The sequence below is a fragment of the Staurois parvus genome, unplaced genomic scaffold, assembly GCF_062004578.1.
Source record: "Staurois parvus isolate SC_StPar_1 unplaced genomic scaffold, SC_StPar_1.0 ptg000538l, whole genome shotgun sequence".
Classification (NCBI taxonomy): Eukaryota; Metazoa; Chordata; class Amphibia; order Anura; family Ranidae; genus Staurois; species Staurois parvus.
In genome coordinates, this window is record NW_028318334.1 from 4,489,561 (window position 1) to 4,550,508 (window position 60,948).

General features: G+C 42.2%; 1 protein-coding gene across 1 annotated transcript; it reads right to left on the reverse strand.

The window, feature by feature from the left end:
* Positions 1–20,138: 20,138 nt before the first annotated feature.
* Positions 20,139–60,342, reverse strand: EIF6 (eukaryotic translation initiation factor 6). Its single transcript, XM_089690640.1, has 6 exons — positions 60,106–60,342; positions 38,687–38,772; positions 33,123–33,298; positions 27,863–28,039; positions 24,538–24,719; positions 20,139–20,911 (listed from the first exon to the last, which is right to left on the reverse strand). The coding sequence occupies exons 1-6, from the start codon at positions 60,210–60,212 to the stop codon at positions 20,902–20,904; spliced, it is 738 nt and encodes a 245-aa protein (XP_089546766.1). The 5' UTR covers positions 60,213–60,342; the 3' UTR covers positions 20,139–20,901.
* Positions 60,343–60,948: the final 606 nt, after the last annotated feature.

Sequence of the window (60,948 nt, forward strand, 5' to 3'; positions counted from 1 at the left end):
ATAAGCCTGGAGCCACAAGTCTGGAGCCACCGAACTGAGAAGGGAAGGGTGAGTGAGTGCTGCTGGGGGCTTATTGTCTTGTGGACCCTTGAGTGACACAGGAGACCAAGGGGTGAAAGAGGGGAGGGGAGGATTCCCAGGGGTTGGAAGAGAAGAAGAGAGGAGTCCCAGGTGTCTTAGGAGAGTAAAAACACATAGCAAAAACAGCAAGCCTGTCTGGTCCATGAATCTTAAAGAAGCAGTAAAATCCCATCTTAAGAGTATGAAGAATAAAGGTTCCAAGGGAGCAGGGCTCAAAGAATCCCAAACAGGAACAATAAAGAAATTTACATCATATGGAAATATAACGCCAGAAAGGGCCCAAGGCACAAGCGCAAAAGGGGAAATGGACACTAGTCTGGGAAACAGTCCTAGATTATCATTGGGCATGAATAGCAGTTGTAGCCAACAAACAGTGGATGGCTCGGGAAAAAAAGAATCTGATGGTGAACTACAAGTACCAAATAAGAAGGAGATGATAGAAATGTTTCAAAATTTGGAAAAAACGATAAAACATGAAATGACAGCTATACGAAATGATTTAGGGTATCTGCTAACAAGAATGGAAGAATCAGAGGAGAAAGTTAAAATCCAGGCCCAAAACATAGATAATCTAAGGAAAAAAATAACCCAATTGGAAACCTCCCAGAAAAAATTGATTTATAGGATGGAAGTTCAAGAAAATAAAGAAAGAAGGTGTAATCTTAGAGTACGAGGAATCCCAGAGACTGCAAAAGGGGAAACGCTATATGATCTAGTTAAAAAAATTCTGAACTCCATAAGAGACAGACCTGATACAGATGGGATCAATTAGACGGAGTGTTCAGAATAGGAAAGTTCAAACAGGCTACCGAGAAGGAAAGACCGAGAGACATAATTGTTCAGTTCCAAAAATTTGGGGTCAAAGATGAGATTTGGAAGAAAACTAAAGGAAGATCATCAATAAACTATGGAGATTGGACTATCCAAATTTATGCAGACTTAACAGCAGAGACCCTATGGAGGAGGAGATCCCTGAGACCCCTGCTGGAGCAAATGAGAAAACAGAATGTGCAGTATAGATGGGGTACCTCAGCATCTCTAATTGGCTGGAAAAATGGGGTCACAGCTTATTTGAGATTCCCGGAGGAACTAAGGGATTTTTGTGATAGACTGGACTTGCAAAGAATGGAGATAGCTGGGTGGGAAGAAGAAGATAAAGGAGATACAGAGAATACAAGAAAAGTGGACTGGCAGCGGGTCAGGGGAAGGGGGAGGGAGGCTTCGGGGTTGGGGAGGGAAGGGAGGGAGAATTAAGTAGAAAATATGTTTTGTTTTGTTTTTTGTTTTTTTTCTCCTCTCTCTCTCTCGCCCCTGGTCTCTCCCTCCCGGAAGTTGAGGTCCTCCGGAAAGCTCCATTTAGGAGAGAAGTAAAGACACTTCCTGAGTCTAGCTGATAGAGAGAGGGGACCTGGGGGGGGTCGGAGGAGAGGTGAGCCGTACATGGGCGGAGCTTACGCCCTAAATTTTAAATCAAAAGGTGGAAACAGATCCACAAATGATTTGTAGGCAGTCTATAAGCCTAAAAATGGGTAGGGGAAAAAAAAGAGGGCGGGGGGTGGGAGTGGGAGATGGGGGTTGGGCGGGAGGGAGCTGAGGGAGGGGAGGTTGGGTTGATATGCTGCAAGATAGTAGGGGGGCCTAATTGGAGGAGACGAATCAGAAGAGAGATAGATAGAATCAAGAAGGATGGAAGAAATACAGTTTATAACATACAGTCAGGTCCATAAATATTGGGACATCGACACAATTTTAACATTTTTGGCTCTATACACCACCACAATGGATTTGAAATGAAACGAACAAGATATGCTTTAACTGCAGACTGTCAGCTTTAATTTGAGGGTATTTACATCCAAATCAGGTGAACGGTGTAGGAATTACAACAGTTTGCATATGTGCCTCCCACTTGTTAAGGAACCAAAAGTAATGGGACAATTGGCTTCTCAGCTGTTCCATGGCCAGGTGTGTGTTATTCCCTCATTATCCCAATTACAATGAGCAGATAAAAGGTCCAGAGTTAATTTCAAGTGTGCTATTTGCATTTGGAATCTGTTGCTGTCAACTCTCAAGATGAGATCCAAAGAGCTGTCACTATCAGTGAAGCAAGCCATCATTAGGCTGAAAAAACAAAATAAACCCATCAGAGAGATAGTGTCAGGGCCTGGACTTGAACCTGGGACTTCTACTGTGTCAGGCAGTAACTCTACTCACTGAGCTACCTGGGATGCTGGACAACACTTTGCCTCATCTATTGGATAATCCTGCCTTGTGCCTTGTTTGCTCTTGAACCTTGAACTCCTTGCTCCTCCCATGAACTTCCTATATAAGCCATGTCCTTGGACTTCCTCCTTGCCAGATTATTGTGCCTTTCCAGCCAATATCCTGCTACTGTTCCTGCTGCTGTCTACACCTCCGCTACTGACCTTTGGCTTGTTCCTGACCACGATTGATCTGCTACCATTTGTGACCGACCCTTGGCTTGTGACCGACTCTGCTTTCGTCTGATCCCTAACCTGTTGATCCGCTATTGGTTCCCAGTCTGCTCATTCCCTGGTGGGGTGATCCTGAGATCTGCGACCTGGTATTAACACGCAGCCCAATCCATCTCCACCATTAGGAGCTCTGGTGAATACCGGTTAATACTTAGACCCCGCACCTCAGGTGAGCCTGCGTCATTCCCAGGGGGATCCGCTGGTGTACCTATCCTGCTGGTTCCAGGTAAGCCTTTTACTGCTATAGCAACTGGTCTCTGAACCTGACCTTACACCGTGACAGAATAATCTGGCCCACACATGGAGGCCGCTATAGCAAATGCCATGGCTCCTGTCAGGCAGCAAATTTCAGAGCTACAAGAGTTTGGTGTTACCTACCAAAAGAAATTTGCTGAACTGCAAAGTGTAGTAGAGGGGCAACAGGAAGAGATCCATGCTCTGCAGACACGATTGCTGGACATGTGCTCCCGCGATGTTGCTAATACACGCATGCCTCTGCCACTCAAGTTCAATGGAGATCGCCGCCACTACAGGGGTTTCCTTAACCAATGCCGCATTTATTTCCAGATGCAACCTGCTGCATTTAATACTGAGAGGCAGAAGGTATTGTTTGTTATAAACCTCCTGACTGAGGAAGCCCTAGCTTGGGCCTCTCCCTATATAGAGCAAAACAATGCAATGTTAAACAGTTTTGTGACTGCAATGAACCAGGTCTTTGATGATCCCAACCGCTGCGCTACCGCTGAAGCCAAGCTGCATAGTTTGAGGCAGGGTAGACGCCCTGTTGCGGAGTATACAACTGAATTTCGACGCTGGATCTCAGACACCACCTGGAACCCAGCAGCGCAAAAAAGTCAGTTCCGGCAGGGGCTCTCTGAACAGGTGAAGGATGAGCTCGCCAGAGGAGAGACTCCTAACGATCTTGAGGAGTTCATCCAATTATGCATTTGGATTGACCAAAGACTGACAGAAAGAAGAAAGGAGAGATTGGGAAGTAATGGTGGCATGCGTTTTTCTGCTAATCAGTTCAGTCAGAAGGATTTAAACATTTCTTCAGATTATAACACACCTGAACCTATGCAAGTAGATACTGTTAAAAGATCAATTTCTACTCAAGAGAAGGAGAGAAGACGTTTGGAGAATTTATGTTTATACTGTGGGGACTCTGGGCATTACGCAGTCAATTGTCCTAATAAAGCCAAAAGAACAATTGCTGCGACTGATGTTATCCTGCCTGAACGCATAAATTCAATTACCCAGTCTATCTCCCCATTGATCGATGAAGAAAATAAAGTTGGTCCTAAACAATCTAATTTTGTTGTCCCTATCAAACTTTTTACTGAGAGCCATGAAATTCCTTGTTCTGCTATGCTGGACTCTGGGGCTGGGGGAAACTTTATGGACATAGAGTTTGCCCACAATAATAATATTCTCAGGAGAAACAAATCTGCCCCTATTGATATGGAGACAGTTGATGGTTCACCTTTATCATCAGGACCAGTTACTCATGAAACAGTTCCTCTAGCACTCCAATTTCAGGCTGACCATTTTGAGACCATCAGCTTTCAGCTGATTACATCACCTAAATTTCCTGTCATCCTGGGCATCCCTTGGTTTACTACCCATAATCCCTTCATCAACTGGGGAGCACGGACCATAAATTTTACATCCCCCCATTGTGAGGAACATTGTAGGAAACCATGTGCTACAAGTTGTCTACCAATCAGGAAATCACAGGCTGATATGGTAACTACACAGTCATATGACAATCTGCCTCCACAATACCATGAGTTTCGAGACGTCTGTGATAAGAAAAATGCGGATCAACTACCTCCTCATCGTCCATATGATTGTTCCATTGAACTGCTTCCAGGAGCAGAAATACCATTCAGCCGCATTTTCAATTTATCAGAACCTGAGTTAAAGGTGCTAAGGGAGTGGCTTGATGAGAATTTGGAGAAGGGCTTTATCAGACCCTCAACATCTCCTGCAGGAGCAGCCCTGTTCTTTGTTGAGAAAAAGCACTCCACCTTGCGTCCATGCATTGATTTTAGGGGCTTGAATAAAATCACTGTTAAAAACCGTTACCCACTCCCTTTAATCGCAGAGATGTTGGAAAGACTCCGCTCTGCCAAAGTCTTCACAAAACTTGACTTGCGGGGGGCATATAACCTGGTACGCATGCGTCAAGGCGACGAATGGAAGACTGCCTTTAGAACCAGATATGGACACTTTGAGTCCCTAGTTATGCCTTTTGGCCTATGTAATGCTCCCGCGACTTTTCAGCACTTCATAAATGATGTGTTTCGAGATTTGTTGGACCAGTTTGTTATTGCTTATCTGGACGATATCCTCATCTTTTCGGACAACCTGGTGGAGCATCGCAAGCATGTCTGCACTATATTCAAAAGGTTAAGGATGAACCGACTCTACATCAAACTGGAGAAGTGTGAGTTTGAACGAGCCCAGATCCAGTTCTTGGGATATATCGTTTCTTCAGAAGGAGTGAGCATGGATCCTGAAAAGATCAAGGCAGTGGTGGATTGGACTGCCCCTGGAAATGTTAAGGAAATACAACGATTTATTGGATTTGCAAACTTTTACAGGAAATTCATAAGAAACTTCTCTAAGGTAATAGCACCAATTACACAGCTGACAAAGAAAGGAGTGCCCTTTGCATGGTCAACTGAGGCACAAACTGCTTTTAGTAAGCTAAAGACTCTCTTCACATCTGCACCAATATTGGTACATCCTGATCCTGAGCTACCTTTTATTGTGGAAGTGGATGCCTCAGACTCCGCCGTGGGAGCTATCATTTCTCAGCGACGAGGAGAAAAAATGCAGCTTCATCCCTGTGCTTATTTTTCTCGTTTGATGTCATCTGCTGAAAGGAATTATGACATTGGGAATAAGGAGTTGCTGGCAATTAGGGAAGCCTTTTCCGAATGGAGGCATCTGTTGGAAGGGGCTAAGCATCCTGTGACTGTCTTCACGGATCATAAAAATCTAGAATTCATCCTTTCTGCCAAGAGATTGTCTTCTAGACAAGCACGTTGGTCACTGTTCTTTTCCAGGTTCAATTTTATTATCTCATATCGACCTGGGTCAAGAAACGGAAAGGCTGATGCCTTATCACGAATGTCGTCTGGGCCTCTCCAGGAGGACACTTCTGAATGCACAATCCTGCCTCAAAAGAACTTTCTAGGGGCCACAAGTCCTAAGGCATTCTTGAATCTTCTTAAAGAGGGGTATGAGAATGACCCACTTCTCAATCATCCACCTACGGACATTAAGTTGGTTCATGATTCCAAACTTGCTGGGCATTTTGGAGTCGCTAAGACCGAAGAACTATTATCACGTTCCTTTTGGTGGCCGGGGTACAAGAAAGATGTCAAACGCTATGTGACCTCATGCTTGACCTGTGCACGCAATAAGATTCCCCGAGCCTCCCCTTTGGGGTTGCTTCAGCCACTCCCTGTTCCATCAAGACCATGGGGGTCTATTTCTATGGATTTTGTGGTGGATTTACCTCCCTCAAAAGGAATGACCACCATTTTGGTAGTGGTTGACCGTCTCACTAAAATGGCCCATTTTGTTCCAGTTAAGGGGGTGCCCACTGCTGAACAGACTGCTGAATTGATGGTTCGAGAAATTTTTAAACTGCATGGAATCCCTGATGATGTGGCGTCTGACAGAGGTGTGCAGTTTACTTCGAAATTCTGGAGAAGTTTTTGCTCAGCCTTAGGTGTTACAATTAATCTGTCCTCTGCTTTTCATCCCCAGTCTAATGGTCAGACTGAGAGAACTAATCAAACAATGGAACAGTATCTTCGATGCTTTGTCACTTATCTTCAGGATGACTGGGTGGACTGTCTTCCCACTGCAGAGTTTGCATACAACAATTCTAAACATAGTTCCACCTCTCAAAGTCCTTTTTACTTAAACGCCGGTTACCATCCAGTTTTTATTCCTGATCTCCCTATCACAACTCCAATCCCTGCTGTTACCAATAGACTAACTACATTGCAGGAGATTCAAGAGAAATTGATTGAGACTTTGAGGGAAGCTCAGGAGTATTACAAAAAGTCTGCAGACAGACACCGGAGAACACTTCCTACGTTTCATGTGGGTGAAAAAGTTTGGTTATCAACAAAGAATTTGAAGGTCCAGGTGCCATCTGCTAAGTTGGGTCAAAAGTTTGTGGGTCCTTTTCAGATTTCTGCCCAAATCAACCCAGTCACCTTTCGCTTACAGCTTCCGGATAGTATGAGGATTCACCCTGTTTTTCATATATCACTACTCAAACCGTTTCAGGAAAATCCTTTCCCTGGAAGAATTTTTTCACCTCCTCCACCTGTTGAGGTACAGGGTGAAGAAGAATTTGTGGTGGAGAAAATCCTTGATTCCAGGATCTTTAGGAATAAGTTACAGTATCTGGTTCAATGGGAAGGATATGGACCAGAAGAAAATTCTTGGGAGCCTGAGGAGAATGTTCATGCTCCTAGACTAACAAGAGAATTCCACCAGAGGTTTCCACGCAAGCCTAGTCCTAAGAAGTCCAGAGGACGTCCTGGGAGGAGGGGAGTACTGTCAGGGCCTGGACTTGAACCTGGGACTTCTACTGTGTCAGGCAGTAACTCTACTCACTGAGCTACCTGGGATGCTGGACAACACTTTGCCTCATCTATTGGATAATCCTGCCTTGTGCCTTGTTTGCTCTTGAACCTTGAACTCCTTGCTCCTCCCATGAACTTCCTATATAAGCCATGTCCTTGGACTTCCTCCTTGCCAGATTATTGTGCCTTTCCAGCCAATATCCTGCTACTGTTCCTGCTGCTGTCTACACCTCCGCTACTGACCTTTGGCTTGTTCCTGACCACGATTGATCTGCTACCATTTGTGACCGACCCTTGGCTTGTGACCGACTCTGCTTTCGTCTGATCCCTAACCTGTTGATCCGCTATTGGTTCCCAGTCTGCTCATTCCCTGGTGGGGTGATCCTGAGATCTGCGACCTGGTATTAACACGCAGCCCAATCCATCTCCACCATTAGGAGCTCTGGTGAATACCGGTTAATACTTAGACCCCGCACCTCAGGTGAGCCTGCGTCATTCCCAGGGGGATCCGCTGGTGTACCTATCCTGCTGGTTCCAGGTAAGCCTTTTACTGCTATAGCAACTGGTCTCTGAACCTGACCTTACACCGTGACAGATAGCTAAAACATTAGGAGTGGCCAAAACAACTGTTTGGAACATTCTTAAAAAGAAGGAACACACCGGTGAGCTCAGCAACACCAAAAGACCCGGAAGACCACAGAAAACAACTGTGGTGGATGACCGAAGAATTCTTTCCCTGGTGAAGAAAACACCCTTCACAACAGTTGGCCAGATCAAGAACACTCTCCAGGAGGTAGGTGTATGTGTGTCAAAGTCAACAATCAAGAGAAGACCACCAGAGTGAATACAGAGGGTTCACCACAAGATGGAAACCATTGGTGAGCCTCAAAAACAGGAAGGCCAGATTAGAGTTTGCCAAACAACATCTAAAAAAGCCTTCACAGTTCTGGAACAACATCCTATGGACAGATGAGACCAAGATCAACTTGTACCAGAGTGATGGGAAGAGAAGAGTATGGAGAAGGAAAGGAACTGCTCATGATCCTAAGCATACCACCTCATCAGTGAAGCATGGTGGTGGTAGTGTCATGGCGTGGGCATGTATGGCTGCTAATAGAACTGGTTCTCTTGTATTTATTGATGATGTGACTGCTGACAAAAGCAGCAAGATGAATTCTCAAGTGTTTCGGGCAATATTATCTGCTCATATTCAGCCAAATGCTTCAGAACTCATTGGAAGTCACTTCACAGTGCAGATGGACAATGACCCAAAGCATACTGCAAAAGCAACCAAAGAGTTTTTCAAGGGAAAGAAGTGGAATGTTATGCAATGGCCAAGTCAATCACCTGACCTGAATCCGATTGAGCATGCATTTCACTTGCTGAAGACAAAACTGAAGGGAAAATGCCCCAAGAACAAGCAGGAACTGAAGACAGTTGCAGTAGAGGCCTGGCAGAGCATCACCAGGGATGAAACCCAGCGTCTGGTGATGTCTATGCGTTCCAGACTTCAGGCTGTAATTGACTGCAAAGGATTTGCAACTAAGTATTAAAAAATGAAAGTTTGATTTATGATTATTATTCTGTCCCATTACTTTTGGTCCCTTAACAAGTGGGAGGTACGTATGCAAACTGTTGTAATTCCTACATCGTTCACCTGATTTGGATGTATATACCTCAAATTAAAGCTGACAGTCTGCAGTTAAAGCACATCTTGTTTGTTTCATTTCAAATCCATTGTGGTGGTGTATGGAGCCAAAAATGTTAGAATTGTGTTGATGTCCCAATATTTATGGACCTGACTGTATAATGTGAATGGGTTGAATTGTCCTGGGAAAAGATTTAAGTTGTTTAAAGAGTTACATCACAGGGCAACGTCAGTGGTATTTTTACAGGAGACACATTTTGAGATAGAATCAAATGTGAAATTAAAATCTAAATATTATCCAACATGGTATTACGCTGACTCTCCAATTAAACGAGCAAAAGGGGTGGCAATAGGAATGGCAAAGAATGTGAGATTTGAGTTGGAAGATAGAAAGACTGACCCGGAGGGGAGATTCCTGTTCTTGAAAGGTAAACTACAGGGAATTGAGTGTACACTAGCTAATATATATTGCCCCAACAAGAAACCGGAGACCTTTTTGAAGGGTTTGCTGAAAAAATTGATAGATTTTAAAAAAGGGCGTTTGATAATAGCAGGAGATTTAAATCTTTGTATGGACCCACAAAAGGATTCAACCTCCCTTGTGCAGAGAGAGGGGGGTAGGTCTCTGAGAGCCTTGAAGAAGGCGATCCACGAGTACCAACTGGTGGACACCTGGAGAATGATGCATATGAAAGACAGAGACTATACCTTCTTCTCTAATGCACATGAGATATACTCGAGACTGGATTACATTCTAATAGATCATCAACTCATTGAAATGCTGGTTAAAATAGAACTAGAGACAAGAACTTTCTCGGATCATGCCCCTGTCCTAATGAAAATAGGATGGGGAAAAAGGTGGGCGGGAGGCTTAGGATGGAGGTTAAATGAGGCTCTTCTCTTGGATGAAGATATTGTGCAGAAGATCAGGGAAGAGATTAAGGTATATTTCAAGGAGAATGAGACAGAGGAAGTAACGACAGCTACAGTATGGGAAAGTCATAAGGTGTATATATAAAAGGAATCTTGATTGCGATGGGAGCAAGGAAGAAAAAACAAAGAAGAGAGAGGGTTAGTGGACTCTTAAAGGAAATCCTGGATTTGGAGCGGATACATAAGAAGAAAATAACAATAGAAACAAGACAGAAGTTAATGGATAAAAAAAACGAATTAGAGAGATTGATGGAAGAGGAGAGGAGAAGAGTATATAACAAAGTATTAAGTGAAAGATATAGATGGGGAGATAGACCAGGAAAGTACTTAATGAGAGCCCTGAATAAAAAGAAAAACAGGAATTATATAGAAAAGATAAAAAGCCCTAAGGGGAGTTGGTCCACTCAACTAAAGAAATCATTAAAGTATTCACGGAGTATTATAGAAAGTTGTATAACATCAGCCACCAAGGTTCACCAAAAGAAATTAGAGAAGGTATTAACGAAAAAAGGATGATATATTTAAAAAATGCGGGATTGCCAAAGCTCAGTGAAACACAATTGAACTCCTTGGATGCGGAAATTTCCCAGGAAGAAATAGAAGCAGCATTAAGAAGTACAGGGGGAGGGAAAAGCCCAGGCCCGGATGGTTATACAGTTAAGTACTATAAAAAATTTTGTGAAGAACTGTTACCAAAGTTAAAGAAGTATATGAATGACTTGGGAGGTGGGATGGAGGGGAGGAGGGAATCCCTTCAGGCCCATGTCGTCCTCATTCATAAGGAGGGAAAAGATCCTTCTCAGTGCTCTAGCTACAGACCAATTTCATTATTAAACACTGATACCAAGTTGTACGCAAAGGTATTAGCAAACAGGCTGAAAAATCTAATGCCCGAATGGATCCATGGAGATCAGGTGGGCTTTGTCCCGGGGAGAGAGGGTAGAGACAATGGGCTGAGAACTTTGATGCTTATCCAGAAAAGTAGAAAAGGGAAAGCCCCGGTGGTGCTCTTGTCAATTGATGCCGAAAAGGCGTTTGATAGAGTGGACTGGGGCTTTATGATGGACAACTTGGAAGTGCTGGGGATTGGAGAGAGAATGCGTGAGTGGATAGGTAAATTGTATAGGGAGCCCACCGCAATCATTACGGTAAATAGGGAGAGGTCGGAATCCATTGGGATGTCCAATGGAACAAGACAAGGCTGCCCATTGTCCCCCTTGCTGTACGTTTTGACATTGGAACCCGTTATCATTAATAAGGAATAGTGGAGCGGTAAAGGGAATCCAGATAGAAAATATAGAACATAAAGTAGCGGCCTTTGCGGATGACCTATTGTTTTATGTAGACAACCCCCGAATAACACTACCAAGTATAATGAAGACCCTGAAGGAATATGGTGAACTATCAAATCTAAAAATTAATCCAACAAAAACAGATTCTGAACATCAATATACCAAAGAGCGAAAAAGAAAAGCTACAAAAAGAATTCCCCTTTATATGGAGAGAAAAAGATATAAAATGCCTAGGAATAAAACTTGCTACCTCATATAAACAACTGTATAGATTAAACTATATTTCCCTGATAAATGAGACTAAGGACGAACTAAAAAGATTAGAAGGAGGAAATCCATCATGGTTAGGACGTATAAATCTAGTTAAAATGGTAATTATACCTAAAATACTCTATAGATTTCAAATGATTCCAATCAAACTCCCAGAGGCGTTTTTTAAGATAATGAGAAGAATGTTAACAAGATATATATGGAGGAATAAAAAACCAAGAATATCATATGAAACACTAAGTAGGACTAAAGAGAAAGGGGGGATGGGACTACCTGATGTCAAGAGATATTACAAAGCAGTAATCTTAGCAAGAATTTATGATTGGACTTTTAACCATAAGGGGAAAAGTTGGGTAAAAATAGAAAATGAACTGAGTGGAATTAGTTTGAGTAAGATGATATGGGTTCCAGCACATTATAGAAGAATTAAAGAAAGCACAAGCACTATCACTTTAAACGTTTTAAGGACATGGGATAATTTACACAAACACATGAAATGGGAATTCAACTCTATATTAATGCCTCTTGCAAACACGGAGTTTTTTCCTCCAGGAAAAGATGAGATATCAGGGAGAAGGTTTAAAAAGGAAGATATCCAATTGAGAGACGTATTGGTAGAGGGGGAATTGAGAACATTTAAAGAATTAAAAGAGAGGGGAGGAGATATGTTTACTAAAATAGATGAGTGGAAATATCATCAATTAAAATGTTTTATTGGAAATCTCCCAAAGCCCTTGAGATTAAAAAAGGAGTGGAATATGTTTGAAAGGCTATTAGAAACACGTAGAGATGGGAAACACGGTGTTACAAAAATTTATAGAATACTCACAGAATTAGACACAGACACAAAGTTAATTTTCATAACAAATTGGGAAAGAGACATGGAAGTGGAGATAGATGAAGATCAACAGAATAAGATATTTAGATTGGTTCACGAGAGTGTTAGTATGAGAGACGTTGAGATTAATTATAAATGTCTGACACGATGGCATATTACACCGAGCACTGAGCACAGGATGAGGGGGGAGAATTCAAAAATGTGTTGGAGAGGATGTGGAGAGGAGGGCACGGTGTTTCATATATGGTGGCAATGTCCAAAAATTCAGGTTTTCTGGAAGACAATAGTTAAATTAATAGAAATAATTACTGGAAATGACATAGGATTAGACCCAACCATGTGCCTCCTACATAATGTTGAGACAACCGTAAATAAATATAAAGAATCAGGCGTATGGTGCTACTTAAGTGCTGCAAAAGGGTTGATTCCCAAGTTTTGGTGGAAGACAGAGGTGCCGACGGAGGAGGATTGGATCAATAGGGTAAACCAGATTAGTAGAATGGAAAAATCTTTTTATATTCAGGAAGATAGGTTGGAATTATACTATTCGCGATGGGAAAAATCAGGATTGAAAGAGAAATATAAAAAACTTTAAATTAGGAAGTTATTTAAAGTTATAGGGCTTTGAGAGATTGGTGATCTTGCAGAGGGGAGGGAGGGGGGAAGGGAAAGAAAAGAGGTAAATTGAAGGGGCAAAGTAGAAATGTATTGATTATTTATATGTATTGTGTTTCTTCTTATGGAATTTTTGTAATAACATGAAAAATTAATAAATATTTAAATTAAAAAAAAAAAAAGACCAGTCACTTTATTACATTAAGCTCAGAGGCAAGATTTGAACCTGGATTACTGCACAGAGCTGGAAAAAAATACACAGAGCACACCAAGATTCAAGGAAGAATACACATATCTCTAATAGACCATATTTTCTTATCCCAGAGTTCATCTTTAACTGCTTGCCGTCCAGCCACTGTAGAAAAATGGCCACAAGGCCACTGGGAAAAATCACATTTTGAAATGTCATTTTGCAAAACCGGTAGGGGGCGCACGCGCCCACCCTACCCGTCCCGCCAATCGTGGCAGCGGGTGTCAATCACCGCGTCCCAGCCGGTCATTACCCGCTGGGTAACAGTGACAGAGCATAGCTGCATTATTTACAATGCAGCTCTGCTCCCTGTCAGCTCCTATCATGCTGATCCTGAGAGAGGAGTTTATCTCTGGGGATCAGCCTGTTCCTGTGAAGTACACACCCGCACCCCCTAGTAAAACACTCCCCTCACACAGTTAACCCTTTCATTGCCTCAAAGAAAGTTAACCCCTTCCCCCCCCCCCCAGTGCCATTAGTACAGTGTCAGTGGTTTTTTCTGCACTGATCACTGTATTGGTGTCACTGGGGATGTCAGTGACCCCAAGTCAGTTCCCCCCCAGTGTCAAAATGTCCTCCGCAGTCCTGCCATAAGTCGCTGATCACTGTCATAAATCGCTGATCGCCACCATTATTAGTATAAAAGAAAAAAAAAATCCCAGTATCTTTCCCACCATTTGTAGATGCTATAACTTTCATGTAAACCAATTAATTTACACGTATTGGGATTTTTTTTAGCAAAGACATGTAGCAGAATACATTTTGGCCTAAATTTATGATGAAATTTGATTTTTAATTTTTTTTGCTGGACATGTTTTATAGCAAAAAGTCCAAAATATTGTTTTTTTCTCTCAAAATTGTCAGCCTTTTTTTATAGCGCAAAAAATAAAAACCGGACAGGTGATCAAATACCACCGAAATAAAGCTCAATTTGTTTGAAAAAAAGGATGTAAATTTAATTTGGGTGCAGTGTTGCATGACTGTGCATTTGTAAGTTAAAGTAACGCATCGAAGTAACACAAACCGCTTCTGTAACCGCTTCCTGACCACCCTATAGCAGAAATACTGCTACAGGACGGCATGGGTGCGCAAAATCACACACACACAATTTGCGCTCCTGTGGTTTTCCCGCCCCTCCCAGATAGCGTCAGATTGCCCATCAGTACACCAGTCATCACATTTAACCCCTTGATTGCCAGGAGCACGCTCATGCACAATAAACCTCCATTGCTAGTATAGTGTCTGAACGGATCAATATCTTTGATCAGATCAGCACTATACCAGCGTTCATATTAGTATAGTGTCCCCAAAAACAAAGCATTAGCGGGATCAGCCCCGACACCTGCCAGCACCTACGTTTAGCCCCTACGCTTACCCCACCCTTCTCCCCCAGCAAGTGCAGTGTCAGTAGGTCACTGTCACTTGATACATTGCACACAAAACCGCAGTGTTCGCAGAATGAGGCCTGATCTCTGTTAGCACTTGCCGGTAAATTTTGATGACTCTCATATGCAGCAGAGTGCCAGTACTAGTGCCGCGCTACCTTTTGGTGAACTGGCAAGTAGCAGCGGTCTAGTACATCTTGATCTTTCACATACCTCCTTGATTTCTGGCGCTGTTTTTCACGGAATATCTGTATGCGTTGTGGATCAAAGCACTTTATATGCACAACAATTTATCGCCGCCAACCCAAATTCAAACCTTGACAGACCAGTCGCATGGAAACTCATTACAGTTTCCATTTTTTTTTGGCCCTAACCCTCAACATGGGCATTACTAAAAATAATGAATTGCGGTTGTATTGGTCCGCAGACCTGATTCATCATATGCATGATTCATCATGCCGCCATGGCCAGGCATAGATATGTGAGTATAATGCGTTTTATGCATTTCAACGACAATACACTCTGTCATCCACGGGGTAACCCTGAATTTGACCGGCTCCACAAAATTCAGCCCCTCACAAATCACCTTATCCAAAAATTTGCAGATGTCTATACTCCCCAGCAAAACATCTGCGTTGATGAGTCCCTCATTAATTTTTCTGGCCGCCTTGCATTCAAACAATTTCTCCCCAGCAAGCTTGACAGATATGGGGTCAAGATGTAGAAGACCTGTGAGAGGGCAACAAGCTATACTTATAAGTTTCGGATTTATGAGGGAAGATAGTCACATGGAGCCCCCTGGATGCCCAGACTACATGGGGAGTAGTGGCAAGATAGTTTGGGACTTGGTGTCATCCTTTTTCCATATGGGGTACCACTTATACGTGGACAATTTTTATTCAAGCGTGCCACTATTTAAACATTTGTTCAATCTTGGAACTGGCGCTTGTGGCAAAGTGTGACCTAATGTACTGGTGCATCACTGGACTTTGGGTATACCAGGATGATGCCTACAGCTGCAGGCATCATCCTGGTATCGTTTTTTTCAGCCGGCGATCGGCTTTCATGTAAAAGCAATCCTAGTGGCTAATTAGCTGCAGGATTGCTTTTACAAGCAGCGGGATATGATGCCCTCCCCTCCCCCACTGCCTTCCACGGCCTTCTCGGGCAGTCCCATGCCATCGGGGGAACCTGAGAATGCAGCCGATGTTTCCGGTTTGATTAGATAATGTAAGGGCAGAGGAGATATCTACACCGTTCCAAATTATTATGCAAATGATATTTTTCTCATTTACCTAAATAATTGATGTAAATAACAGTCAGCATAATTCTCATGTTATCAACTATTAAGAGTACAATTCAAATTTTATTGAACAAACCTCCTAATAACAGTATTTTTTTTAAACATAAAAAACTTACAATGCACTGTTCCAAATTATTACGCACAGTAAGTTTCAAAACACTTTATAGGTTGTAAAGAACTGAAAATTGTAATTTGTTGCGTTTGCAGCATATTTACTGAAATCAAAAGCTATTTCAATCAAACTTTTAACAACATTTTAACTTTCTAAACATTTTAACAGGTCACGTTACATTTTAACATAGGACCCCTTATTTGATAGCAGCTTCACAAGTCTTGCATCCAGTGAACTTGTGAGTTTTTGGACAGTTTCTGCTTGAATTTGTTTGCAAGATGTCAGAATAGCCCCCCAGAGCTGCTGTTTGGATGTAAACTGCCTCCTACCCTCATAGATCTTTTGCTTGAGGATGCTCCAAAGGTTCTCAATAGGATTGAGGTCCGGGGAGGATGGAGGCCACACCATGACTTTCTCTCCTTTTATCCCCATAGCAGCCATTGATGCAGAGGTATTCTTTGCAGCACGAGATGGTGCATTGTCATGCATGAAGATGATTTTATTACAGAAAGCATAGCTCTTCCTGCTGTACCAGGGAAGAAAGTGGTCAGTCATAAACTCCACATACTTTGCAGAGGTCATCTTTACACCTTCGGGGACCCTAAAGGAGCCGACCAGCTCTGGTCCCATGATTCCGGCCCAAGACATGACTCCACCACCGCCTTGCTAACATCACAGCTTTGTTGGAACAGGGTGGCCGTCCACCAACCATCCACTACTCCATCCAGGGTTGCACGGCACTCATCAGTGAACAGGACTGTTTGAAAATTAGTCTTCATGTATTTTTCTGCCCAATGCAGCAGTTTCTGCTTGTGAGCATTGGTTAGTGGTGGCCGAATAGAAGGTTTTTGCACAGTTGCAAGACTCTGGGGGAGGCTCTACACCTTGATGTCCGTGGGACTCCAGAGGCACCAGCAGCTTCAAATATCTGTTTGCTGCTATGGAATGGTATTTTAGCAGCTGCTCTCTTGATCCGATGCATGGATCTGGCAAAAATCTTCCTCAATGTGCCTTTATCTGCACAAACTCATCTGTGCTCTGAGTCAGCCACAAATCTCTTTATAGTGCGATGATCACGCTTACGGTTTTGTGAAATATCTAATGTTTTCATACCTCGTCCAAGGCATTGAACTATTTCACTCTTTTTGGCAGCAGAGAGATCCTTTTTCTTCCCCATATTGCTTGAAAATGGTGCTCTGCTTAATAATGTGCAACACCCTCCTTTAGTAGTTTTTCCTTAAATTGAGCTCACCTGCCAATTTAATTATCACAGGTGTCCGAGATTGTTTTCAGTTATCAAAAGAGCCCTGACACACAATGCCATCCATGAGTTAAACTGAAAAACAAAATAATCTTTGTGACACTTAAATAGAATTTGCATTTGGAACAGGGTCTAAAGCCTGATAGACCCCAGATTTCTCAAAAAAAGAATATAGGACAACGCCCATTGAAGTTATAGGGGATATGTGCATTCCCTGTGATAGCATTAGAAGTGATAAAAAAAAAATGACAGTTACAGTGTAAAAATAAAAAAAAAATCATAATAACTTAAAAAAAAACTTGCCCCTCCCATGCACGCACACCTGTGTGCACAAGCATTGACCCTGAGACGGTATGTAAAGAGCGGTTGCACTATACATGTGAGGTATCGCCGTGAACGTCGGATCAAGGGCAGTAATTCCAACACTAGACCTCCTCTGTAAATCTAAAATGGTAGCTTTTAAAGTGTTACCTATGGATATTAAAAATGTATGCAGTTTATCGCCTTTGCACAGGGCATGCGCAGTTTTAAAGCATGTCATGTTTGGTATCTATTTACTCGGCCTACCATCATCTTTTATACCTTACCAAATAATTGGCCAATATATTGTGTTTTTGTGCATTAAAAGTAAAAAAAAGTATTTTTATATTGTTTTGAACACACTAATCTTGATCTGTAACACCATGCTTGGAAGGACTGACTTTTACATAATTAGGAACCTAAAAAACCCAACACTAGTTGGTGTCAGATTTGTGACCTGCATCATCCTCTCCTGAGGGGTAATAAAAGCAAGAAACTAGAAAACGTTTACCATGCCATCACTGCATAATTTCCATTACTTCTACACCATCTAGACGGGCATTCACATACTAAGAAAAAATAAATCAGCGAGAAGTTTTTTAACCAACCAGTTTTTCCCCCCCCACCATTATGTCAACATAGGTTAGATCATAAGCCGCTGTGGTTCCCTCCAACAGCCTCTATGTCACTACTGTATCCTGAAAGAACATCACAGGTAGCAGAGGGCAGTACAGTTACTTCTGTCAGGCCCTAAGTCATTAAAGGAGAAGTAGGGTCAAATCTCTTTTGGCCATACTTCTGTAGGTCACAGGAATGCACTTGTGACCCAGATTCAGCTGACAGCAGGCTAAAGTCTGCTGTTGGTTGATGTCACTCAGCCAGTCCAGACTCTGAAGGGATCCTGTCTTTAATGTCAGGATCCACCCAGACGCCTGCCTGGCAGCTGGCTTAACCTCTTACGCCCCTTTCACACTTGGGTGAGTTGTCATATGACTTTGGACATCACACGACAAGGAATACCCCATTTTTCCAATGATAACCATTCATATATGTGTGACTTCAGAGTAGTTCATGCACTACTTTGGTCCGACTTTTATGCAACTTGAGGGCCACAGACTTCAATGTTAACCCTCAAAAGTTGCATGTAAATCGTACCTGATAGTTTTACATGTAACATTGGCTACAACTTTGCAAATGGAAAACAAGTCACATCCAAACTTGTGTGACTTTGGAATCGTAGAAGTGTAAATGGAGCCTTAGTACATGGCTGAGAGTCTGAGTCCGCTTTTCCCACACCCTCCACAGCCTGGAGATCCAATGATCACAGGAGGGGCAGAACAGAGTGGAAACTGACAGTCCCAGCTGTCTACTCAGAGTGGAGGGGAGAACTGAGAGATCAGCAGTGTGTAATTGCTTAGTTATCAGGGCAGGGCCAATGGGGGACAGATGCAACATTGGATAAATGCTGCATCCACCTACGCAAGTATGTATATTATTTTGAAATCCCATATTTTTCTTTTAGTTTACCCTAGACTTGTTCCATTCTTTCTGAATAGGATTATCTTCCAGTCAGGTTCAGCTATTTAATCACTTGCCTACAGGGCACTTATACCCCCTTCCTGCCCAGGCCAATTCCCAGCTTTCAGTGCTGTCACACTTTGAATGACAATTGCGCAGTCATGAAACACTGTACCCATATAACATTTTTATCATTTTTTTCCACACAAATAAGAGCTTTCTTTTGGTGGTATGTACTCACCACTGGGTGTTTTATGTTTAGCGCTATTAACAAAACATTTTGCAAACAGGTAATTTTTTTCCTTCAGTGATGTGCGTTGATGAAGCAGCACTGATGAGCACTGACAGGCGGCACTGCTGTGCAGCACTGGTGGACACTGATGGGTGGTATTGCTAGGCACAGGTGGGCACTGATCATCAGTGCCGATCCCTCCTCTGACAACTGCTGGCTCTCAGCAGTACTTCCCTCACGCTCTGACAGCGTGAGGAAAGTGCAGCAGATAACCAGCAATTGCATTTCCTGGTGATCAGTGAGTGATTGGACATGGCTGATTACATGGTAAAGGGCCGCTGTGATTGGCCTTTTACCGCATCACGTGATCAGCTGTGTCCGTAGGACACAGCAATCACAGAGATCGCTTTCTGGGAGGACTACATATAACGCCCTCTCAGAACTGGCCAGCCGCAGTGAAGCCACCATTCGGCTATCTGTGGTCAGCAAGTAGTTAAGCTCTACCCTAACCAGATGTCAGCCTTATAGATTGTACCATATTAATTGTTTATGACCACATAGATGGAAGTGTAATGCTTACCACTTACAGCAACCATCCTCTTGGTGCACATTTTTTTCCTCATTCCCCATTGTGTCACTTTGAAGGTGTCTAGACCCTGATAAAATGATAGACGTCTCTTCATTCATTTAGTGGAGAAAGGCAGTGATCTTGCATAAAATGTCTTCCAAACCATTGCACCACCACATGCTTTCATTTGTTTTACAAAGATATCTTGCTGATCCATGGACCAATTTTTTGTTAAAAAAAATAAAAAAAATGGTGAAAATACACTATATGCCTGTTCAGTGAAACAATCAAGAGATTTACTTTGGTATGTGACTATTCTCTATAATCCTCTATTGCAGAACTATGTAAAACTATATGATTTTCCCATTTTAAGTCCAACTGGGTACGTATACAGTGAAAAAACAAAAACAAACCAAGAATCATGCAGAGTTCATCAGATTTTTATTGAGCCACACAATGCTAGGGTGCTGGGCTTACTTTCTGAAACCCAGACCAAGCATTCAGAGAAATCACAGGAGCTGCACTAGTTATATGTTTGTGACTAAAGTACAGAAGCTATTGGATAAGCATGACAGCCAGAGAACTTGTCTTTCCAGCAGGGGAGGTGAACAATGACACTCTCTATCCTTAGTACATGTTTCCTTAGGAAGAAAGGCTGGTTCACCTAATTAATGGGCAGATGCTTCATTTTATGTGATGTGAACAGAGCCTTTGTAAGCTCAGCCCAAATTCCTGCTGGGCAGGTGCATATTAAAACTAACTCAATTACATATACCCACGGTATATAATAATACAGTTTAAATACATAATTGAATTTCATTTATTTTACATATTTGCTTGTAGTAACACTTTTAATAACATAAGGTTAAAATTCAAATCTTGACTTCTCAGTAGACAAGTCATGCTTGGAAGCAATGTGAAACCTACATCAATCTGTAACACACTGATTATAAAATGTATTCATTATAGTTAGCAAAACGATCAGTGCACCTACATATATGCTTCCTTCTCCGGTGCAGCTAAACATGGTATAAGTATTAGTATATTTCAGCTCAGATACAATATTGAGATACAGAGGCAGCTGTGATGACATTTGGTAGCAGTTCTATGTTCAGTTTAAGAATATGGTTGAGTACAGGGAGCAGATAAACTTCACCAGTCAACGTCATTTCTGTGAATGGAACCATTTATGTTAAACTGGAAAACAAAAAGAAAAAAAAAAGGGGCTCAGAAGACAAATTAAAATATAGTCTGCAAATCTTCCTTGCATTTATATAAGACTTAGTCTGTTGTAAATGTTCTCAGTGTGTGCTCATTTATCAGTCCTATACTTACCTTTCTGTAAAGCCGCCCATAGATGGATCAAATCTCAGCCAGTTCAGCAGGGATTGCCCAGTTTTTGAACCATCTATGGGCAGACTGATTGTACCCAAGTCAGTTGTACAACTTGTGTAAAATCTGACATGCTGGTTACACCCATTTACAGCAGCTAGCAGTGATTACTGTATTCTGCCAGTGGGGACAGCTCCCCCCGCTGGGAGAACACAATAGCTCCACAGGAGGAATTCCCCCATCAACACTGACTGTGTTTACAGGGGAATAAATTGATTTTCTTTCCTGTGAGAAAATTGCATCATGTATGGCCTGCCTAAGCCTGTGCATTGAAATTCTGTTTCTGTGATCCCCAGCCACTGCAGTTATTCCTCCATCTTGGTGTGTTATACCTGCTCAGGAGCAACTTCAGGAACATAATATGTACAGTCCGGAAGAAAGAAGGGAAAGGGGAGACATGATTGAAACCTTTAAAAAGTGGTGAATAAGGTTCAGGAGGGTATTACTTTCAACATGAAACCAAAATCAAGAACACTGGGACATGACCTTAAACTAACTGGACGAAAGTTCAAAACTAATCTTAGAAAGTACTATTTTACTGAAAGAGTAGTTGATGCTTGGAATAAACTTCCAGCAGAGGTAGTGAGCTAATCAACAGTAAATAGCTTCAAACATGCTTGGGACAAACCTACAGTATCTCACAGAAGCGAGTACATTTTTGTCAATATTTTATTCTATTCTATCTTTTCATGTAACAAAACTGAAGAAATGACACTTGGCTACAATGTAAAGTAGTGAGTGTACAGCTTGTATAACATGTAAATTTTATGCCCCCTCAAAATAACTCAACACACAGCCATTAATGTCTAAACTGCTGGCAGCAAAAGTGAGTACACCCCTAAGTGAAAATGTCCACATTGGGCCCAATTAGCCATTTTCCCTCTCCGGTGTCATGTGACCCGTTAGTGTTACAAGGTCTCAGGTGTGAATGGGGAGCAGGTGTGTTAAAGTTGGTGTTATCGCTCTCACTCTCTTATACTGGTCACTGGAAGTTCAACATGGCACCTCATGGCAAAGAACTTTCTCAAGTTCTGAAAAAAATAATGTTTGCTCTACATAAAGATGGCCTAGACTATAAGAAGATTGCCAAGACCCTGAAACTTAGCTGAAGCACAGTGGCCAAGACCATCCAGCGGTTAACCAGGACATGTTCCACTCAGAACAGGCCTCACCATGGTCGACCAAAGAAGTTGTGTACACGTGCTCAGGGCCATATCCAAAGGTTGTCTTTGGGAAATAGACATATGAGTGCTGCCAGCATTGCTGCAGAGATTGAAGGGGTGGGGGGGGTCAGCCTGTCAGTGCTCAGACCATACACCGCACACTGCATCAAATTGGTCTGCATTGCTGTCGTCACAGAAGGAAGCCTCTTCTAAAGATGATGCACAAGAAAAGCCTGCAAACAGTTTGCTGAAGACAAGCAGACTAAGGACATGGATTACTGGAACCATGTCCTGTGGTCTGATGAGACCAAGATAAACTTATTTGGTTCAGATGGTATCAAGCGTGTGTGGCAGCAACCAGGTGAGGAGTACAAAGACAAGTGTGTCTTGCCTACAGTTAAGCATGGTGGTGGGAGTGTCATGGTCTGGGGCTGCATGAGTGCTGCTGGCACTGGGGAGCTACAGTTCATTGAGGGAACCATGAATGTCAACATGTACTGTGACATACTGAAGCAGAGCATGATCCCCTCCCTTCGGAGACTGGGCCACAGGGCAGTATTCCAACATAACGACCCCAAACACACCTCCAAGATGACCACTGCCTTGCTGAAGAAGCTGAGGGTAAAGGTGATGGACTGGCCAAGCATGTCTCCAGACCTAAACCCTATTGAGCATCTGTGGGGCATCCTCAAACAGAAGGTGGAGGAGCGCAAGGTCTCTAACATCCACCAGCTCCGTGATGTAGTCATGGAGGAGTGGAAGAGTATTCCAGTGGCAACCTGTGAAGCTCTGGTGAACTCCATGCCCAAGAGGGTTAAAGGCAGTGCTGGAAAATAATTGTGGCCACACAAAATATCGACACTTTGGGCCCAATTTGGACATTTTCACTGAGGGGTGTACTCAATTTTGTTGCCAGCGGTTTCGACATTAATGGCTGTGTGTTGAGTTATTTTGAGGGGACAGCAAATTTACATTGTTATACAAGTCACATCGCAGCGGCACACGGAGCAGGCCACAAATGTGATTTGAGTTGCGCATGAGCGGCTCAGATCACACTACTCACTGACAGCCAGGGAGGAGGGACCACTAAGGTCTCTTCTGTTATAAAAACCCTTCCCTGTCAGCAGATTTTTAACAAAGACTTTACTAGCACTTTAATTGTCCTAACCATCATTGTCACAGGGAATGAATGTGAGGGTAAATGCAAATTTCTGAATTGCCACCTGAACAGGAATAGAACAGAAATCTTCCAAGGACACTAGTCTACTTAACAGCTCTCAAAGGGCAGTTTTCTTGCATGGGAAAGATAGCCATTTTCACTTCCAGTGTAATCTACTGGACAGGAACTATCTTTAAAAATACCCAGATATTTTTTGTTCTTGGGAGAGTGCAAGTGATCAGCACAGGGCCAATCAGCACTGTCTAGACAGAGGTCAGGTGTTTTGCATCCTCCCAGACCAGAAAGAAAACTCCTCCTACAAGCTTTAACCAGTGCTCTGCTGAAGTCACAAGACTGCTGATAAGGAAAGGTAATTAGCAGTTTATATTTACTGAAATAATTGCATTTCCATGTTCTGTGGGAGACCAGATATAGTGGATGCAGGGTCCTGGGTTTAGTAACACTTTAATTATACACCCTAGTCAATGCATCTAGTTCAATATGAGAAGCAACTACACTGAATCCATGTTAAGGATGGACTGCCTTTATGTTCCCCATCCCTAGATCAGTACATGCTGTGATTGGGTTCTCTACCCTTTAAAGACCAACCCCAGTCAAAGTTTCTTTTTTGGTTAGAGTGGGAAGAATTATACCTTCTATCAGGTTTTTGTTGCCATCCGAGTTTTAACCAGGCAAATTTCACCAAAATTCCTGTCCTGGTGACCACAAAGGATGTGAGATCTCTTCAGCAGGGACAGGCACTGTAAAATAAAGGGGTTCTCTCTGTCCCTCAACTTAGACAACAATAAAATCTCTTCATCGCTGTTTAAAAAAAAAAAACTTTAAAAAGTCCCAGCTGGTGTTGTGCAAGAAAACAGTTTTTCCCCTTGAACATAAAGGTTGAAACCACTTTCTTTTGTTACCTGACCAGTTGTTCCTTCTGTCAGAAGGAAGTGCTGCTTGGTTACCTGGAAAAAGGGCAAAAACTTCCCTTTCCCAATATCAAAAGCTGGTAGGATGAGGTATTTTCACCATTACAAGTTTAACTCTTGCAGTAACATAAGAGACATGGAACTATATATAGACTGCATAACATACAATGAACATACCTGTCAATGAGGGAGTCTCTCATACTGGTGGCAATAGTGCTTGGCTGGGCATCGCTTAATTTGAATACACTTTCTATGACTGACAGCTCTGTACTGGTTGTGTCCAGGCCACAGAAAGCACACCAGTCATTGACAACCATTCCTGCTGCAATCACTTCACTACCTCGATTCACTGTTCCAGCCTGCCAGGAGACAAGATTAGTTTAGCATTTACAAGTGGAAAATTTGAGATTAACTCAACTTACTCAACAAAAGACAGTAAGTGCCCATTCACATACATGAGGGCTGGATGCAGCTTGAACCACATATCCAATCTGCATGACACGTGAAATAGCATTGCTTCCTATGGTGCCTGTTCACATATGTCCGGTGCACTGGCAGTGCGGATTCAGTTCGGTTTGAGCCTGGGTTCACACTTGTGCGGTGCAGCATACCGCATGTGATTCGCACAGGAACCGCACCGCATACATTTTGTAAGGCTCCAATCGCACCACATTCGCACCAAAAATGTGCAGGACCCTTTTTTTGGTCCGCAGTAGAATTGGATTGCATGGGTGTTCAGACCCATGCGTTCCGATTTTGCACATCGCACCACGTTTTATGAACGGATTTCGGCACGTCAACTTAAAATACACACCCGCAATGGTTCATGTGAACAGGGTGCGATTGTGATGCGGTGCGGAAATCGCACAGAAACTGCTGCAAATTTTGCACTGCATCAGTGTTAACCCAGGCTCAAAAAGAATCATGAACGATTTCTGAGCTCAGGTGCGGATTACAGGCTATTGACTTCTATGGGAACCGTTTATAAACAACATGTTCAAATCTTTCAATAGATTCAAATCCTGAGCCGATCCTGTCCTGAACCTGATGTAAACCAGGCTTGAACCGCTGAACAGCTACTGCATCGAGAACCTGAGCTTCAATCCGCACCGGGCGTGTGAATCAGCTCTTACGAGTGTCAAACCAGTTGAAGTTACACAGTTGGAAACAGTTCTCAAAAAGTAGCAGTTGAAGGAAAAATCAACCTGGAATAATAAAAGCTAAACCCCTAGGCAGATTTAAAAAAAAAAAAAAAAAAAAAGATTTCTGCACCGCATCATAAATCGCACTCCTTTCACACAAACCATTGCGGGTGTGTATTTTAAGTTAACGACACCCCAAAATCAGTTCACAAAACATGGTGCAATGTGCAGAATCGGATCGCATAGGCATACACACCCATGCGATCCGATTCTAGTGCGGACCAAAATAAAAAAAAGGGTCCTGCAGTGTTTTGGTGCGCATGTGATGCGATTTGAGCCATACAACATGTATGTGTCAAACCGGACCGCACAGAATTCGCATTTGATTTGCACAGGAATGCGGTGCGGTTCCTGTGCGAATCACATGCGGTATGTTGCACCGCACAAGTGTGAACCCAGCCTTAAAGTGGAACTTGAATAAAAAATAAAAAAGCTGAGCAGGCAGCCCTATACTGCAGAAGAGACCGTGCTAGGTCTCATCTGTATTCAGTCACACTTACTTGCCTGCTCACTGCTCATAGCCCTCTATCAAATGTAAATGAAGCTGCGCTTCTGTGGTTACTGTCCAGATGAGGACAACACTTTTGGTTTGGAGACAGGCCAGGGGCCAATATGTACCGCCTGACACTTATTCTTCTTACACTCCTCTATGGGGTAATCCTAACCTGGCTCATTTTCACACCATCCCAGATACCTCTTTATGAGCCAGACATGATATTGTGCTAGTAAAACATATAAAGCTGGAAGGTACTCTACTATCTTTTAATGCGCTTCAAGATACTTACCACCTACCCAACATGAAGTTCTTTAGATTTTACAATTGCGTCATCCTGTAACTCTCCTATCTGACCAACTAGAGGCGCTGTTGTTTGGTAATGACTTACCTAAACTTCTATCAGCAATATACTCCCAATTAATCCCTCTGACCTTACCTAAAATAACTGCTATATCATAAGTGGCATGATAACATTCCCTCCCTGACGGAAGATTGGGAATACGGCCTTCTCCAATTTTTTAAGAATATGATTCCCTCCAGGGATTGGTTCCAACTGAAATGTATTCAGAGTCTACTACACCTCTCAGCATTTGGCAGTTATCTATCCTGGTACTCCTGATACTTGCTGTGGGCATACCTTCATGTTTTTTGACTCTGCCCTAAGCTGCAATGTTACTGGCAGGGAGTGGTGGACACTTAACGCAGTGGGTAACCTTTCCTTCCCACTGCACCCCACTCTGTGGCCACTAGGCCTTGTGGAGGGTTTGGTGCCAACTAGACATTAAAGTTTATTTGTGTTCTACTCCGCCTTCTATGCTAGACAAGCAATTCTACTGAAATGGAAGTCATTTGCCTATGCAAGTAGGAACTGTCCTCATAAATTTGATAAAACGTGGAAGTGTTGGGTTGAGGCGCAAGATATCACCATTTACTTCCTATTGTGGCTGTACAATTAGAGGACCTAGGTTGTAGGTTTTCCTACGTATATATTTTACATTATTGTTGCCTTTTTTCTTCTCTGCCCCCCCCCCCCCCTTCCTCTTTTTCTCTTCTTTCCCTTTTTCCATGGTGCTCCAGACATGTGTCCGTTTAAACTCGCCTACATCCAATCTGATCCACCAAAAACCAGCCAGATGGGGATCTGTTCCCCTTCCATCTAGCGCATCGGATGGCAGATGGGTGTAAATGGACAGGCGGTCTGTTTACATCCAACCTTCCATAGGGTAGACCGGGCTGTGTCTGCTCTGCATAAGTGGAATAGACATAGACCTGTAACCTGCCTGCCTGCTCAGCGGGGATCTGCAGACAGATACCCTGCTCAGCAAGTGGAACACAGGTGGATTCCACCTCATGTAAAAGGGGCCAGAGCAGAGGCGTCGCTAGGGTTGGTGTCACCCGGTGCAGTAACACGTGGTGTCACCCCTCCAGAGAGGAAGGAGTGGTGCCGATGTAGCGGTAAAATGAGTGTCCCGAACCGTGAAGATATGTATTCCCTGAAGCAACTGCGCATGTGCCGGTTTCAGGCCGAAGAAGATACATATCTTCACAGGTCCGGAATAGTCATTTAACCGGTACACCCGGGCAACTGTCACTGTGCCGGGAATCCGGGATCACCCCAATATCTGGCCAGGACATTCACAGAGCCCAGAAGCTCTGCTGGTATCCTGCTCCTGCACGCCCTGTGATGGTGTCACCCAGTGCAGCCCACACCCCCCTTAGGGACACCACTGGGCCAGACTGTGATTCTAGAAGACCGCTTGGGAAAATCCTCTCAGGTATATAGATTTTTAATTCTGTAACTCACCACAAGAGGGACCTGGAGAAGAGATGACAACTCATCCTGGTCTTCTATTGATGTTTTAGGGTGCACCAAGCCTCCTTGATTGCTGAAAGCACAGTAACTTCCAACCAGCACTTGATCGGCAACGGTCTGTCTAAACACCTCTACTTTCAGCACATCTGCCAAAATCTCTTCGGTCTCCTGGAACATAAAACAGCATATCATCTCCTGCCCACACTAAACAGATTCAAAGATAAATAGAGAGCTAGTAGCATAAATCCAGACATGTCAGAGGAATAAATATTAGCAAGTACAGTGAGGGAAATGTATCAAAACTGGAGCAGACAGGAGCTTAATGGCTGCCATGCACAACTGCTCCAGATTTTCATTTTCAAAGCTTAAATTAAGAAATTGAAGTCAGAATATAAAGCAGCTCTGCCTGGCAGCCAATCAGCTTCTGAGTGTTTGAGTTTGATAAATTCCTCTCAATGTGCATAAAGCTTTGGCACTTTAGTAACATTAATGAAAGGTAATATGGGTAAAGGTCACATCTATTTGTCCAAAGGAAAAGGCTGAAGGTCAGCCATGAATATGGAATAGAATTGTTTTTGCCACCATTCTATTAACCCCATAACACATATACGCAGCGTCCAAGATGTGGGCTTTAATCCTGGACACCACAAATGTGTTCCTGCTCACCAGACCGCTGTGATAGCCTCTGATTGGCTATCACAGTGATCAATCACAGTGCAGCCCATTTTGTTAACAAAACAGTGTTAGAAAAAAAAAAAAAAGCTAGATCAAAGCTTGATCTAGGTCAGTGTCCGGGTTAGTGTTAGGCCCCTTTCAGATGGGGCAGACCCATCAGCAGATCCGCTTGTTCACAGGGGGGTCTCTCCGCTGATCCAAGATGACAGGTCTGTGTCCGCGGTTTACTATGGGGCTGCCGAATGGAAACAGACCGCCTGACTGTTTCCATTCGACTGTCATCCAATCCAATAAGTGGATGATCACCATCAGTCTGTTTTTAGCGTACAGGATCAGATGCCAGTGGGTGTCAGCAGACCCTCCACTCCACAGAGGGCCATGGAAGGTCCAATCGGGTCAAACTGAAAAACCAGACAGGATCAGTATATTTTAGGTAGGGGATATATATATATAGTCAGGTCCATAAATATTGGGACATCCACACAATTCTAACATTTTTGGCTCTATACACCACCACAATAAATTTGAAATGAAACAAACAAGATGTGCTTTAACTGCAGACTGTCAGCTTTAATTTGAGGGTATTTACATCCAAATCAGGTGAACGGTGTAGGAATTACAACAGTTTGCATATTTGCCTCCCACTTGTTAAGGGACCAAAAGTAATGGGACAGAATAATAATCATAAATCAAACTTTCACTTTTTAATACTTGGTTGCAAATCCTTTGCAGTCAATTACAGCCTGAAGTCTGGAATGCATAGACATCACCAGACGCTGGGTTTCATCCCTGGTGATGCTCTGCCAGGCCTCTACTGCAACTGTCTTCAGTTCCTGCATGTTCTTAGGGCATTTTCCCTTCAGTTCTGTCTTCAGCAAGTGAAATGCATGCTCAATCGGATTCAGGTCAGGTGATTGACTTGGCCATTGCATAACATTCCACTTCTTTCCTTTAAACTCTTTGGTTGCTTTTGCAGTATGCTTTGGGTCATTGTCCATCTGCACTGTGAAGCGGCATCCAATGAGTTCTGAAGCATTTGGCTGAATATAAGCAGATAATATTGGCCAAAACATTTCAGAACTCATCCGGCTGCTTTTGTCAGCAGTCACATCATCAATAAATACAAGAGAACCAGTTCCATTGGCAGCCATACATGCCCACGCCATGACACTACCACCACCATGCTTCACTGATGAGGTGGTATGCTTAGGATGAGCAGTTCCTTTCCTTCGCCATACTCTTCTCTTCCCATCACTCTGGTACAAGTTGATCTTGGTCTCATCTGTCCATAGGATGTTGTTCCAGAACTGTGAATGCTTTTTTAGATGTCGTTTGGCAAACTCTAATCTGGCCTTCCGGTTTTTGAGGCTCACCAATGGTTTACATCTTGTGGTGAACCCTCTGTATTCACTCTGGTGAAGTCTTCTCTTGATTGTTGACTTTGACACATACACCTACCTCCTGGAGAGTGTTCTTGATCTGGCCAACTGTTGTGAAGGGTGTTTTCTTCACCAGGGAAAGAATTCTTCGGTCATACACCACATTTGTTTTCCGTGGTCTTCCGGGTCATTTGGTGTTGCTGAGCTCACCGGTGCGTTCCTTCTTTTTAAGATTGTTCCAAACAGTTGTTTTGGCCATGCCTAATGTTTTTGCTATCTCTCTGATGGGTTGGTTTTGTTTTTTCAGCCTAATGATGGCTTGCTTCACTGATAGTGACAGCTCTTTGGATCTCATCTTGAGAGTTGACAGCAACAGATTCCAAATGCAAATAGCACACTTGAAATTAACTCTGGACCTTTTATCTGCTCATTGTAATTGGGATAATGAGGGAATAAAACACACCTGGCCATGGAACAGCTGAGAAGCCAATTGTCCCATTACTTTTGGTCCCTTAACAAGTGGGAGGCACATATGCAAACTGTTGTAATTCCTACACCGTTCACCTGATTTGGATGTAAATACCCTCAAATTAAAGCTGACAGTCTGCAGTTAAAGCACATGTTGTCTGTTTCATTTCAAATCCATTGTGGTGGTGTATAGAGCCAAAAATGTTAGAATTGTGTCAATGTCCCAATATTTATGGACCTGACTGTGTGTGTGTGTATATATATGAAAAAAAAAAAAGAAAATTGTGCACTATTGTTCCTGGGCCCTACTCCAGGTACAAACATACACATGTGGCATCACTGCAATTGTCAGGAGAATTTATTTTGGGTTGTTCTTTGTTGGTAGGTTATGGTAGTAGAAAGAAATATACAGCTAAGTTTAAAAAAATGTTTTTAATATTTTTGGCCAGTTTTTCTTTAATAAAAAAAAATATCAAGAAAAAAATATCATCCATTACCATTTACCACCAAATGAAATCACACTTTGTCCTGAAAAAACAAGATATAATCCACCTCGATGCACAAAGTAGTTGTGATGATACGTACAATTTTACTAACGCACGTCAAAGGTGCAAAATTGGGCCTGCGCATTAACCACTTGATGACCAGAGACGTACCCATACGCTGCTCTACTTCAAGTGGTTATACCGAGATGATGCCCACAACTCTCTCGAGCTCTCCCATACCACCAGGAGACCCGAGTGACAAGCCGGCGCTTCTGCCAGCTGACCATATGGTATAGGAAATCAGAAACGATGAGCATTCATCCCTTGCTGTTTCCCCAGATGTAAACAGTGCCATTAGTGTGATCAGATGTTTTTAAAGGCAGAAGAGACATCCAAGATCTGACAGGCCCCAGATCTCTCCATAAATGCACAATTTTAAAGTTTGACATGTTTGGAATCTTTTTACTTGGCATAATATTGTTTACATTTTATCAAACAATTGGGGATTATATTGTGTTTTTGTGCATTAAAATAAAAAAAAGTGTATTTTTTTCCAAAACATTACATTTTAAAAAAACTGCTGCGCAAAAACCGTGACATAAAAAATAACAACACCCACCATTTTAAAAAAATATATAATGTTTGGGGGTTCTCAGAAATTTTCTAGAAAAAAAATACTGATTTTTGCATGTAAAACAAAGTGTCAGAAAAGGTTTGCTCCTAAAGCGGTTAAGGTATGTTTACCCTAGGGTAACAGAGGTAAGAAAACCATCACTTTGTCCAGCATGAACAATGTTAGAGTATCCTCTTTACAGCCCAACCCATTTATACCACAAACATCCCCATCTAAAAAAAATATTAAAGTGTTAAAGAAAATTTATTATTTTAATTAGAAAAAAAAAACATGTTGTACTCACCTGCTCTGTGTAATGGTAGTGCACAGAGTGGCTCCAATCCTCCTCTTCTCATGTCCCTCGCCGGCAATCCTGGCTCCTCTTCTTCTTAAGTCCCCATAGCAAGCCATTTTCTATGGAGGCACGGTGTCTGCTCACTCCTGAGCTGTGCGTCTATGGAGCCACACTCCATAGACTCACACAGCAGGACTTAGCCACGCCCTTTCTCCTCATTGCATTTGATTAACAGCAGCAGGAGCCAATTGCTCCTGTTGCTGCATGAGTCCTGTGTAAAAAGGAAGAGAGGGGAGAAAAGATGCAGCTGTGCACAGCACTGGATCTATTCTCCCATCTCTTCCCCTTCACACAGAAAAAGGGGGGGGGGGCAGAGAAATCTAAAATGTTTTTTGCCTTAAAGGATAAGTTCACCTTTGGGAACAGGTTGCATGTTCCACCTGTTTTTAGAGTATAACATATAACACCTGCTGCACCCTCCTCCCTGTGACAGAAGTACAGGCAGAAGTTCCCTGTATCACCTGTATTTAAAAACAGAGCATGTGTTCTGTGAATGAACTACAAGTCCCGACAGCCTAAGCGGCTGCCGGTTTGTAGTTTTGAATGAACTACCACGGTGCTGTGGAATGCCATGGTAGTTTATTGAATCTTTTTGTCGTATATCAGGTTGCTCATACATCGCGTACGGGCAAGCAGATATACTGACCTGTCTGCAGGAGACCTGTATGGCACCAGCGATCTACTGACCCACTGCTGCAATGCTTTACAGGCTCCTGGAGCCAAAAATAGTAAATGCACATTTTTTTATCTGCAAAAATGTATTATTTTTGTGCAAAACGTGAACTTATCCTTTATTGCAAGCAATGCTTTAAGGTAAATAAAATACGGTTTTAGCTTTAGTACCACTTTAAATCATGAGCTAGCAAGCCCCCTTTGTTAATTATAGGTGATCAGTACTTTGTTCTGTGACAGAAAACAGTACAGAGAAGAGGGATAGAGCTGCATGCTCCGATCTCTCTGCGGATTCCACCTCCAAATCAGCTCAGAATGTAAGGAGTGCAGCTCTGCTCCTGTAGTGTAAACCCTGCACAGGCAGAGAGAGAGGGATGTGAGCTGTCAGTCATCTCACAACTGGTCTATATCCTCTTATTTAGGAGCAGACCTGTGCTAATTTCTTTTTCACTCTGAAATAAGAAACTGGCACGAGTGGTGCAGGTGGACCTGAGATAAGTATCTGCTCAAGTGGCACATGCCACGCCTGACAGTTTCCTGCACCATTATAATGGCACAGGTTGCTTCGTTCATCCCCATGACAGTGTGAAAACAGAAAACATACCCTGTCAAGGTCAGGGTGAACCAGAGCTACATAGTCATTACAAGCTATCACATTCCCCAAGGCAGACAGCCTCTCCTCCACCCGCTGGATCCGGACAGATTCTGGCAAACTGTTTCTTATATTTTGGAGCTCCTGGTCTGTTGTGTTATTTGGAACTAGAAGGCCATTACGATTTCCTAAAACACAAGAAAAGCAAAATGGCAAGGTAAGACAAAAAACATCAAACAAAATTTAAATGTACAGCCTATTTCAGAGTACAAACACCTATAGGTGAAAATTTTCATTACATAAGTGGTGGGGTGTAATTGTTCACAAAGGATAACATTGTGCTTTCAGCACAGCTCACAGGAAGTAACAAAGACACTGCATTCCTGGTAAGATCAACAGGTATTCTCTGCACTTGCTGAAAATGTTCTTAAGATTTTGGGCACCAATTCACAAAAAAAATATTGGAGAATTGGAGAAAGTACAGAGAAGGGCAACCAAACTGATAAGAGGCATGGAGGAGATCAGCTATGAGGAAAGATTAGAGGAACTGAATTTATTCTCTTGAGAAGAGGAGATTAAGGGGGGATATGATCAACATGTATAAATACATCAGTGGTTCATATAGTGAACTCGGTGTAGAGTTATTCACCCTGAGGTCATCACAGAGGACAAGGGGGCACTCTTTACGTCTGGAGGAAAAGACATTTAATCTCCAAACACGGAAAGGTTTCTTCACAGTGACAACTGTGAAAATGTGGAATAGACTCCCTCAACAGTTGGTTCTGGCCAGCTCAGTGGATTGCTTTAAAAAAGGCCTGGATTCTTTCTTGGATACACAGAATATAACTGAATACTAACATTTATAGGTAAAGTTGATCCAGGGAATATCCGATTGCTTCTCGGGGGATCAGGAAGGAATTTTTTTTCCCTGCAGGAGCAAATTGGATCATGCTCTGCTGGGTTTTTTGCCTTCCTCTGGATCAACTGTGAGTGTAGGATTATAACTTTTTTTTGTATTTAATGATTGAACTGGATGGACTTTTGTCTTTTTTCAGCCAGACTATGTAACTAACAAAAGAAAAAACCAATGCAGCCACTACATCTATGGACTGCAAAATATACGGTGTAACATTTTTGTTCTTGGGTTTAGATAACCTTTAAATATGAACTCCAACTTTGAAGATAGCAGTTATAAATGCTTTGGTAATTACCTCCTGAAGTCTGCCCTGTAGATTGTTTCCCACCCACCCCCCTATGTTGCCAGCCACAATTAAAAAGTAAATAATGGATTCTCCCTCCGTTTAGTTCCTTATTTTTAGGCTATGCTACCAAAAGCATTGTGTTCACTCCCCTCCGTGATCCTTGAGACTATAGAGGGAAAGTCAACATGTTGGCAATGCTGACCGAATGGGGGGGGGGGGGGGGGGTTGGGTATGTGCTGAATGAACATAATTGGCTTACAATCCCACCGAGTTACATCTACCTCCTAAGGCCTGTTCTCCCCTAGCCCTGCAGGTACTGTTCTGTTAGCCAGCACGGTGGCTAAGTGGTTAGCACTTCCACCTAGCAGCACTAAGATAGTTGGTTCTAATCCCAACCAAGACACTCCCTACCTGGAGTTGGTATGATCTCCCTGTGCGGGTTTCCTTTGGATACTCTGGTCTCCTCCCACACACCAAAGATATACTGGTAGGTTAATTGGCTTCTGTCTAAATTGGCCATAGTATGTGTGTGTATATGTATAGTAATGTGAGTGACGGGCCTTCAATTGTAAGCTTCTTGACAGCAAATTCTGCATGAGCCATCTCGGAATGTGCTGGTATCATCAACTGGTAATTGCTGTTTAACCTTTTATTTATTTTTGCTATTTTCTGTATAATCCTGCATGACTACATATTGATATGTTTTTGCTTGCTATAGGAATTTGTGTTTTGTTTTTCCCTGAAGAAGCGTTGTCCCATGAAACACGTTGGAAACTTAAAACAAAGTACCTGCTCATGGTTCCAAGTGGAAACTACATGTCTATATGTTCATCAAAACCTATGATACTATATGTTTAGGTGTTCTATATCAACCCATATATAATTACATGTTTCCATTGTTAGCCATGTACCATAATGTCTATCCTTGTCTACAGCTTAGCCTTCATGTCCTGAGGCTATAGCTGTTGGTTGTATGTGGCTGATACCCGTGTCGCCCTTTTGGGTGTAGGACATGAGTAACATTTATTGTGGCCAGGTCTCATTTATTGTATTTTATGTTTTTCTATGTATATGTCTGATGATCATGCTCCACCGGTTGGTGGTTTTTTAACCTAATAAAAGGTGTTCAATTTTATAAACTGTCCTTACATTTTTGTTTGATTTATGTTTATTGATATGGTTTGGTACCTCCAAAGCCCCACTACTGTTTCTTGGTTAGGGTCCTATTCAATATAATTCTTGACAACAGGGACTGAAGTGAATGTACAATGTATGTAAAATGCTGCGTATAATGATGGTACAAGTACCTGTAATATATAACATGGCCAGAACCACCCTGAAACTATATTTGTCCCAAAGGATTATGGGACATGTAGTTTCAAGAGATTTCATTATTAAGAAAGAGAGGCTCCTCCAGGAAAGCTAGAGAGAAAATATGAGGTCACAGGTAAGTGAAACTGCTGTACACGACGCTAGAAGGAAACGAAAATTAAAATTACCAATGTAAGTGTGCTGGCAAGTCTGACAAGACTTTGTGCACGCTCCAGTCTTAGTAAATCAATCCCAATCTGGTGAAGCTCTGCATAGAAACCAATCATTTTCCAGGTTATATTGTCAAAGGTTAATAGAACAAGCAGAAGTTAGAAGCTGACTGGCTACCATGCACAGCTGCACCAGATTCCTAGTACTCCAGTTATAGTAAATCCCCCCCAAGAGTAGGTAGGACTTCAGTCCTTTTGCTGCCAGAGCAATTTTTAGATTTTGCACACACATTAAAATGCATATTTTGTACAGTATATATTTCTGAATATGTAGACATTATTGGGCGAATCTGCAGATCAAATCACAAGATTTGCTGCCACTTTCAGGTTAATGGACACTGTCCAAAAAAAGCAGGAATTCCCCCTCCAGACAGAACCCTTCTTAACTCAGCTAAGCTTCAGTTTTGTAGCAAACAAGAAAATACAAGAGTGGAAGAATCTGTGTCCGGAGACATACTCCAAGAAAAGGATTTTACAGATAAACTAATAAATCCTAATTTCTTAATCATACATCACGGGGCACAGATGACCTCATATTTACACTCACAGGCCACTTTATTAGGTACACTTGTTCAATTGATTGGTAACATAAACTGCTAATCAGCCAACCACATGGCAGTAACTCAATGCATTTAGGGAAGTAGGCACGGTGAAGACGACTTGCTGAAGTTCAAACTGAGCATAAAAATGGGGAAGAAAGGGGATTTAAGTGACTTAAAACATGGTATGGTTGTCGGTGCCAGATGGGCTGGTCTGAGTATTTAAAAAAACTGCTGATCTACTGGGATTTTCACGCACAACCATCTCTAGAGTTTACAGAGAATGGTCCAAAAAAAAATAAAATATCCAGTGATCGGCAGTTGTGGGGTTTAAAATGCCTTGTTGATGTCAGAGGAGAATGGGCAGACTGGTTGCTGCAACATTCAAATGGTAGGGTCAGAATTTGGAGTAAACAACATGAAAGCATGGATCCGTCCTGTCTTGTATCAACGGTTCAGGATGTGGTGGTGGTGGTTGTCTAATGGTGTGAGGGATATTTTCTTGGCACTTTCAAGGTGTACCTAATATACTGGCTGGTGAGTGTATAACTACTTTGGATGTCCCAAAGCCCAAAAACAACATGGGGGCCAGATTACAAAGCCAACTGCACAACCTTCCACCCAAAATTGGGGTCTGCAGAGGAAGGAACATCTACCTAGTACAACTTAGTAAATGTGGGAAGAGAAAAGCAGGTAGCAGCCTTACAAACTTGAACCAGAGAAGCTTGATCCTAATTAGCCCAGAAGGCACTAACAGTCCTGATGAAAAGGGCTTTAACAGGGAAGAGAAATGCCTTGCTCGTAAGACCATAGGTTTGAGAAATGGGCTGACATAGCCACCTACAAACAACAGATCCAAGAAGCAGCCTGACTCTCAGGCAGAGCAAACAAGGATTTACAATGACAATACGAAGCTGTAGGCTTCAGATAAACTTGAACATCTAACGTGTGAACCGCCTGCTTATTAAGATGAGAACAAAGTTAGAAAGATGAAACTACCTTAGGTAGGAAGGAGGACTGAGGCTTCAACACCACCTTATTATCCTGGTGAAGAACCAGGAAGAGTTCCTTGCAGGCAAGAGCGGCCAACTCTAAGACCCCGAGAGCTAAAGTAATGGCTACTAAAAAGAAAAACCTGCACACAGGGAGCGACAAGGGTATCTCATGGAAAAGTTCAAAAGGAGAAGACTGCAAAACAGACAAGAAAAAGTTAGCTACCACGGAGACAAGGGGGGGGGGGGGTTAAAGCTTTGGTAAAGCTTTTACCAAAGAAAAAAATAGTAGTGGGTATCAAACACATTGGCCAAGATCTCTCTCTTAACGGTACTTGAAGCCAGAGACATCTCCACACCAGACTGGAGAAAGGCCAAAATGTGCTCTACAACATCGGGAAAGAAACTAACAAGCTTCACACCATGTGAAACGGGCTTTCTGCACCCAATGTGGCCTCTAACGTTGCCTGAACATCTCCCTCTCAAGCATCCAGCGGTGCTCTAGACATACAATGATATAAAAAGATATAACTTTCAAACAATTGTTGAGACAAAGAGGGGCAGAATCGGGCACTGATTCCACCCAAATCTTTGCTGTGATGGTACTTCCCATCCCGGCATGCATCAAGCATTAGGGACCCTCCAAATAAAGGTTAAATTGGTTGTAAAGGCTGAAGGTTTTTTACCTTCCTGTATTCTATGCAGGAAGGTAAAAAAAACCCTACTGTGTGCAGCAGCTCCCTCAGCCCTCTCAATACTTACCTGAGCCTCATCGCGATCCAGCGATGTGAATGACAGCCTCGCCTGCCCTGGGTTTGTACCTCCTCATTAGCTGAGACAGCAAGCAGGAGCCATTGGCTCCAACTGCTATCAATCACAGACAGTCATCAATGAGGAGAGGGAGGGGGTGGGGCTAAACCATGGCTCCATGTGTGAATGGACACATGGAGCAGTGGGGGTCCCCATAGCAAGTTGCTTACTGTGGGGGCACCCGACAAACAGGAGGAGCCAGGAGAGCCTGCAGGAGACCCAAAAAGAGGAGGATCCAGGCTGCTCTGTGCAAAACCACTGCACACAGTAGGTAAGTATAGACATGTTTTGTTATTTAAAAAAAAATAATAATCTTTAGAAGTCGCTTTAATAAGGAGGCATTAAACAGGTTGATGCGTGCAATTTGGGCACATTAGGAATTTAGTGTAAAACCTACTTTCTAGCAAATATGAAATTATGCCCAAGGAACTGAATTACATATTCTCCACCTCACCCCTGAACAACTCAAAAAAGAACAGGGGCAATACGCACCTACGCACATCCTTCCGATAATTCTGCACCCTGCTATTGATGCATGGACAACAGGTATCGTCTCTGAAAGCTCCCCTTCAAACACACTGCAATGAAAGAAAAGAAAAAGGTTAGAATACGTGTGATTGCAAGGCCTGCCCACCTCAGAGAGATAGCCTATCCTTCCCAGACCCGTCACCAAAACAGAAGGGAGGTTACAACTTCCCAACAGGGACAAAGGCAGCAATAAAAACACAAGAGACATTCAACCTTTTACTCTTTGTACAGAATTTAGAAAACAATTTTGGCTTTACAGTAAGCATGTTAGTATCCAAGATATTTAAACTGGCAGCACAAATTGAATCCATGCCTGCGCTTTTTTCTGTTTAGCTTCTTGAGCACCCCAGGATCCCCACAACGCAGACTGTAGCAAAATGCAAAACTCAAGTTGCCTTGCCAGATTTTTCCTCCTGCGTCCTCTAATTGTGCTTTTCCTCAGTGGACAGCCTCAGTGACCAAGGGCAAAGTGGTGTAAGGGGAATGCCTAAACGGTCAGCACATGCATATTGAGTCTGCCAAGTTTTGGAGCCCTGGGATGCTCAAGAGCCAGAAGCTGCATCAACAGTCTCTATAAAAATGCTAACAGCTGTCTTACAATCCACGAGGCTTTAATGCAGTCTTTGCTGACTACCTTCTAAGTCACTGCACCGGAACAAATAGGTAAATCTGCCTACAGTTCTCAGGTCACAGAATCAAAATATTACAGCAGGTAAAATAAGTATTGAACACATCACCATTTTCCTCTGTAAATAGATTTCTAAAGGTGCTATTGACATGGAAATGGAAAGACACCAGCTGAAATCTATCAGTAATTAGAAAGCAATCCTGCCCCTTGGCAGTGCAACTAATAACAGCTGCTTCAGTCTCAACTGATGGCCTATAAAAAGGTGTCTCATTACCAAGGTGTCACACAAGAAACATCTCATGATGGGTAAAAGCAAAAAACTTGCTCAAGACCTTTGCAACCTTATTGTTGCAAAACATAGTGATGGCATTTGTTACAGAAGGATTTCTAAACTTCTGAATGTTCCAGTGAGCACTGTTGGAGCCATAATCCAGAAGTGGAAAGAACATCATTTCACCATAAACCGGCCACAACCAGGTGCTCCTCACAATATTTCTGACAGAGGAGTGAAAAGAATTATCACAGGAGTTGTCCAAGAGCCAAGCACCAGTTGTGGAGAGCTTCAGAAAAACCTGGAATTAGCAGGTACAATTGTTTCAAAGAAAATTAGTAATGTACTCAACCGCCATGGCCTGTATGCACGCTCACCCCTCAAGACTCCATTGCTGAAGAAAAAGCTCATTTAAAGTTTGCTGCACAACATTTAGACAAGCCTGTGAAATACTGGGAGAATATAGTCTGGTCAGATGAGTCTAAAATTGAACTCTTTTGATGCCATAATACACACCGTGTTTGGAGGTCAAATGGCACTGCACATCACCCCAAAAACACCATACCAACAGTGAAGTTTGGAGGTGGGAACATCATGGTATGGGGCTGTTTTTTAGCATACAGTACTGGCAAATTTCATGTCACTGAAGGATGAATTAAAAAATGTACCAAGACATCCTTGATAAAAATCTGCTGCCATCTACCAGGATGATGAAGATGAAATGAGGGTGGTCATTTCAGCAAGACAATGGTCCCAAACAAAAAGCCAAGGAAGCTCTCAATTGGTTTCAATAAAATAAAACTGCTAGAATGGTCCAGCCAATCACCTGACTTGAATCCAATAGAAAATCTATATAAAGAACTAAAGGTCAGAGTTCATAGCGGATGCCCACGGAACCTTAGATTTGACGGTTTGTGTGGAAGAATGGGCCAAAATCACACCTGAGCAATGCATTCGACTAGTTTCTCCATACAGGAGGCGTCTTGAAGCTGTCATTACCAACAAAGGATTTTGTACAAAGTATTAAATACATTTCAGTTAGCGTGTTCAATACTTTTTCCCTGTGTCATTCCATTTTATTACACATACCTTAGTTTCTGAACTTCTTTGATTTGGTTTCTTTGTATGTATGGATCAGTTGTTACCGACATGTGGTGAAAATTTCATGTCAATACACCTTTAGAAATATATTTACTGAGAAAAATGGTGACAGGTTCAACACTTATTTTACCCTCTGTATATAGCTATAGTGTAAGCATGCAGACAGTCAGACCTTTCACAAGAGTCATCAATGTCAGCGTCCATTTTTCTTTAAATTATTTATAGGTAAAGTTCACTAACAAAACACATGCCATGGGCTGACAAAGTAGCTTGTAGTTCAATTTCAGTAGTGACAACACACAGTGGTGACGAGGGCAATAATGAATTGGAAGCCTGTCGTTGGCTCTGTCGCTTGGTCACAGGGAGCAATAAAGGGGCAGATATTCGCTGCATCACTAGGAATTTATTTTCACTTCCCAAAACAGATTAAAGCAGAACTACACTGCACCTGAGCATTACAAACCAAAAATACTAATTTAAAGCGGAGTTCCACTCACTCTGTAAAAAAATAAAAGTCAGCAGCTACAAAAACTGTAGCTGCTGACTTTTAAAAAAACAGCCACTTACCTGTCCCATGATCCCGTGGTGCCCACGACATTTCACTGGCCGTCCTGTATTCCAGGCGCCAGCATCTTCAGTGTGGGCACCCGGCTGTGACAGCTTGCGGCTTCACAGCCGGGTGCCCACTGCGCATGCGTGGGTAGTGCTGAGCTTCCTGAATGACCCTGTCGTCTTCTGGGACCTGTCACGTGTCCCACAAGACTACGGGGAGGAAGGGTAGGAGGACAACTTCCACTTCCGATCGCAGCAGAAGTGGGAGCGGGTATCTGTCAATTTCGGGTAGCCCCCCCCAAAGGTGCCAATCCTTAATGGGGAGCGGAGGACCAATCTTTAAAGCGAAACTTCCCCTTTTGGGTGGAACTCCACTTCAATTCTTTTTTTTTTTTTCATTTAACTTTTATTCGATTTTCTAGTACAAAAAGAACACCACATTTATAAAAATATTTCACGCATACACCATTTCATTTACCCCAATATTCCCCCCACCTCCACCCCAATTTTCCCCATCCTCTTTCCTGAACTATATCTTCTCTCATGTTTATTTATCTATCTCTGATGCTGCTCTCTCTTGGATTCTCAATTAAGGCTCTCTCCTGACTTCTAAACTTTCCCCTCAATTCCAACCAGTTCCATATATATTTCAGAGGATTTCAATTTCAGCCAACTACATCATGTTTTCCTGCATTTTTCCATTTTATCCTCCTCCACATGACATAGCTCCTCCATCCTATAAATATTTTCAACTCTATTTATCCAATTGTTGCATCTTGGTGCTTCAGGAACCTGCCAGAACTTGGGAATCAAACCCTTGGCCACACCAGGTGATAAGAGTAGCCTATTTTTATATAGTTTCGCTGAGGGCTCAAAGTTATAGAATAAACACCTCCAAGGATCTCTCTGTACGGTTATCCCATATATCTCCTGAATATATTGGATTATTTCCCTCCAGTAATCCTGTATTTTTGGGCAACCCCCACCATATGTGTGCCATTGTACCCCTTTCTCCACATCCTCTCCAGAACAGAAGTGAAGTGTCTACTTGTTGTCTGTGAACTATGTTTGGTGTAATATACCATCTAGTTAAACATTTAGAATTAATCTCCACTGTGCTCATATTTGTCACCTCGTGTGTTAATTTGAAAACTTTATTCTATTGCTGTACATTCAAGCTCCTTTTCCCATTTTTACTAAAACCCCGGATGATCAGTTCCTTTCATTAATTTTTAAGCCCTCGATGCCAACAGTATGCAGTCACCAGGATGCCCAGACCCTGTACTAACAATTGGGACCCATGACTCCCGGTTCCATGTCACCTGATTGCTGTGATCAGTCACTGTGCAGCCCACCCGTGTTTTCTTATCTCTCTGAATGGGGGAGAGAAGCAACGTTTCTTTCCCTCATGCGGGAGAATGCAAACAAAAATGTGTAGAAAAAAAAAAAAGGAAAAACAAAGAAAAAATATCTAGATCAATGTTAGATCTAGGTCAGTTCCAGGGTTAATGTTAGGGTCAAGGACAAAAGTCACGATTAGTACATTTTGGGCAGAATTTTTTTTAAAGCAGTATCAGTGTCTGTTAGTGCCAGTGTGTTTTAGGTAGGATAAAAAAATAGCAAAATGTGCACCATTGTTTCCAGGACTAATGCAGGCCATAGATGGGTCGAAAATCGGCCGATTTTTCGGCCGAAAATAAAATCGGCCGATTTTCGGATCGTTAGTGGGCGATTTGGTCGGCCGTTTTTCGGTATTTTGGCCGTTTTTTTTTTCGGTAAAGTTGGAAAAAAAAATCGGCCGATTTTTTACCGATAAAAAATCTGCGCATGAGCAGTGACCTGCAAGAGGAAGACAAAAAGAAGAAAAAGAAGAGGAAGAGGATGAAGAAGAGGATGAGGATGAAGAAGAGGGATGAGGATGAAGAAGAGGGATGAGGATGAAGAAGAGGGATGAGGATGAAGAAGAGGGATGAGGAAGAAGAAGAGGGATGAGGAAGAAGAAGAGGGATGAGGAAGAAGAAGAGGGATGAGGAAGAAGAAGAGGGATGAGGAAGAAGAAGAAGAAGAGGGATGAGGAAGAAGAAGAGGATGAGGAAGAAGAAGAGGATGAGGAGGAAGAAGAAGAGGATGGGGATGAGGAAGAAGAAGAGGATGAGGAAGAAGAAGAGGATGAGGATGAGGAAGAAGAAGAGGATGAGGATGAGGATGAAGAAGAGGATGAGGATGAGGATGAAGAAGAGGATGATGATGAAGAAGAAGAAGAGGATGAGGATGATGATGAAGAAGAAGAAGAGGATGAGGATGATGAGGATAATGAAGAGGATGAAGAAGAAGAAGAAGAGGGTGAGGATGAAGAAGAAGAAGAAGAGGGTGAGGATGAAGAAGAAGAAGAAGAGGGTGAGGATGAAGAAGAAGAAGAAGAGGGTGAGGATGAAGAAGAAGAAGAAGAGGGTGAGGATGAAGAAGAAGAAGAAGAGGGTGAGGATGAAGAAGAAGAAGAAGAGGGTGAGGATGAAGAAGAAGAAGAAGAGGGTGAGGATGAAGAAGAAGAAGAAGAGGGTGAGGATGAAGAAGAAGAAGAAGAGGGTGAGGATGAAGAAGAAGAAGAAGAGGGTGAGGATGAAGAAGAAGAAGAAGAGGGTGAGGATGAAGAAGAAGAAGAAGAGGGTGAGGATGAAGAAGAAGAAGAAGAGGGTGAGGATGAAGAAGAAGAAGAAGAGGGTGAGGATGAAGAAGAAGAAGAAGAGGGTGAGGATGAAGAAGAAGAAGAAGAGGGTGAGGATGAAGAAGAAGAAGAAGAGGGTGAGGATGAAGAAGAAGAAGAAGAGGGTGAGGATGAAGAAGAAGAAGAGGGTGAGGATGAAGAAGAAGAAGAAGAAGAGGGTGAGGATGAAGAAGAAGAGGGTGAGGATGAAGAAGAAGAGGGTGAGGATGAAGAAGAAGAGGGTGAGGATGAAGAAGAAGAGGGTGAGGATGAAGAAGAAGAAGAGGGTGAGGATGAAGAAGAAGAGGGTGAGGATGAAGAAGAAGAAGAGGGTGAGGATGAAGAAGAAGAAGAGGGTGAGGATGATGAAGAAGAAGAGGGTGAGGATGATGAAGAAGAAGAGGGTGAGGATGAAGAAGAAGAAGAGGGTGAGGATGATGAAGAAGAGGGTGAGGATGATGAAGAAGAAGAGGGTGAGGATGATGAAGAAGAAGAGAGTGAGGATGAGGATGAAGAAGAGGATGAGGATGAGGATGAAGAAGAGGATGAGGATGAAGAAGAGGATGAGGATGAAGAAGAGGATGAGGATGAAGAAGAGGATGAGGATGAAGAAGAAGAAGAGGATGAGGATGAAGAAGAAGAAGAGGATGAGGATGAAGAAGAAGAAGAGGATGATGAAGAAGAAGAGGATGAAGAAGAAGAAGAAGAAGAAGAAGAGGATGAGGATGAAGAAGAGGATGAGGATGATGAAGAGGATGAGGATGATGAAGAAGAGGATGAGGATGATGAAGAAGAAGAGGATGAGGAAGAAAAGAGGATGAAGAAGAAAAGAGGATGAAGAAGAAGAGGATGAATATGAAGAAGAAGAAGAGGATGAGGATGATGAAGAAGAAGAAGAGGATGAGGATGAAGAAGAGGACGAGGATGAAGAAGAGGATGAGGATGATGAAGAAGAAGAAGAAGAGGATGAGGATGAGGAAGAAGAAGAGGATGAGGATGAAGAAGAGGATGAGGATGAAGAAGAAGAAGAAGTAGGATGAAAATAAGAGGAATTCCAGTCCAGCAAAAAGTGTCTCTGCAGAGAGCTCCGCTATTTCTTTGACAGTTCTCTGACAGTTCCTTGACATTTACAGCGGTTGCAACATTGTATCTATTTGTTTCCGAATAAAAACATCTGTATCCTAAATGGAAACAAATAGATACATTGTTGCAACCTCTATAAATGTCAAGGAACTGTCAAAGAAATAGCAGAGCTCTCTGCAGGGACACTTTTTGCCGGCTCTACACGGGATGAAAATCGGCCGATTTTTTTTACCATTGATGGTAACGTCGGCCACTTGAACGACCGATTTTTCATTTTTTAAAAGAAAAATCTGCCGTTTTTCTCCCCATCTATGGCCTGCATAAGAGCCTGTTCACACCACATGCAGGCCAGCACGTTTTTCGTCTGCAACAAAAACATATGGATAGTAGGCTATATGGTTTCCAATGGCATAGTTCACACCAAAGCAGTCAGTTCCAGGAAAAAAAAAAAAAAGGAGAGCATGCTGCATTTTTTCTGCAATTAAATGTACTGGAACTTGGTAAATTGCATAAAAAACACAGTGGAATGCACCAAAAAGTCACCAGAATGCACGTGTCCTTATTTAAGGTGAACTAGAAAAAAATGCACCAGAACACATAAAAAAATCAAAACGCACCAAAACGCATCAAAAAAGTGTACAAAAAAAATTCACCCAGAACACATCCAGACTGTGTTTCTATGGTGTGAACCGGCCCTTAGTACAGGAACAAACAACCAACACACATGTGGTATCGCTGCGATAATCAGGAGCTGGAGAATTTGGGGTTGTTCTTTGGTGGTAGGTTATGGTAGTAGCAAGAAATATACAGTTATATTATTTTGTTTTATTTTTTTTTATTATTATTTTGGACCAGTTTGGCCCAATTTGTCCTGAAAAAAAACAAGGTATAATCCACCTGGATACACAAAGTAGTTGTGATGATGTACAGTTTTACTAACACATGTCAAAGCTGTAAAATTGTACCTATGTGTTTAGGATTGTTTTACCCTTCCACACTAAGAGGTTAATGCTCAAAGCAAACTCTCCCATCCATGTCTTCATGCTTTATTTTGCTGAAACCAGGGATGCACTGAAATTTCGATGGTCAAAATGTCTCGGCCGAAAACACCCCTTTCGGCCTTCGGCCGATATGAAAAAAAGCCCCTCGCCGCTGCTCGGTAGTTCTCAGCCTTACCTGAGAAACCATCAATCCCAGCGCTGGGCATAGAGATGAGTGAAGCAAAGATGGCCACCACTCATCTCTATGCCCTTGGAGGACCGGAGCAATGTCACTTCCCTATCCTGCCATTTTGGGTTTTTTTTTTTTTTATAATGCACTAGATCAATGCCTTTTTTTGATCCAATGCTTTAAATTGCAGAGGAGAGAAGTGGGGTCTTATTGACCCCATATCTCTCCATAAAGAGGACCTGTCAATTATTTCTATCACAAGGGATGCATGCATTTCTTGTGATAAGAATAAAAGTTTTTTTTTTAAACAGACAGTGCAAAAAAAAAAAAAAAAAATTAAATACATTAAAAAAAAAAATAAAAAGTTTAAAGTGCCCCCGTCCCCCCACGTAGTGAAGAAACGCATACGTAGGCCATGCCCACATACGTCAATGGACCTCCTCTGTAACTTTACACTGCTCATCTGTAGAAATTTTTAAAGCATCACCCATGGAGATTTTTAAGTACTTCAGTTTCATGCCATTCCATGAGCGTGCGCAATTTTAAAGTGTGACATGTTGGGTATCTGTTTACTCGCCGTAACATCCTCTTTCATATTTTACAAAAGAATTGGTGTATATATTGTATTTTTTTGTTGTTTTTTTAAATTGAATTTTTTCCAAACATATATATATTCATTTTTAAAAACTGCGCATTTCAGTTTCGGTTTTCAGCCAAGTGCATTTTGAATTTTCGGTTTCAGTACCAGAATTTTCATTTCGGTACCCCCCCCCAATCATGATATTTTTTTCCAAAAGAAAAGGTCCTGGAGAATAAAATGGTGGTTGTGGCAATTTTTTACAGACAATGTTTGCACAGCAGTTTCTCAAATAGAAATTTTCAGTGAAAAATACACTTCAATTTTAGCACATGCAAAACACAGTATAATACCCAAAAATTATATTACTCTGAGTAAACAGATACCAAACATGTCACATTTTAAAACTGTGCACACCCAAGAAATGGTAAACTATGATACATTAATTATTCATAGATGACACTAAGTCTTTACAGTTTGCCAGTTTAGAGTTAAACATAGATCTGATGCTAGAACTAGGGAAGCAGCCCTGTATCAGTTGATCCTAGATGGGGTTTAAACTAGGCTGAACATTTTTTTTCCCTGCCCTATGGCAGCACTGGCACCCGCTCAGCCCACTGCCAAGCATCAGCACTGCAGAGAAAAGCACAAAAAATTCAAGTATTTCCAATGCTTTTTTTTTTTTTTGGAGTGCCTTATTAACCTTAATGCTGGCCCAGCTCCTCCACCACTCGGTATATGACCTATGTAGCTGTAGGAGAATACTACAAAATGTCACTTGAGTGACAGCTCTGAGTCTACAGGGGTTGCTGACATCACATCCAAGCAGGAGTCTCAGTTTTTGAATGTCTACACAAGGGAGATTTTTTTACAAGTAGAATAATAAATGAAATACATTCTGTGTGGTACACTGCGAGCACTTTACTCTTCCTCACATGTTAAAGTCAGATTGTGAGAGAAAACCCTGCAAGTTGACTTTAACATGTGAGGAAGAGTAAAGTGCTCGCAGTGTACCACACAGAACGTATTTCATTTATTATTCTACTTGTAAAAAAATCTCCCTTGTGTAGACATTCAAAAACTGAGACTCCTGCTTGGATGTGATGTCAGCAACCCCTGTAGACTCAGAGCTGTCACTCAAGTGACATTTTGTAGTATTCTCCTACAGCTACATAGGTCATATACCGAGTGGTGGAGGAGCTGGGCCAGCATTAAGGTTAATAAGGCACTCCAAAAAAAAAAAAAAGCATTGGAAATACTTGAATTTTTTGTGCTTTTCTCTGCAGTGCTGATGCTTGGCAGTGGGCTGAGCGGGTGCCAGTGCTGCCATAGGGCAGGGAAAAAAAAAAAATGCTGCCATAGGGCAGGGAAAAAAAACCCCCAATAATATCCAGATTTTCTCAGCTAATGTCACGGCAAAGGTGACAGTAGTACCTCTAGCTATAGTGATAGATTGTGAGAGAAAACCCTGCAAGTTATCACTATAGCTAGAGGTACTACTGTCACCTTTGCCGTGACATTAGCTGAGAAAATCTGGATATTATTGGGGTGATGTGTGGTCCTCGTACTCATGAATGTGCCCTGCTTGCAGATAATCTTTCATCCCGCACTTCCCAACTTGTGTCCACCCACAAGGTTATGCATCTTCTGAAGGAATTTGGGAACATTTCTGGTCTCATGATGAATGCATTGAAATCTGTGGCTCTGAACGTGACAGTGTCTGAGCAACTGACACACCTCAAGGACCACTTTTTCATGTGGAACAATTCTCACATTCCTTATCTCAGGATTCATCCCTATTTTGGGATTCAACTTCTAATGTAGCTCATTTACATGATACCGATGATCCCCTGCTCGATAAAAAACTTGAATCGGATTTACAGCACTGGTTCATATATGATCCTGAATTGGGAGGAATAACACGATCAAGATGTCTTTGCTTCCCCGAATTCTATATTTCTTCCAATCCCTTCCTATTATGCTCTCGGATATGAAGAAATTTCAATCCAAATTGGTTTGTTTCGTTTGGGGTAGTACTGGTCACAGTCCAGCACCCCTAAAGTTTGAAGGGCAGTAAACTGCCCCTTTTTTCAAAATAAGTTTGGAGACCACTACCTTAGACTATCTAGCATGGCAAGTGCCAAGGCACAGGCTACCTATTCTTGTCCTGACTCTCTCATTCCTTAAGACCCCTGGCGGTATTCCCGAGTGTAGCTCGGGGTGAACTTTCAGTACCAGAAGCGGTAACCCCGAGCTACACTCGGGATTACCCTGCAGTGTTGGAGGGACAGGTAACTGGCTGTTTTTTAAAAGTCAGGAGCTACAGTTTTTGTAGCGGCTGACTTATTTTTTTGATAGGTCGAGTGGAACTCCACTTTAACGCTCCAACACTGCCCAGGCAACTTAGGCAAGCCATCATCCAAACTCTAAGTTATTTGTCAGACTTCTCACTACTTATGCTCTTTATGACCTGATCCTTCTACAGGTCAATGGATTACCTTTCATGAGAAATGATGTAGACAGGGTCTGGGTCAAGTGGTGGTATTTCCAAGACTTATAGGCTGCTGCTCAGCACCCAACAGGTTCTCTTACATGGCTAATTGGGACAAAGCTCTCTCTAGCACTGAAGAACTAGGCTAATGTCTTTTATCAGCGTTCTTTTAAAGGAATTTTAAATGTTACCTTGATTGCGGATAACTGCAAAGTGCTGACAAGATGGCATTTAGTCCCCACCCACCTTTCCAAAATGTACCCACGTTCTTCTCCATTGTGTTTTACGAGCTGTGATCTATTAGGTTCTATGCGATTGATTTACTAAAACTGGAGAGTGCAAAATCTGGTGCAGCTCTGCATGGGAGCCAATCAGCTTCTAACTTCAACTTGCTCAATTAAGCTTTAACAAAAAACCTGGAAGCTGATTGGTTTCTATACAGAGCTGCACCAGATTTTGTACTCTCCAGTTTTAGAAAATAATATTTTGTGGGAGATTTTGGAATGGTATATTTGCTTTACTTTGAAGGGTCAACCTGTCAAAAATCTGCGATCTACTAATCAGCCAAGGTAATCATTGCTAAATCCTGGAGATCCCTGTAAGCCCTGGTTTACACTGATGCGGTGCGGAATTCGTGTTTTCTGTGCAAATAACGCACCGCATCAGAATCGCACCCCGTTCATACGAACCGCTGTGGGTGTGTATGTTAACAACACCCCAAAAGCGGTCCACAAAACGCGGTCCGATGTGCAGAATAGTATCGCATAGGTGTGAATACCCATGCGATCTGATTCTAGTGTGGACCCAAAAAAGGGCTCTGCACCTTTTTGGGGCGGGTGCGGTGTGATTAGAGCCATACATAATGTATGGCTCTAATCACACCGCACACAAATAACATGTGATTTGCACAGGAATGCGGTGCGGTTCCTGTGTGAATCACATGCGATGTACCGCACCACATACATGTGAACCCAGGCTGAATGTCCTTTTCACAGGCAAAAAATATCACGGATTATGACTCATGAAAAGATTGCTCGTGTTTTGAAGGATACGATTACGCAATTTGAGAGAATCAGAGATCTGGCCCCAGTATCTGCAGGTCTCATCCAGTTGATTGGTACCCTTTTTTGTGATGTTTATTGATAGCAGGTCCATTGCTTGTCTTTTCTGTTTTATTTTCTAGTCTCTGCTTTCTTCTTTTTGTTTTCCTATTTGCCGGGACTATGCTCATATATACTTTGCTGAAAGCAGATTTCCAGCCTTTCTTTTTTTAACCACTTCCGTGCTTCCCTATAGCAGAAATAATGTGATTTTGTAGTTCCGAGTAGGGGGCAGGCACCCTATCCGTGCCACCATTAGCAGCCTTGGCTGTCAATCACCAGGCCCTGGCCAGTGATTACTCATTGACACCAGGTGATTGTCGAGTATCTACAACGGGAGAGAGACCTGTGAATAAACAACACAGACCTCTCTCCTGTCAGCTCCTGCACACTGCTTTGTATGGCTCTGCACAGCAGAGCCATACAAAGCAGTGTGCTTACAGTATAAATCACTCACACAGCATACTGTGAAACAGCACACAGTTAACCCTTTGATTGCCCCACATTAACCCCTTCCTGCCCAGTGCCATTAGTACAGTGTCACTGCTATTTATTCGCACTGATCACTGTATTGAGGATGTCAGTGACACCAAGGCAGTTCTCCCCCCCGTGTCAGAATGCCCGCCACAATCCCACAGTAAGTCACTGATCGCGGCCATTACTAGTAAAAAAAAAATCCCAGTACGTATACCACCATTTGTAAACGCTATAACTTTCACGTAAATCAATCAATTTACAAGTATTGGGATTTTTTTTTTTTTTTTTTTAGCAAAGACATGTAGCAGTATACATTTTGGCCTAAATTTATGACAAAATTTGATTTCTTAAAATTTTTTTACTGAACATGTTTAACCATTTCAATACCGTGCAATTTTACACCTTCCTGCCCAGGCCAGTTTTCAGGTTTCAGCGCTCTCACACTTTGAATGACAATTGTGCTAAAATTTTATCATTTTCTTCACACAACTAGAGCTTTCTTTTGGTGGTATTTAATCACCGCTGGGGTTTTTATTTTTTGCTAAATTAACAAAAACAGACCAAAAATTTTGAAAAAAAACACATTTTCTTTGTTTTTGTTATAAAATTTACAAATAAATAATTGTTCTTCATAAATTTAGGCCGAGATGTATTCTGCTACATGTCTTTGGTGAAAATAACCCAAATTAGGATGTATTTTTTAGTTTGTAGGAAAGTTATAGAGTTCACAAACTATGGTATAGATCTGAATATTGATCAATCCTGAAGTACTGACAGCCAATCTAATTTCTTGAGGTCCAAGAATGTCAGAATAGTACAGATATCCCCCAAATGACCCTTTTTGCAGAGTAGACAGTCCGACGTACTTCATAAGAGGCATGGCGAGTTTTTTGAAGTTGTATTTTTATGTCATTTTTCGGAAAATGAAAAAATTAAAAAAATTATTTTCACTATTTTTTTTTTTACATACTGTCACCAGTGCAGTACAGCGTCATCATATAACTGGCATGGCGGTTAACAGGGACACTGACTGGTGACAGTATGAAAAAAATATATATATATTTTTTTTTTTTATTATATTTAATTTTTTATTACTTTTTTTTTATTTTTTTAAGATTTTTTTTCATATTTTACTATGACCAAAGTAGTACAATGTTACCATAGTAACACTGTACTACTTTGGGGAAGTGATCAGTATTTCTTTTTTTTTTTTTTTTACACAATTTGCTTATAGCAAAGAATTACTTTGCTATAAGCAAGCATTTACCTGAATGAAATCGATTCATTCAGCTTTTTTTTTTTTTTTGTGCTTAGTTGTGATTTGGTCACAGCTAATCACATGACATGTGCATGTGATTAGCTGTGACCATTCACAGCTAGGCACTAGTATACAATGGATGGCATCATGAATGAAGCCATCCATTGTATACAACTGTCATGTGACCTGCTGTGATTGGTCACAGCAGGTCACATGGTACCAGCAACGGGAGGCGGTACTCGGATCTGTCATCGGCCGTGTCCGAGGTGCACGGCCCGTGACAGATCCCGCTGCTGCGCCGCTCTGCATTACCGCAAACGGCGCATGTGCGGGAGCACGCCAAATGGCGTGCACCCGGAATAAAGAGGCACATCTGAAGCCGCCAAACGGCCATTGGCCAGGCGGCTAATGGTTAATAGCAAAAAGTCAAAAATATTGTTTTTTTATCAAACTTGTCGGTGTTTTTTTTTTGTTTTGTTTTTTTATAGCGCAAAAAAAAAAAAAAAAAAAAAAAAAACACACAGGTGATCAAATACCACCGAAAGAAAGCTCAATTCGTGGAAAAAAAAGCCATAAATTTAATTTGCGTGCAGCATTGCATGCCTGCACAATTGTTAGACATATAAAAATTGCAGCGCTAAATAGTAACACATAGCAATATTGGTGATAAAGTGCAAGAGCGCTAACATGGAGCGCAATAGGAAGTGATCAGTGCACCGTCCTTTAGGTCACTAACGAACAAGTTAGTGACCTAAACGCACAATATAAACGTATATAGTCCATACAAATACTTCCGTAAATAAGTGGTTATTTCATCCAATGTGTGCAGATAAGTGGCTCCTCCACATACTCAAATTATGGTGCTCGTGACTCCTTGTGGTATAGGCAAAAGAGGTGTGCTTGCACTCACCAGACGCACAACCAGTTTGTGCATGTAAAGATATTCCTGTAGGTCATCTGGACATCGATGGGGAGATGGTACTTCTCAGGTACTCGATACACCCTTAAATGGACTTCAGACCTTTCCGCACCCTCTAGGTGTAGAGCAGGAACCTGGGACAAATATACCTCCCATCCTGGACACATCCCTTAGTTCTACCTGCCTTCCTGTCACAAACTTGAAAGAAAAGCACAGCACTGCAGAAATGATATGTCAAAGAATTGCTAAAATATCCACTATAAATAGCACAATCAAGACTGGTACAGTTCACTCTGCTGCTCAAGGTGGAGATTTAGCGCCATTGAGTGGCTGTGGTATCCATACCAAGGGTTTGTCCACTTTACTGCGAGGGTCCTGCGGAAAGGTCTGAAGTCCGTTTAAGGATGTATCGAGTACCTGAGAAGTAGGATCTCCCCATCGATGTCCAGATGACCTACAGGAATACCTTTACATGCACAAACTGGTTGTGCGTCTGGTGAGTGCAAGCACACCTCTTTTGCCTATACCACAAGGAGTCACGAGCACCATAATTTACTGAGCATGTGGAGGAGCCACTTATCTGCACGCATTGGATGAAATAACCACTTATTTACGGAAGAATTTGTATGGACTATATACGTTTATATTGTGCGTTTATGTCACTAACTTGTTCGTCCAAAATGACGGTGCACTGATCACTTTCTATTGCGCTCCATGTTAGTGATGTTGCACTTTATCACCAATATTGATATTTGTTACTATTTAGCGCTGCAATTTTTATATGGTATTTTTAAGGATTTAGAGGTTTTTTTCCTTTTGCTAGCTGCTCTGTTCATGATTCATATATATTAGCGCTCGCTTGTACATTTATAATGTTAAATTAACATAGCGACGCAACACAAAAAATGGCCTGGTCAGGAAGGGGATAAATCCTCAGGAGGACAAGTGGTTAAAAAACTCACTGTGCACTCCTTAGCAAGCACGCTCCCATCTTCAGTGTGGCTATCTGAAGCTAATTCATTGCTCCTCCGGGATACAGTGCCACTGGCTACCCAGCATGCACCTCCCATTCTCACGCATGCGCAGTGTGTACAAAGCGGAGCGCACTCATCTCCGCCTGGTATCGCATCATTTCTGGTTTGGAAAAACCGCAATGCTAGAAGCAAAGGCAGCCCATTGACTCTTAGGATTGATGACACTTAAAGTGAGTGGGACTCCACTTTCATGTGATTTTACATGGACTATATGATCCTGAGATATCGCCAAGTAGCCTCTGTTTTTTCTTTGTACCTAAAGTGTATTTTTTTGTGTGCTACATTAGAAGGACTTGCTACATTTTATCTCTGCATTATATAATAAAAAGACTGAATGTAAAAATACAATATATGCACATAGAATCCTATGGGAAATGTGTTGTTGAAATGAATGTTGTGGTGGCAGGGTATAGTTAGAGATACTAAGGTTCACTTTTATGTTATAAAATTAACAAACATGTCATACTAACTTGTTCTCTGTAATGGTTTTGCACAGAGTACCCCCAACCCCCCTCTTCTTGGGTCCCTCACAGATGCTCCTGGCTCCTCCCCCCGCTGTAGTGTGTGCGCTCGCTCCTAAGCTGTTTTTGTGTATTTTATAGGACACAAAAAGCGCGGCTCAGAACCACCCCCCCACTCCCTCCTCAATGGCTGTGCTTGCCAATGGCTCCCCTCCCGCTGTTGTGTCTCAGCCAATTAGAGAGAGAGACCCAAGAGAGCCACTGCTCGTGTACAGTGCTGGATCAAGAGTGACTCAGGTAGTTATTAGGGGGCTGGAGGGCCCTCAGCACACTGAAGGATTTTTACGTTCATGCATAGAATGCACAAAGGTAAAAAAACCTTCAGCCTTTCCACTTTAAGGATCATGTCCAGGGTGGATAAAAATCAATGATTTTTTTTTTAAATCTGATTTTTTTTATTTAAATCAGATTTTTTTAAATAAAATGCTTTTTGAGGAAAATATATTACCATCCAAAGGTTATTCCATCATGAAATAAAGATTAGTTTTTTTCATTATGTAGAATAAGGCTGTATATGTTTAATTTTTTTGGTAAATAAATTCCATTAATCCATTCACAATGTCATGCTCTTCCAGAGGTTTTTGTAAGATTATTGGGCAGTTTCTCTGCCTACAAGATATTATCACTGATGCTTGGTTTACTTTTGCAGTTCTCAAAACTGAATTTGACTCAGCGGAGATCACATGCCTCTTCTTCACAGCAAAAATGTTATAACATGAACAGAGTTAAGAAAAAGACCTTAATCCTAACTTCTACAAACCTATGAATACAGAATCAACCCCTTCAGTGCTAAGTTTCAAGAAGTTCAGTGAATAGAATAGAAACAATATTTTTCTGATTGTTTGGAGTGGAATAGATCTGCACAAGAAGAAAGTGAAACTAAGTGTGAGGAGGAAGGGGCTGACAGTCTAAGTTTCTTAAAATATATATTATTTTGTTTAGCCAAATTAGTTAACAAACATGGATGTTTGTTTAAGCAAATAACATATGCTGTAATGTTATTGTTTCAGCTGAATAAATCTATTTAAATTGTTATTATTAAGGTAATGATTATTTTTCTCCTTCCTAAGTACGACAGAAAAGTTGTCCAAATATGAATGATTAACCTATTAACCTGCGGATAAAAAAACTAATATGAAAAGTTGTTATTCTAAAAATCTTCATCTACTTGCATATTAAAGTTATACCAGCAAGAATTAGTCTATGTAGAAAACTAGGATTTAAATCAAGCCTTACTGACTAGTGATTTAAATTGTGATTTAAATCAGTTTGATTTAAATCAAATCCACCCTGATCATGTCATATTGACAGTTCTGTCTTTAGTGAATCTTCACCTGTGAATGGCAGCCTAACATGCAGCTTCTCTATGAAATGACCCCATCACTGCTGGAACCAGCAATGAATCACTCGCTAACCACTCCCTCACCTGTGATTGCGCTTCAGCAATGTTTGGTGATGCAACTTCCACTTGTCATAACATGAAATTAAAATGACTGATTCTGCTATTGGCAAAGTGTCACAGGTAAACTTACCAAAAAATATGTCAAACCAGCTCAAATTTGTGCGGGATGAAACAGTCTGACATACAGATGCCAAACATACCTAAAGTAGTATCAAACCCCTAACCAAAAATGGAATATATTGCAGCTTACCAATTATTAAATGTGGTGGCTGCATTAGTCTTCTTTGTTAAGTTTTTTACCTGGTGAACTGGCCAGTAACACACCTCCTGTATTAGAGCGCCTCTACTCTGGATGTAGGAGCACAGGAGGCACTTTCAGACAGCAGCATTGTCAATCTACGGAGAGGGGAGTGTAAGATGGACTAGAAGATTTAGATACACTAACACATTGAAGCCGAACCTCAGCTCAAACTGCAATTACAGCAACAATTTTTTTTTTGCTTTTGGGATAAAGGTGTTATATGAATAAAAGCTGATCATTGTAAGCTCCCCTGTCAGTGGTAAATGATTTTCTTCACACTTGAACTGCTAGATATGCAGGAGAGGTTGTTCTGTTGAAAAAGAACTTACTGGCTAGATCAGAAAATAAAGTAAAAAATCCTAAAAAAAGAAAACTAACACAGCCAAACTTCTCTGTTGATCCCATCATGCACCAGGAGTGACTAGTACTCAGGAGAGCATACAACTCACTTAAACACTTGCCTATTGGCCACTTATACCCCCTTCCTTACCAGGCCAATTTTCAGCTTTCAGAGCTGTTGCACTTTGAATGACAATTGTGCGGTCATGCAACATTGTACCAATATTAAATTTTTATCATTTTTTTTCTCATAAATAGAGCTGGTATTTAATCGCCACTGGGGTTGTTTACTTTTTGCGCTATAGACAAAAAAGTTTGAAAAAAAAACGTTTCTTTGTTTCTATTATAAAATTTTGCAAACAGGTAATTTTTCTCCTTCATTGACGTGCGTTGATGAGGCAGCACTGATAGGCGGCACTAATAGGCAGCACTGACTGGCACAACTGCTGGGCTGCACTGATGGGCACAGGTGGGTGGCACTGATGGGTACCGATCATCAGTGCCGTGATGATCGTGCCAATACCTGCTCTGACAACTGCTGGTTTTCGGCCGTACTTTCCTCATGCTCTGACAGCGTGAGGAAAGTGCAGCCGAGAACCGGCAATTGCATTTCCCTGTGAACAGCGTGTCATTGGACACGGCTGACCACGTGATAAAAAGCCGCTGTGATTGGCCTTTTACCACATCATGTGATCAGCTGTGTACGTAGGACACAGCAATCACGGAGATCGCCGAGGACACGCAGGAGAGCTCGTACTGAGAGGACATCATATGGCGTCCACCCAGAACTGGCCGACCGCAATGCAGCCGTCATTCGGCTACCTGCGGTCGGCAACTAGTTAAACCTGACAAAGCTGGACATGTAATCAAAAAAATATGAATATGATCTCCTGCGCCACTACATATAATAATACTATACAGCAGCTAGCACTAAAGGTGCCACAATCACAACACCAACAGTAGTCAAGAAAATAAAGATATAAAGCAGTGCAGCGCTCAAAACAAAGAGAAGTATACTATATCAGATGACATACAGATATACAGGTGGCCCACATGGCCATAACGTCTAAAACATTAATGGGCTGGTGGTGACTAGATCTCAGACCACTTAATCATGCACTATAGTGACTTCAAGCATGTGCAGTAAATAGTGTCCATGTGCATAAAATAACATGCTGGTGTAAACTGTTGGTGCCAATCCTCAAATAGGTGAAGTGCCCCCTCCCCTTCCTGCCCAGGCCCCTAGGGACCAATGAGCCTTTGAGTATATGGTAAATCTTGGATAGATCCTTCAGATGGTGAATCCCTCAGGAAGTAATGGTGGGACTCTCCTCCTCTTATCTCCTATGTCAGAGCGTTGATGGTATCGAAGGTACCCCTCCCACACGGTCATCAATAATATCTACGCCAGTGGGAGGAGTTTACACGAACGTTCTGACGTCATATCCAGCGTGGGCGCCATCTTGGTGCTCCCAGTTCCTGAATGCAGTACACCCTTTGAGTGGTGTGAAGGCTCGTTTTTTATGAATAAATGTGTGAGTAGTATTTTGGTTTTTATACTCATTTAATAAAGCGATTTTACACTATGCAAGTTCTTTTTCCTTATTGATGACCGTGTGGGAGGGGTACCTTCGATACCATCAACGCTCTGACATAGGAGATAAGAGGAGGAGAGTCCCACCATTACTTCCTGAGGGATTCACCATCTGAAGGATCTATCCAAGATTTACCATATACTCAAAGGCTCATTGGTCCCTAGGGGCCTGGGCAGGAAGGTGAGGGGGCACTTCACCTATTTGAGGATTGGCACCAACAGTTTACACCAGCATGTTATTTTATGCACATGGACACTATCTACTGCACATGCTTGAAGTCACTATAGTGCATGATTAAGTGGTCTGAGATCTAGTCACCACCAGCCCATTAATGTTTTAGACGTTATGGCCATGTGGGCCACCTGTATATCTGTATGTCATCTGATAAAGTATACTTCACTTTGTTTTGAGCGCTGCACTGCTTTATATCTTTATTTTCTTGAAAGCTGGACATGAGCAACTGCAGCTCAGGCACTCTGTACTATCACATGGGATTGGGAGTCCTCAGCCCTGTGTAAGCTCCAAACTGTGACTTGAAGATTACAAAAGACTGCGCTTTTCTTAATTCCTTGCAGCATTACAGAAGGTGGGGTTTGGGGGGAATCAGCGGGATAGTGAAGGGATGGTGCATATGTGCAGCTGGCATGGCCAGCACTAAAGCCCAAATCCAAGAATTCCTTCTGAAGAACCAGGTAGTGTTAGGGTCTCTGTTGGGTTTTTATTATTGCCTGTCTGTATTTAGTGGGCAATTTCCCCTCAACAGTATTTGTCAGAACAGGGGGAAAAAAAAAAAAAAAAAAAAAAAAAAAATCGCACATCCGTCCAACAAGGACACAGCTAAAACACATTTTTGTAAAGTAGTGGGGGGGGTTGAATTTGTGACAATGGTGGAAGTCAATGAAATAAGAACAAAGGGTCCAGATTCAGTTATGTCTCACTACTGCCACTCTGAGAACCTCTTGCTATGGCTGTGAATTACCACCAAGTTTACAGATATGAAACCTGGTGGTAATGAAGACCAACTTGCGGAGTGCAGAATGTACAAAGGTGCCTGGGGTACGGCCGGGGAAGGGGCGCAGAGTGCCCGGGAATGCCCGGGGTGGAGCAGTGTGCCTGGGAATGCCAACAAACACCAGTGTTCAGAGTAGGGCAAAGATGCTGAGACGCTGTTATGCATGTGTGCCTCCTGGACTGAGCTTGTGGTTGCTAGGATGCAAGTGCTCCAGGCTTCCTAACAACTGACGAGTTAGCCCCATTCAGGAACAGGGAGGGGGAAGTTGGTTGAACACTTTTTTTTTAAACCGGTCTGGATTGTAGCTGTAAGACTTCCATAGATCATACAGAACAGTACAGTATAGTACCTCATAGATCCACCATTCCACACTGCACAACTGACATCTAAAGTAGAACTAAAGATATTTTTTTCCCTTTTGGATAGAGTAAGGGAGTATTATAACCCCTGTTTGTCCCTCCCCCCCAATCTGTATCCCATTGGGGAGATTTCCCTTCACTTCCTGTCTCATAGCCAAAACAGGAAGTGAGAGGAAATCTCTCCTATGGTTGTCACCAGCCCCCATTACAAGATTTCCCCTCTCTTCCTGTTCCGGTGACAACCCTAAATTTGGGGATGTACTTTCACTGATAATGGTAAACAGGACAAATAGAGAGGATGGATCTCCCTAATGGGGGCACAGACAGGCAATGAAAAGCTGACAAGGGATCTAACCCACCTACACTGCACAGTCTATAGTCCAAGTGAGACACGTGTGGGATGTAGATCTAAGCAGAGTTGTCACCCCCCCCCAGGTGATTCATGGGAGGAGCTTTCTGTAGCCGGCTGCCCCCTGGGTGAGGTCTCACCTGTAGAAGTTCTCCGAGCCTCCTATAGCCACCAGGCAGTAGGTGTTGGTCAACTTGGCGAAGCAGCCGATCTCATTGTTGTTCTCGAAGGAAGCCCGAACAGCCATGTCTATGGACGGGACTCGTTCACACGCCGCTCCGTACAGCCGACACCGAGCAACCTCACCTCACTCACCGCTTCTCCCCGCTGTCTCCGACACCCCAACACGTGGCTAGAGAGCACAACGCCTCCACTTCCGGGATGTCAGGAGCGCAGCCAATGGGGAGCGGGCGTCAGGAGAGTCGGTGATCCTACGGCGGCCATGTTTGTTGTGGGATTGAAAGTCGCCGTTTTTAGAAATAAATGTTGCTCAAAAAGCTGTTTTTTTTACTATAACTTACTTATACTATTGACGTAATACCATTTATTTTTAATTTCACGCCCGGAAATAATTTTTTCCCTGAGTTGTCGGTGCTGTGTCAGTCACATGACTCTACAGGCCCGCCCACTGCTCAGCTCCTCCTTATTTCATCTCTGGTTCATTTACATGGAACTTTAGGAAACAAAAGTAGAACTGTAGGTAAAACTTTTTTTCAGTTTGGATGGAGTAGCGGAAGGTTATAACCCCTGTCCGTTTTTATTTTGCCTTCTGTGACCCAAGAGGGAAATTTCCCTTGAATTCCTGTCCTATAGCCTAAACAGGAAGTGAAAAAATCTATGCAAATTAACTACTTCCATACCAGGCACTTTTACCCCCTTCCTGCCCAGGCCAGTTTTCACATTTCAGCGCTCTCACACTTTGAATGACAATTGCGCGGTCATACAACATTGTACCCAAACTAAAAATTTATCATTTTCTTCAC

Coding starts and splice junctions, on each gene's coding strand:
- EIF6 (XM_089690640.1), bottom strand. CDS start 60,212: ATGGCTGTTCGGGCTTCCTTCGAGAACAACAATGAGATCGGCTGCTTC. Junction 28,040..33,122: donor TTCACCCTGACCTTGACAGG/GTATGTTTTCTG, acceptor TTTATGTTCCAG/GAGACCGAAGAGATTTTGGC. Junction 24,720..27,862: donor TTCTCCAGGTCCCTCTTGTG/GTGAGTTACAGA, acceptor GTCTCCTGGCAG/GCTGGAACAGTGAATCGAGG.